The following is a 72,089-nucleotide window of genomic DNA, read 5'->3' on the forward strand; positions in this document are numbered from 1 at the left end:
ATCACTAAAGATGTGATGGGCCAATGCTAGATGCTATAAGCCAAGATCCATGTGGATTTAAGAAGCTTAGGCATTTCTTAAAAAGCCTTAGAAATTAGGCCCAAACATGAGGAAGGCATGAGGCCTTTGGGCCTAACTTGGTGATAATAGAGGCCTTCAGCCCAACCTTAGAAAAAAATGCCATTTTGACACAATCTTGGTAGACCTTTGAGACCTTACAAAAATGCCATTTTGTACATTTCTAATTGAATCCCACATACACCATACCATTGGTTTCCTTCAAACTCAAGAAGCACCCCACGTCCCTAAGGTCCCCACTTGACCATAATTAAGCTTCTAGCTAGAGTTAAGGGCATTAATCAACTTACACATGATTAGTGACCTCTAAACCATGTTTTGAGTTTAATTTTCCTTTTAGTTATTTCCCACATTTTTTATCTAAAATTTGTTGATTCTATTATTGAATGGCATCATTCTTAGATCAAATTAGAATTTTAGACTTGACCCAACACATGTCAATGGAAGCATAGACATGTCAATGCCCAAATCACTACAATCGGCACACATATGCCCCTTCATGTGAATTTCACCAATTCAGCCCCTAGCCCACGCCAATTGCACCATTTTTTCGAAGGAAATTTCATTCTTTAACACCTCACATTATCCCTCATAGTTTAGTTCTATTGATGGAAGAATTGGCTCCAAGGAACCAAACGCAAAACCCAACCGATTCCCTTAAAAATCTAGTTGAAGCTAAACCAAGTGGCATGGTATTTTTGTTCGAATTTCTACTCTTCCTTGAGCCATTCCCACGTGCCACCACCCTTTCCCTCCAATCCCTAAGAGTTCCCTCAAGCACTCATAAGCATATTGACCAATGTTTTCCCCAAGGAAATGCCAAAACCGATTGGCATTGGCACTAGGTGTCACTTGGCGACCCCCTCACTTCACTCTCTTCCATGAGCTGCACATACATCATCAATTGGCAGCCAATCCCTCCACCTTCCTCCACTTGAAAAAACCATCAAGAGGTGTCACTATACATGCACAACACAACCATGGAGAAAGGACAAGAAGATAGGCAAGCAAGTGATGAAAGCTGGACAGATTTTGAAGACCCTACTCGACAGCAATGTAGCATGACCTCACTTCCTCACTTTTTATTTATTTATTTATTTTATGCACCATGGCAGCACCTTCACCCACATAACTCAATGCAGCACCTTAAAATGAAGAAAGGATGGAGATTTGAATACTATTCACCTGCACAAGTGATGACACAAGCTGATTTTCCCTCACCACACTCCACCGCCCACTCAACCAATCACCAAGCCTTTCTTCATACAAGGCCAACGTCCCCTCCCCTCTTGAAGCCTATAAATACCTCCCTCACTTCCTCAGTTCTCCACACCTCTCCTCCAAGCCTTCTCTTGAGTCTTGAGAGCATTGCTCCCCCTTAGTGTGCATGAGAGTGAAATCGAGTGAGAATTTGAGTGTTCTTGAAGTGAGTGTGTTTGGGAGCTTTAAGGGCCACGGCTTTTGTAAGTATTCTTGCTTATCCTTTTTTTAAGTGTTAAAATGATATGTTAAGTTTCAATTATGGCATTAGAATGAGGTTTGATTCGATTTATTTGAGGAATTACCATGTTTAGTTCAAAATTGGGTCAATTGGGATCATTGATTTCATGAATTGTTTTTAACTTGAATTTTAGCTATGGAATGTCTTAGAATAATTTTATATGATTCAATAATGTCTTAGAATTAATCTTGAAGGTTTAATTTAGAAGTTAGAAGCATGCCATGATAGGCTTTAAATTTATCTTGTGTTGATCATCTAAGCATGCATTGGTTTTGACTAGTTTATGCTTAACTTGTGGAAGTTTTGATTAATTTACCTAGGCTTGAATAATGTGCATTTAGAAAAGTCTTTAGATTGGGATAAGAATGAAAATGCATGATTTGATTAAGTTTTGAAAAATGTCTTGGTGGATAAAGCTAGAAACATTATGCATGCTTAATGAATGATTTAATAGTGATTAAGGTCTTGAGCCATGTTTAAGTATTGAGATGAACTTGTATGACCTGAACTTAAGTTTTTAATTTGGAATTAAGGTTATTAGTATTCATGGCACTTGATGAAATGAGGTACACAAGTGTCCATAGGGGTTAATGAGTTGAAATCACATTTAGGCATTTATGGTATGCATGCCACAGGTTGGGTGTGATTAGCATAGTTTCACTTTGATTCTTAAAATTCTAAAGGCATAGATGGTTTTATAACATAGAAAATATGGGGTTTATGACGTTTGGTTAATTTTGGGGCTCATTTGTAAATAGTGAAAATTTAAGGTCTTGGTGGTAATTTTGGAAACTTAATTTTTGTCACGACCCCAAAGGCTAGGATCAATATTTATCCTAGTGGAACTCCTCTGTCCACTCTAGGGTGAGTAAAAATGTAGTGGTAACATCTGGGTTAATGAAAAACAGTCAACGAGTTTCGAATGGGTTCTTTCTAAAGAACGCCAAATTGAAGTCAAAATCTTACGACACCTAAGGCTGGTGGGTGTATATGTTATGATGTTATGATAATGTTATGTTATGTTACCTATGCATTGAGAACAAATCTACAGACAATGTAGTTTCAACATGAGTTGTGCTACAGTCACCAACAGGTACTCACAGTGAATATGGAGAACTGTGATGATACTATATATTATGATGTTAATGTTAATGTGATTGTTAATGATACTTAACAACGACGAAATGTTATGTTTTTGAAAGTTGAATTGAAAAATATTTTTTGTAAGAAAATGTGCATCAAAGCTTTTCTGAAAAAAAATTGAGGAATCTGGATGGGAGAGAAATACTAATTTTCTACATTGCATGCATCTCATGTTTATCATTAATTATGCATATATTATCTTTGTGCACGTTAGTTGTTTAACTTACTAAAATTTCAAGTAAGTCTCACCCCTTGTGGACCTACTATCATTCCACTCTGGATCAATTTTCATAAGCATTTGAAAGAGCATTGCCTCTCTAGGGATGTGGAGACTTGCATTTCAAAGCAAGGGATTACAGCATGCTAATTTGATAATGCTCTCGTTAGTTATCATTTCCAGCAAGTACTTTCAATGGGAAAGAGTAACGCTGCATCAAGAATGTAAAAGTTCTAGGAGGAGAAGATTACTATACTACTCTGTAGCTTCTAGTGAACTTGTAGAGTCGAATGCTGTTATAATTTATATTTTGCAGCCACCCTACTGCCAAAAGGCTTACATTACCTGGTGAATTGAATGTTTCATTTCCAAGAGGGAGAAGACCTTGCAGACCTTGATGTTTATAACTAGTCACTGTTACAACTAGAGGCCTTTGGATTCATTATGAGCAAGAAGGATTTCTCCTTTCAATTAATTAATATGTTTTGTCATGTTCTTTTTGTTGCCATGCCCTTTTTGTTTTCATTTTTTTTCCTTGTTGCTCGTATTGTGCTGACTGGGAAACTATATGGAACTCAAACCATAATTTGAAATGTTAAGTGCTGCAATCCAGATCGCATAGTTTTTGCTGGTTACAACTATTTTTGTTTGTGTATTTCTATTGTCATTGATCAAATGTTATGAGTCACAATTTAACCAAGTTTTTTGCTTCAACTTTCAGCGTTGTAGCTTCTTGGTAGGAGTAGTGGATTTCAAGTAGCATCAACTCGTTGACCCTGCAAAAAGGGGCTTTGGTTGTGGAGTGCACCCTTGAAGAGAATTGCTCGAGATGGAACTGAGTATAATCTCTTACTGTTAGATAGTGAAGGAATAAATGCTTATGATCAAACGGTCAGCTTTCATTACTTCACACACACTAGTTTATGATAATTTTATTTCTTGTTCCAATTTTATGGTACAAAGGCAAATAATGATTATTTTGCTTGATGTTGTTGCTTTTAACTTATTGTGAGATCTTTTATGTTAATTTGAATGACTCTGAGGTTCTATATTACTGCATATCTATTTTGTCTAGTAGTAATGCAGTGATATTGAACTGCGTAACTATTTCTTACTGCATTGCTTCTGAAGCTCCTTTTATGTAATGCCCCAAACCCAAAAGGTTAAGGTAACATCAAATTCATAACTTAGCGTGGTAGCATATCAATAACAGCTGAAGTTTATCACTTAAAATACTACCAATAATAGTTCCTTTTATGTTTTAATTTTAGGTGTTTCTTTTGTATGATACTCGTGTAATTGGCTGTCTTTTTTTCCCCCCTATAAAATCTTCAATCACTTGTAAGAAAAAACATACATGAGTATAGCTTAGTTGCATTCTTTTCTTCATTCCATAGGTTTAGAGTTGCCATGTGTTCTAGCACCACTGACAGGGTTGTGCAGGCCAAAGATTTTTTTTTTTATATGTAAAAATTTATTAATATCAACAGGTGTAACCAAGTACACTGGGTGTATACAAAAGAGAACACCTAGCCCATAATAGAGTACCCCGAAGATTAATTCTCTTGGTAGCTAAGATGTACGTAAATGTCCTTCACCATTAGCATATAAAGTCCTTTCATTCAGGTCTTTATCAAACCTTGACACGAGCATCTTTTAGTGTGACCTTGACTCCTTTGAGTACCTAGGGCTTCATTGAACGTCCTAACTCAAGTACACTCAGTGCATCATTTTCTTAAATATACCACGGCTTCATGTAAACATCCTTAAGTTTGGGCACACATTCATTCATTCCTTGAGACTCTTTGTTATTCATCAGCATTTCATTTATCATGCATCATGAAATAACCATAATCATACATATGAATAATGTGTCTCATGCATATGAATGCATTGCTTGGCATATTAAAACCTCAGCTTCAAAAAATGGTTATGTCACAGTTTCGTACATCAAAATGACTTGGGCATCATTCAATAAAAACATTTAATTCATGCCGTAAATAAAGCAACCTGGGCATTGGTATTAAAGCATTTTTATCTCATGTATGCTCCCTGTGTACTTGGACTTTGTCTACTTCTATGAATAAAACTTCTTGTTTATCTATGAAAAACAAAAAATACTTTTTATTTATTTATTTATTTATTTTTCTGATTTTTGGTATCATTTTTTGGACTGGATTTATTACTGCATCTGTCTATTGATGTTATTCCTCTTATTTAGATGGTTGGTATGATGAAGCTGCACTTGATTGTCTCTCTCTTGTCACTCAAATGACAAAACATATTCGTGTTAGAGCAGCTGGAGGAAGGACTACAGCCTCTGAACTTGGGCAGTTCTCCCCAATCTTTGTTTGGCTTCTAAGGGTAATCTGTCATGTTTTATATTATTTTTCTATTGCGTATATATATATATGCATGTGTGTACGTAAAATGGTTTTTGAGGTCATGAAGTTGCTATTTCTTTGGTGGTAATTGTTGGAGGGCTTATATTTTTCTTTTTTTAATTGGAAATTAGATGGTTATTCTTGGAAACGGTAAGTTTTTCCGTGCAGGATTTCTATTTGGATCTAGTAGAGGACAATAGAAGAATAATACCTCGTGACTACCTGGAGCTTGCTTTGAGGCCAATTCAAGGAACTGGAAAAGATATAGCTGCAAAAAACAAGGTAGTATCTGGCGCTTCTTTAGTTTTATTCTCACAATATTGCTGAGTAAGTTTTATTCGGGACTCTATCCGAGTTCTTTTTCTGGATAGAGAATGCTTCACTCTTGTGCGAACTTTGGACAATGATCAAATATTGTTTAGTATTCTGTGGTCCTCATATATTTTATTATTCTTATTTTTTGTGTTTAACTTTTTGTCTCCTCTTTCTATTGTATTATTTGTTCAGTTAAGTCAGTTGGTTTGCCTGTAGTTGGACAAACTAAGGCCTGAATTTAGATCTGGACTAGATGCATTGACAAAGTATGTTTTTGAGAGAACAAGGCCCAAGCAAGTTGGGACAACTGCAATGATGGGTCCGATACTGTTTGGTATTACAATATCTTATTTAGAGGCTCTCAATAATGGTGCAGTTCCTACAGTATCCTCCTCATGGCAGGTTAGTCTTGCTTTTAAATTTTATTGTAAATTTACAATAGTATTTGCATGCGTGTAAGGAATCTATATTCATCGCATGCAGTGGGTAAAATTACGTTCTCCTTATAAATATAGTGGAGGAAATCTTTCAATCACCACTAATCTGTAACAATTTTTTTATCGAATATTTTATTGATCATAAGGATACTATTAATCAGTAACAATTATGATATTAGTGAGGTAAGTGGGTTCATATCATATTTCTTTAACCCATATTGTCATATTGTGAATTCAGACGATGAAATATTATTAAACAGCATTTTTTTAATCACTACGCAAATTAAAAAAACTAAGAAAAAAAAAATTGGAACGGGATCCCTATCATTTTCCGAGCAATAAACGGGGAGTATTTTGAGCTCACTGGCAACTGGAGCAAGTGTGCTGATGCCAAGTAAAAAATTCTTAAAAAAAAAAAAACAGTTCTTCTGTACGTCCACCCACACTACACATCTGACGTGTTATTTTTTTTCTTACTAAAGCAAGCAAAACATGCGTTTTGGTCTCCATTATGAGACATTTTAACCCAACCGTCACTCGGTCTAGACCATGCAACAAACTTCGGCCTCTTTACTGGAGTTTCCCGCACAGGGATTTCTAGCTCTATAAGAACACAACGATCCATGTGCGATAGAGAGCTAACCTTCAACAACTTACTAGAAAAAATCCACAACCAACATTTGATCGACATCCAAATTGTATCCACTGAATCATACCTATTCTGCATTTTTGCTGTACATCGCCACTGCCATAACCTCCAAGAAATAAGAGATGGAATAATCCGATCAACATACCTCACTTAGTTGATTTTTTTGCACATCGAAACCAACAACAGCATTTCACCCATCAAGAGTGGAAGTTCATGCATTGAACACCCAGCACACAAGAAGCTCTCCGCCATACCTCATTTGCTACCTTTCCCGTGCATAAAACATGGTCCCGCAACTCAACACTCCCACGTGAACATCAAACACAACAAGAAGCTAAAGAAATTCCCACCAACTCAAACTTTTTCTCAACTGGTAGACAATTAAATCTCGCCTTCCACATACACAATGACGTCTTCTTCGGAAGCAGATTGCACCAAATCCAATCCAACCCTTCCAGTTGAGGCCGCTTAATACGAGTTACCTTCCGAGCTGTTTTAGTCCATCCACGCACGGATGCCAAATACAAATATCACGTCCTGGTCTTCTACCTGGAAAATCCGACATAATATTATCTACATCTCCAACATCAATCAGATTAATCAACAGCTCCCTATCCCACTTGTCTTCCACCCAACAATCCTTCACCTCCAGCCTAGGCTGAGTAACACTCGGCACACTCGCCACAAGGGGCCCCCGTGCATGCCATCAATCAAACCAAAAAGAATCAGCTCCCTCCCAAACTTTAATCGACATATTATCCATCACCTCTGGCATCACCATACAAATGGATTTCCAAAACATGGAGTCTGAGCTTCTAACTTTAGATTCTAGAAAATGCTCGCCCTTTAAATACTTAGCTTTAAAGAACCGAGACCACAAATTATCTATCAACAGCAACCGCCAAGCAAACTTCATATGTAACGCTATCTGAACCTCAGAAAAATCCCTAACACCAATCCCCCCCTCCAAGATTGGCTTACACAATTCCAACCACACTCTCCATTTTCTCTTTTTCTACCATGATCCTCCCCCCCCCCCCCCCCCCCCCCCAAAAAAAAAAGAAAAAAAAAGCTAGAATAGAATTCAATTTTTTCAAAACAAGCTTCGAGATATTTAATACCACAAGCAAATGAGTAGTCATACTAGCTAGTACATGCTTGAGAAGAATCAACCTCACACCTCGAGATAACAACTTAAACTTCCAACCGGCAACTTTATTTTGAAGTTCATGACTAACGGCTCCAACATTCTTACATTCAACCTCCCAACAGCAAGCGGCGCACCTAAATTGCATGTTGGGAATTTTCCTTCAACACAACCAATGAACCAAAGTAAAGACAATTTTCTTGCCAACGAAATTTTCTCAGAAAAAATAAAGCCAACTTTTCTCTACCAATTTTTTGCCCAAACCATAGCTCATATTTATTCAAAGTTTCCAGGAGCGCCTTCAAGGACTTTTCTCACCATTAGGAAAAATCAATAAGTCATTTGTATACAACAAATGTGAAATTAAAGGAGCCCCCGAGGATGGGAAAAACTCCCAATTTCTCCCCTGGTCAAACTCTTTCTTCAATAATCGAGAAAGAAACTCTTGCATAATAATAAACAAATATGGCGATAAAGGATCTCCCTCTCTCAAACCTCGCAAAGGTTTGAAGAAACCCTTATAGATCCCATTCATCACAATAGAGAACCAAGGAGACTAATTGCAAACCTTAATCAAGCCACAAAATTTTTATGAGAACCCAAATCTAGCCAAAACAGCTAACAGAAAATTCCAGTCTACCGGATCATATGCTTTAGCCATATCAATCTTCATCAAAACATTGTCACCAATATTCTTCTTATTAATAGATTTTACCATCTCCTACGCTACAGAAATATTCTCAAAAATACTTATTCCCGAAATAAAAGCACCTTGCTCATGAGAAACAATCCGAGGAAGAAATGAAGTCATTCTCCTGACTAAGATCTTTGAAAAAATCTTATAGGCCACGGAGCACAAACTGATAGGTCGAAACTTGTCAAAACTCTTCGGCTCATGTACTTTAGGAATGAAAACAATAAAAGAAGATGAATAAAATCTTGGTAAGTCACTCCCAGAAAAGAAATCCCTTGCAGCCTCCACCACATCATCCTTAACAATCTCCCAACAAGATAAATAAAAAGCCGAGACAAAACCATTTGGTCCAGGACTACTCAACTTTGGAATAGATACAAGAGCCTCTCTAACTTCCTCTTCTGATGGCACCCGACAAAGCTCCTCATTATCTGCCAAGGAAATCACCTTATCAATTAACGTCGACAAAACCACCTGCGAAGAACCACTCCCCTCACCCAGAAAATTCTGGAAATACTGAGCAGCACCCAAATGGCCCTCCTCCAGCGAGTGCAACTCCACCCCATCCACTAAAGTCATAAAGGAAATAATCGCCTTCCATTTGCTCATGCTTGCAACAGCATGAAAAAACTTTGAGTTTTGGTCACCTTCATCGAGCCATTTTTTTCTCCATTTGCGCCAAACGAGACTCTTCATTTTGCACCCAGTAAGACAATTCAGCCTTTGAAACCAGCAGCTCCATCTCTAATTCCTGTTGGTAGCCCATCTTGAAGCTAAACCTCTATCTTCTCAACTCTTTCCTCTAACATTGAGATAGTATTACTAACATGACCAAACACATTTTTGTTCCATGTTCGCAACACTACTTTCAATTTTTTAAGCTTTGCCGCAAGCCAAAATAAACCCCTTTCCACCACCGGCTCCCTCCAGGCAGTCGCCACACACGCCTGAAAAGAAGAATGGTTAGTCCACATATTCTGAAAACGGAAGGGAACTGAACCATATTTCTCCTCCATCATCGAACTCCTAATAAGCATAGGCCTGTGATCCGATGTCTTCCGAGATAAATATTCTAGGGACGCCTTAGGGAAGCAACACAAGAAATTGTCATTCATAACCGCTCGATCCAAACGAGCCCAGCTTCTAGCACCACCCGCTTGGCCATTACACCATGAAAATCTTTGACCCCTAACCGGAAGCTCCAGGAGACCACAAGAATTTAAACAATTGTTAAAATCCTCCATGCCCACCAATGGCCTCGAATTGCCACCAATTCTTTCACCATCTTCTCAAATAATATTAAAATCACCCACAACTAGCCACGACACAACACTATCATGGCCCTCCAAAGCATGCCAAAGATCCCTCCTCTCTAGATAGTTGCATTTAGCATAAACAAAAGTTAAGTACAACTTCTGATTCGCATACTCAAAACAGCCAGTCAAAAATTGGTTCGACATATCAACAATATTAACGTCAAAGTCATCCTGCCACAACAACTACACCTTTCCCCCTACCACCTCATTAGAACAATAAAACGGAAAACGAAACTTCCGAGAACTGGCAATTTATCCTCACCTGCAAATGGTTCCGCAAAGCCAAAATAGTAACATTCCATTTTTTAATTAAACCTTTAAGCTTCTTCCGCGACGTGCCTAACCCTCACACGTTCCACACTAGAACCGAACTAATCATAAATTAAATTGTGAGGGTCAGGATAAAACTCGCTGAGATTGTAGCAACCCCACAATATTTTTATTTTTTGATCTGCCAATAGAAGACTTTTCCCACATCAACTTCTACATTAGATTCATATCCTCTTTCAACAACAAGTTGAATCAGTGCTTCTTCTTCCTCACAATCCGAAAGATGACCATGTCTGCTATCAAACTCATGTACTACACTTCTGCCTTCTATTTCCTTAACATTATCCATAATCCTCGAGGATCCTCCACCATCCCAGGCCACTCGGTTTTGCTCATCCACAAGTAAAAAATCCACCAGAAGAGAACCATGCCCACTGAACAATTCCCCTGTTTGCTCTAACTTCTCACCATCAACCATCATGTTATTTCCCTCCTTATAAGGCAAAAAACGCTATTCCACAAGAACCCCCTTTAACCAGATCAGCAGATAAATCTACCTCCACACAAATCCAAGCACCAGTAGCCCGAGTCCTATTCAACGTCATATTTTCAGTGCCCAGATATCTACCAAATCTGCTAGCTAGGATTTGAAGGCAATCCCAATGATACAAATGCATCGGCAATCCTGGCAAAAAAATCCACTAGGCCGCCATGGAAGGTTCTTTATAAAGGGAAAATTCTTTAGTCCAATGGAAAATTCTGAAACTACACCCCTCAATCACCCACCCCTCCCGCACCCAACCATGAACAAAATCTCGTTCATTCGTCATCTGCCCTAGGACATGATAATCATCCATGAAGCTCTTAGTAGGAACCTCTACCAGGCCCCATGTTTTTACAATTGCCAAACGAGCTGCATCAGTGGAAGGCCTTACATGTATAAATTTCAAAACCAGTGAAAACCGAAATTCCCCCACCGCCTTAGACATCTTCGCCTTGGAAAAAATGAATCCCAACTCGCCATCCACATCTACCGAATACCTCATTGTCATCTTGAAACCCGACAGATTTGTGGTACGAGACAACGTCTGCATGTAAGACTTTTGAGTAGCCCCACCATCCTTACCACCAACCTCACCCCCGAACCACCAGGATCACGATCTAGACGAGACCCTCCTGGCATCAACGACGCCAGAGGGCCTAAGGGCACCGCCATGGGCGAAACCCTAGTAAAACCAACGTAAATGCACAATACGCGCATCCTCCTTTGTACCAGCTTATAATGTACATTTCTCAATTTACACCTACATTCTTCATTCTCTTCATTCAAATTTGACCGACGATACAAATGCATCGGTAATCCTGGCAAAAAAATCCACTGGGCCGCCAAAGAAGGTTCTTCATAGAGGGAAAATTCTTTAGTCCAACGAAAAATTCTAAAACTACACCCTTCAATCACCCGCCCCTCTCGCACCCAACCATGAACAAAATCCCGTTCCTTCGTCGTTTGCACCAGGACATGATAATCATCCATGAAGCTCACAATAAGAATCTCTACCAGGCCCCATGTTTTTACAATTGCCAAACGAACTGCATCAATGGAAGGCCTTACACGTATAAATTTCAAAACCAGTGAAAACCAAAATTCCCCTGCCGCCTTAGACATCTCTGCCTCTGAAAAAATGAATCCCAACTTGCCATCCACGTCTACTGGATACCTCATTGTCATCTTGAAACCCGATGGATTTGTGGTACGAAACAACGCCTACATGTAAGACTTTTGAGGAGCACCACCATCCTTACCACCAATCTCACCCCCGAACTACCAGGATCACCATCTAGACAAGACCCTCCTGGCATCAATGATGCCAGAGGGCCTAAAGGCGCCGCCATGGGCAAAACCCTAGTAAAACCAATGTAAACGTACAATCCGCAAGTCCTCCTTCGTACTTGCTTATAATGTACATTTCTCAATTTGCACCTACATTCTTCCTTCTCTGCATTCAAATTTGACAGTTAGCTATGATTTAATGGGAACACTTAATATTGGGATTCTGAGTTCTTCAAAATGTTTCGCTATGCACATACTTCTCCAAATTGCTTTGATCCATTGTTTCTAGATATTGCCTTTTCTATAACCTAGACCCTTGAGATTATTTTTGGACAGCATTTCACACTCTTGTTTTTCTTTTCTTTTTACTCAGACTGTTGAAGCGGCTATGAGCCAATTGAATCAACCTTTTCCTTTGATGTCAATTCAAAGTTGGATTAGTAAGTTCTACACCTGACTAAATTTTGCTGCTATTATTTTTCTCTTTATCCGTCTTCACCATCAAGATGCCAAGAGTTGAATTTACTTTCTAAATTTCTCTTATCACTTTACCACCCATAGCTTTATAATCAATTCTTGCTTCTGAAACTTGTTAGAGTTTGTGAAATTTGTTTTTGTGGGGATCATTGTTCTTCTATCATTATATTGAAAAGAAAAAATAAAGATTGTGATGAATATGGTTCGGAATATATGTTTAGGGTGTGTTAAAATGTACCTATTCATTTAGAAGAAAACATATCTTAACAAAATTGCATCCATACATCCCTCTATGTCATTCCACCCATGTGCCTAATCCTTCTCTGTTATGGTCTACTAATCTACGTCCATGTGCCTTTGCAATAGATAGCAAGTTTCTTTTCATAGGAATGCTCTTTTTTTCTTAACAAGTAAACGACAATGAATATTGACTGGCTTACTTCTTTTAGTTTGTGTATCAATTCCATCTATCTAGTAATGAAACTTTGAAAAAAAAATATTTGAAATGCTAATCATCAGCACTAATTTAGTTTGTCCATTCTTAGACAAGTTCTGGAATTCAAATAAAGTCTAATTCAATAAGTTAATTGCAATGTCAAGACTGGCATTTCACAAATAGGTTAATCTCCAAATCTCCATGCTAACAACATAATTTCACAAACCGGCATTTTCATACACATATGGATATCATACATATGGATACTCCCTTTTGTACATCATAATCAAAATATCATAACCACCTCAATGGCAAAGTGCAAACAAAAGACAGGTGGGGGAGCAATACTACAGTTGATCCATACAAAAAACCCTAGACCGTACCCAGCTATTTACATGTTATAATTTATCTGAACTAAGCAAAAACTATTACAATTGATATAACTCAATATAAACATAATAATATTCGTTTTTCCTTTTTTGAACTTCATACTTGCGCATATAAAATTCGGAAAAGGAAAGGTACTCCCACGTCTTCCAAACTGCATTATCTCTTCTATGAATGTTCTCATCTATCAAATGAAGTATATCCGCCCATACGAAAAATTCACATCTCGCTTCTCCCTGCATACAATACGAACATTTAATTAATATGATAAAGTACACTCCCGAAACTAAAAAATAATATGCAAATATAACAAAGATAAAGTTGTTTTACCATGTTATACTTTGGGCAAGCAAAAAGTTTCCTCATGGGAGTTTTCTTAGAACTAGGGTGGATAGAAGTATACCTATAATTGTGCTCTGGCAGAATCAATGCAGTAATGCCTACATGGAATATTCAAGTGGAAGCACTTCATAAAAGAACTCCTAATGAGAACCCAAGAGCCAACCATTCACTGCATATAACATGAAACCTACAAAAGTTTGGAAGCAACTTTGAGGATAATTATCAACAAATTAAATCACATATCCAATCAAATAATCTCCCCACAAAAATAATATCAATACAGAAAAATGTTAGTGATAATACTCATGAGGACAACACTTATCTTGTCAGGACACCTCACGTTCTCAGGAATTGAATTTGTGAAGTCCAAGTCCAATGATGATAATGATAAGTAACTAACTGATAATGATCACCATTCCAAACTACATGGTAAGATCAACTCTGCAGATTAGATATTGATAAAATGTATTTGTATCTATCCATTTACTCTGTTTTAGTTGTTAGTTTCACATCTTTATAAATACAATGCAATACAAAAGGTTTTGGGAAGTTGGCCAAAACTATCTAAGCTTAATGACTCTTCAGATAAAGAATATCTATTATTATTTCCCCACCATCAAGTATCATGTATGCTGTGAAATTTATAGGAATAAAAGTTAAAAATAGAAAAAATTACGACCACGTTGTTGAATCAAGCAAAAAAAAAAAAAAAAACTGCAGTTCAACGAGCTAATTGCTGCAACATGATTGCTAGATTTGATCCTTCCCACAATATTTACTCCCATTTAGCATCAGTGCCAATTTCCACTATGTTTATTCAATAGTAAAGAAAGAATTTCAAGTAAATCACTTCATCAACTCTATTTACAAAAAATAAATAATTAATTAAATATTCTCACAAAAGAAGGAAAAAAGTAATCTACGTAGGGTTTCCGCTTTAATTTTATTATATGGGAAGCCGTGATGTTACCATATGTTAATGATGGCTCTAATTAATAAGAAATGATATGTTTTGAGAAATGAAGTATGAAATGTTTTCTATAAGAAAATGTGCGTTAAAGTTTTCTGAATGATGTTGAGGAATCTGGATGGAAGACAAATACAGTTTTTCTGCAAATGCATGCATCTCATGTTTATAATTAATCATGCATATCTTATCTCTACACAGGTTGGTTGTTTAAATTACTGAGATTTCAAAAAATCTCAATGTGGTATTCCTACTAACATTCCCCCAGAATAGTAGAAGTTGTATTAGGACCGACTTGTGACGAACAGGATGGTGATGAACTCCACCCCTTGGCTTCAGATGATTGAGAACAAACCTGACCCTGAACGAAAGATGGAGTTAATAGTAATGTTCCTCGAGATGGTCTTGTTCACCATGGAGCGTATTACAAAGATTACCTGAGTCACCTTTTTATGAACCCGATGAAATTTGTTTGTAATAAGGAGATTTTATCTCCCAAATTTATGTTTGGACTTATGCCTTACTATTTGGACATCTAAGTAAAGCACTATCTATGGTTAAATTAAATGTTGGGATGTTTAGTTCGTTCTGGCACAAAAGTTTTTTAGAAGTCGCCATTTTTTGATGCAAGTATTGCATACTACTATTTGCATACTAGGACTCATTACATATTAAGTTATTAACTATCATGAATGGGGGATATGTAACCATGTATTGCATGTCCTGACGCTCCAAGTATTTGTTCTCCCCCCTAAGCGGAGGTTGGGGGCATCACACTTTGCTTGACTGCACCTTTCCTTTAATTATTAAATGATTCTTCTACTATGCCACCCAGCTCTTACCGTCAGGTTTGCCCTCAAGTGCAATCTTACTTTTGTTTTTTAAACATTTTAATTTTTTTTTTAAATACACAAATTTACTAGTATTAAGTTTCTTAAACATTTTAAAAAAATAAAATGCGCTAGCAGTCAAATCCAGTGGGGCAAATTAGCATTTTTCAAGGTAGAATACCAAAAGTTTTCCTTGTATTAGACCCCTAGATAGATAGATAGATAGATAGATAGATAGATAGGCGTGGGCATAAAACTTAGACGACAAGTCGTTTTATTGCCGAATTCCTTATGTTTGGGCCAAAATGTCCTTTGAAAGCAACTAGGTAGAGAGGCATATAGGAAGATCAGCATAAAGAGTTATATTTTATTCTTAAGTCGGTGAGTGGATTACACCATCCATATTATTTATATGGTAAGATTTAATTTGTAAGATTCAAATTTAAAAATTTATTTTCTAAATTAAGTTTTGCCATGTAATCAATTTACTAGATATGCTTTACACGCCGACTTGAAAATAAAATTTTCTAAATATAAAGCCATTGAATTATGACACATCCATGGATGGGAATATGGGATAATTTCAATTTTCTATTATCTTCTCTATAATTTTTCTCCTTCTAAAAGTAACTCAATCATCATCATTATAATATAAAATGACAATGGCAATAACATCAAGTGTCGTTGTAACAGTTATGATTATAGCGGATGCTAAAAATAATACAAGTAATGGCGGCATTATATTGGTAAAATTTAAGTTCAGGAATTAGATTTGAGAGCATTCCTCTTTAATTTTATTATCTATATTTACATTTACTAACGAGACATTTTAAATGATCATTCATTTAAATAAATAAATATATTAAATTACTGAAAGGGATGTTTAAGGAATAAGATGAGATGAAGATTTTGTGAATGGTAGTGAAATAGATTGTAAATAGTAGTAAAATAATTTGAGTTAAGATGTTTTAGTAGACTTTTAGAAATGAGAGAAAAAGTATAAAAAAATATTATAAAGTTAAAATATTGTTAAAATATAATTTTTATTTTAAAATCTGAAAAAATAGTATTATTTTTATGTTTTGTTTGAAGGTTTGGAAAAACTGTAATGATTAAGTCATGATTAGATTAAAAAATTGAAAATTTGCAATAAAAAAATTTTTTTATTTGAGTGATGTTCGAGAAAAAAAAAATTTTAAGATGAGAGGAGGTTAGTTTCGAAACATGCCCTAAGGTTGTTCTTTGTTTCAACTTCTCAAATGTTCAACAGAACAAATCATTTCATAATCATACGCCACAAAAGGTGGCTCGAAGTGATCAAATTAAAGCTGACTAGCCACAATATTTGTGGATTGTTTGATACCAAAATCCTTTCCTCAACGAATCAGCTAAAAACGTAGTCCATGGATTTAAGGCAGTTTCATACATCTAATGATCTAAAAGAAAAAAGTTCACAATGTTGGTACAAATATCAACAATCAGGAACAGGGAGCAAGAACAACAGACTCCATATCAACGATCCACGTCAGAGGCCATTGTTCTCTTTCTCTTCCGATGTTCTTTTACGAGGACTTGGTGGAGCAAGAACAGCAGACTCCATATCTGCAAACACATCTGATTTACCGGCATTCCTCTCCTCTCAATGGGTTGCCACTATTCGATGCAACCGATCGCATAGCCCTGGGTAACCTCAGAGGGATGTCCGCATCGCTAGTATTATTATTATTATCAGACTTCTGTGTGACAATAGCGCTCTCTGGCTGAGAGGATGGTGGAGGATTGGAAACAAAACGAAAGGTAGATTTTCGCCATTTCTTTCTCCGATTACGCTTTGGTGCATTTGACTTGGCCAATAATTTAGACAAAGGCTTCCTTTTGGACTACTTACCATCATTTGTCTCCGCAGGCTTCTCGACCAGAGCACTCTGAAGTAACATTCCACATTGCGAAGCAAGAATGCGACTCTTCTCTGTTTCATCTGATTCTCTGTTGGCGCATTTCTTGGGCACACAACCGCAAGAACTCCAACAACTACACCCAGCAGCTCGGCATTGGCATTTCGTTGTTTTGCAAGAAGAGTATCTGCTACAAGAGCAGCATGCACCTGATGGGGTATTAGCAGTTTCACTAGTAATTCCCTCACCTGAACGACCTAATTTCAAGCTTTCTGAATCTTTGGGATCAGATTGACCGGATGCTACGCTTGAACGACCTCGGTTTTTAGTGTTTCGTTTGCTACCCCGGCGCTTTACTGACGCTATCCATTCGTCATCAGTAGTTTTCCAATCCGAATATTCTGACTCAGACGTATCCATGTCCTCCAATAAGAAAATGGAGCTCCCGTGATCCTACAATCATACAGAGACAAATTTCAGAATAATCCAAACTGACAACCATGTCCATAAAGTTGAAAGATTTGCAGATAGCAATAGTAGGTATCCTTTCAAACCCAGTATACCACTCACGCCATCCATTGAACCCTGGATCTCGACTTAAAAGAGTCATGATTCATGGTTGAACTAAATTTGATCTCTCAGAATATAAAATTGGCTCAAACTACCAGTATGCATGTTTGTGCCAAATGCACGATTATGGAAAGACTCTCTTTCACGCTCATAGTTGAAATATAATTTAGATAATTAAATCTATATCTTCCCATTAATTTAAACTTTTGGAAACTGACTCCCTATTTATTTGTTTATCAACTCATCTGATTAGTTAGCCAAAAATAAACTATCCAATTAATTACTACAAACTGATAAAGGCACGGATAAAGGCCAAATGTACTTACCTGCGACTTCACCAGTTGTTTAGGTTTTGGTTTTTGCATCTCCAACTGCCTGCCATAGCTATTGAGCTTCACTGTCTTTTCCTTCAAGTCTCTTATATCTGAATCCTTCTCTCTGATTTATCATCTCAAATTTTCAGAGAAAGGAAAATGAAACAAATTAAACATGAAAGTCTGCTCCTAAATTAACATGGCGACGAAACTATGTTGAATAAATTTCAAGCATTTGAGACCATATTGAATCAACATAATTTAACCAATGCGGGATAGAAATTTAATATCTCATTCTTCTCATCAATTGAAACATACCACCAGAATTAATATCTGTTACTAATTTATAGAATACTAAAGTTCTATTTTTACCTTACGAGAACCCAGATTTTAATTGTCAAATAAACATCTTAAATGAGCTACAATTACCAGAATAACAGGAATAACTCGAAGTTCTGAACTTATTGCCCCAGTTCTGGATTTTCATTTGGAGGAAGGGCTGCCTCGAACTAGCCCAGCGTGACTCACGTTTCTATCAGACATTTCTATCAAACATCTTTTGTGCCATTCCTGCATTTCCATTTGTATTGTGTATTTGCCTTGCCTTTTGCCCGATTACAACACACAGGTTGTTCATCAACTGGGAGGGGTCATAACATCTTTTTCTTCAAGTCTCTTATTTCTGAATCCTTCTCTCTGCATTTATTGTCTCAAATTTCTAGAGAAAGGAAAATGAAACAAATGAAACATGAAAACCAGCTCCTAAATTAACATGGCAACTCTATGTTGAATAAATTTCGAGCATTTGAGACCATATTGAATCAACATAATTTAACCAATGCGGAATAGAAATTTAATATCTCATTCTTCTCATCAATTGAAACATACCACCAGAATTAATATCTGTTACTAATTTATAGAATACTAAAGTTCTATTTTCACCTCAAGAGAATAACAGGAATCACTCGAAGTTATGAATTTATTGCCCCAGTTCTCACATTACTTGATATTGCAACAATTGTGTCTTGCCGAATCGTGTTACTACAAACTCTACCTCCCGTCAAAGTTCTGGATTCATTGACCCAGTTCTCAAGATTTGATCTCACAATAATCATCTCCACATTCCTCATGCTTTAGCAATCATTTTCCATGAAAACATTTCCTTAATTAACGTCTTTTTCCCCTTTTTTTTTTGTTGGCCCACTATTTTCAAATACATAACAGACACTAAGACACTTGTTTAGGCTTCGGACAGAAAAATGAAAATCCAGGATACGACAAATCAAAAACTGTTTGAAGTGTTTTTTGAAATAGACTTAGCCTGCAAAAATATTAGTTACTGAAAGTTTCTAATGGAGCCAATAAAGAAAATAAAACCACTTATCTCCACAACGACATACTAGATAATGCACAAAACCTCTAAATGGATTCATGAAGTTGAAGAACTAAATAAATAACACTCAGGGGTGGTTTGGATTCACAACCCACCTCAACTCATCTCAATTCATCTCATCTCATCGTTACAACTTTTCCAAATTCTCACACAAAATATAACAAATAATTCAACTTTTATTCTACTATTCACAAACCATCTCAACCTATCTCAACTCATCTCTGAATCTCAACTCACTCTTCCAATTGACGCTCATACTCAGCACATACTTCATATACCCGCACGGTGACTTCAAGCTGATGTTCAATTGCCTGCATCAGAGTCTTCTCAATAACAGGAATGCGTTAGTCACCATTATATAACACACCAGATCATTTAGTCATCATTGCATTCACAAACCAATCCTTCAAATATAGTTTCTTTTTAAGTAGTCCTTATACGGGTATTATAAATACCTGAATTCCAAGACCATTTCCATTTCCAGCACCTGCATATAAAAGATATCTCGTCAACAAGTTATAAACACTGAAAAAAATGAACTGCATGATGCAGTATATCTCCTAACTGGAAGTTTCACATGAAGACGAAGCCTTTCGAGATTCTAGAAGTCGTTTCGCTGCCTTGTCGATTCTATGTATTTGTTTCAAAAGTTGAGCAACCTGCAACCCAAAGCATGAGTCTAGTCTCTCAAAACAACGAATGCCATTGAGACTTGAGATGACAGGGGCAATTCAATATTCACCTGTGCCTCCAGGATATTCAACTTTTGAGCACCATCATCAGAAGTCGATGAAATATTTGAGCACCTCATTCTCTGCTCCCGAGCTGCCATTGGATCACGGTTGATCTACATCAAGAAAGAATGCAAGTTCGTCAAGACGAGAAGCACGGCATGACATGTAAAAAAAGAAATACAAAAGAAAACTTACAACTGCCTTGTTCTGACTGTTATGAGCACGATCTGCATACTTCAGAGTGTTTATTGTTTCCTTAACATTTGTACCAGCAGGACTGACACAAGCTTCAATCATAGACAAATAACACATACCAATCATAACACAAATAACACATACCAATGACAAGGCATGAGAATTTTTTTAGAGCTTAGTGAATAATTTTCCTTTGGACATCAACCATGTGTCAATAAGTGAATGAAGCTCTAGCTCAATGCAACTTCTTCCATAAGAATGAAATGGAAAAAAAAATAAAATTTCACTGAGTGCATGCTTTGCTTACCAACCAAAAATGTGTTATTAAAACAGTTTTTTTTTTTTTTTTTTTTTAATTTAGGTTCTTACGGAAGATTCACCACAGCTCTTAATTATTGTGTGCTCCCATGTAATGTGAAATATAATGTACTGGTCCAATTTTCACAAGAGGTCCTCTAGAGGTGCCCTTTTTTTTATAAGTACATCCTCCAGAACTGCTTTTATAAGTAATTAAACACCTAGATCTGTTTTATTTCTCCATTATAATTGGTTTCTACTTAAAAATATAGATTCAACAAACAAGAAGCATCCCCAGTCATCAAACCATAAGAAAATGATGTCACACTAAGTATGAACTAGAAATAGAGTAAGCGAAGCAATCGAAGAGCCTTAGATAATCTTCTATCAACACTACCAGCAAAATGTTTGAAGTTCCCACTAAAAAGTTAAAGTGGAAAAGTAAGAAAATTGTTCCTTTGCCTGTAACAAGCACGTTAACTTGCTATCACGATATGGAACATGGCCTCCTTCTTTCCTCTTTTTCTTATCTCCCAAAGCACTTATCACATTGCCAAGAGCCAGTAGCCAGTAGACCCTTATTGATATGTATGCCTAAACCACATAAACCAGTAAATCAAACACAAGCTATTTGAAATGATTTAACAAATTTATTATTCCACGTCAAATTCACAATAGATGGCTACCCAAAAAAGCCAACAACACCTTAAACCTAATGTAACAACATTGAAATCTCTAGACCAAGGAAAGTCTCCAATGTGGTAAACATTAGATATACCTTCTTTGAAACGCATTCCATCTGCACCTGTTCTTTTTGCACGTATAAAATCAACAAGATCGACTAAATGTAGTTTTGCACGTAAGATATCATCACCAAGGTCATCATTTTTTGCTCCAACCAGTGAGAAATTTTGTTTTGTTCCATTGTAATTGTAAAGATAGCATGTGACTGACTGAAAAAATGGTAAAATGAATCATATACGGACGTTAGAAACTATATAGAATCCAATAACATAAGAAAGAGCATGTTTTAAAATAAAATGAAGACATGAAAGCCGTATAGGCTATGCAAAATAGAGAAGAGAAAAAGAAACGAGTAGTTTAAAATTGATTTAGAATAATGAAATGTGGATCTCGACTGACTATTCATGTGATACCCCATATGATATAGATAAGGGTAGGTGGTGTATGGGATCCCACATTGCTTGGAAATGAAGAAGTTCTTGCTCTTTATAAGGTTAATATGGGGCTCCATTTATATTATTGACTTGTCCTTTTGGAGTATAGGCCATGTGGTTTGGGCCTTTCATTGGGCCGTTACAATTCATATTTGTACTCTTAGTGGCATGGGAATGAGAACCTCGAGATAGATGTGTTGCCATCTCTTCTTTTGTCACAACTTCTGCCTCAGTCACACCAACAAGTGTTATTCCTTCATTTACCGTTTCTATTATTTGTATGGGAACTCTTGCGTGCATTGTGGGCTTCGCAAAAGATGCCCCTTCAGCTTTAGAGAAGACCGATGAATTTGGGTCAAGCAAATCAAACACTTTGTCCTCGAATATCTATCATCAACATACCACATACAGAGAATGAACTCAAATATTGAGACAAAGAAAATTAATAAACCGAACACAATTATCTGCTACCTCAATTAATGATACTTTGATAAAAAATTTCGTAGAATCTTTCATCGCCTCAACCCTTCGGAATATACTTTCCATTGCTTTAGGTATAATTCCACCATTACTTTCTTCCCCTGTATAGTTAGTCCCCAACATGTACGTTTTCCCAGACCCCGTCTTAAATAACAAACAAAATAAAGTCAATATGTATATCGAGGTGTAACAAAAAACGAACAAGTGCTGCGACTCTTTAACCAAACAAAAGGAACAAAAGGCCAAAAATGCTAGTTATATAGAAGTTAAACCTTGCCATATGCAAGAACTGTGGCATTGTATCCATGGAATAGCGCATCAACAAGAGGAGCAACACAATCATCATAGAGAGCAGAACAAGGCGAGCCCATGCCGCCATAAACATAATCATAGGTGAATGAATGGGACCCAATTTGCACCTATTTGAATACCCAACGACATTTACAAATCAAAGCAACATTTCAACATCCTAATAAAATGTTAATTTTTAAACTAATGCGTTATAATGACCTATATGGTAACTCAATATTAAGCCATGGTTTAGATTGGAGACTCACCTCAACTCATCTCATCTTACTATTACAATTTTTTCAAATTCTCATACAAAATATAATAAACAATTCAATTTTTTCAAATTCCAAAATAATAATAATATTCTAATAATATTTTATTTAATTCATCTAAAACCATCTCAATTCATCTTTGAATCTAAACGGGACCTAAATTAAGGGTAACAATATCCTTACATCTCATTTATTATTAGTTTAATACTTAACTATTTTTTTTATCTTTTGCTATTTGAATATGGATTAAAAATCAAAAAACATGACCTTCTTGCATAATCTAAAAGAAAATAAATTCAATCAACCAACTTAATCATGGAATTTAATTAAAAATAAATTCAATTTTATAAAAATTGACCCAAAGAGCAAAAGAATGTTAATTTTTATTAATTAAATTACATGATTATGTTGGTTGATTAAGTTTATTTTCTTCAAGATTATACAAGAAAGTCATGGTTTTTTTTATTTTTAGTCCAGATTCAAATAGAAAACGGAAACAAAAATAGGTGGATAATAAAGCAATAATGAGAGAAATGTAAGGGTATAATTACACTTAAATTAACGGTACAAAACTTGTAATTATAGAAAAAATTAACGGTACAAAACTTGTAATTATAGAAAAAAGATTCAATTATACACATTTCATCCACCCGAAAGTTTATAGTCCATACAATGTTTTTTTTTTTTTTTTAATAACGGGCCGCATTTCATTCATAAAGAGGACATAAAATGAAAATTTACAGTCCATACAATGTTAACCCTTCAAAACATACAACTAACTAAAACGAAAATTTAGGTACCCGAGGTTCTCTGGGAACGATGGCAATGCAATCCGTACAGCCGAGTAGGAGCTCAGACGTAATCAAATGCCGGATGTTAACTGCAACTCGCATGCATTGCGAAGAATCTGCGTTCTTCACTTCCAAAATCTCCATCTCTTGAGACTCGGCGTATTTCAATCAGATGTGAAATAAAGAAAAACTAAGTATAAATAAAATGTGATGATATGCTGCATATAAATAAAATAAAATTAACTTTCAACAAAAAATGCTCTGTTTGAATCATGAATCAGATAAAAAGTTGTTGATGAAAATTTGAAATAATAAGAAAACCTTGACAAATGAGCTACCGAACCTTGATGTGAACCGAAGCCAAAGGGAAGAAAGCGTCAGACATGATTGTTCCTGTAGGTGATGGAGGCAGAAACGAGTGCGAGAACCGGATGGTGGAAATTGAAGAAAGGGATTTCAAAAGGATCTGGGAATTTGAAAGTGGGCGATTGAAATTGAATTAAAGTGTGAAATGAAAGTTTGGGAGGAAAAAAATTGTATGTGTATTGAAGTAAAAATTTAGGCACATAAAGACAGGGGCAAACCGAACCGGAATTGTTCGTGTGTTCTTTGTCGGCTAATTCTTGCGAATTGGCCACATATCCTGGGGCTGAGTGTGTCGGTGGTTGTGCTAAAGGCAATGCTAGGTTCAACCGTTTATATCTTGTCTTTAATTAAATCTACGTCTTCACGTTAGTTTAACATTTTGAGATAAATATCAATTTTACACAATAAATATTATAAGGTTTACTATATATATGTATACAAAAACTCCCTTTATTTGATTTTTAACAAAACTCGAATGTTCTAAGGTCCATGAAGAAGGAATACAACCCTGTTGTTGCTACAAAAGGCTACTCTGTCAACACTGCAATAGAGGGATATGCAGCCACCACGCTGCAAAAGCTAGACCAGCAGCCACTATGATAAAGCATGAGGAACCTGTAGCATGCCTTTGGTGCCATGATGATCGTGCTGCTGCTCTACAATTTATGTACATTTTACAGAACTGATTGTATACTAGAAATAGAAACTTAATTGTCTTTTTTCCTCTTTCCTGAATCTTTGTACCCATATGGTTTGTGCAATATATAAAGGGACAGTGTGTAATGCAGAACATCAATTATTGAAAAGTGTCAAACATTTTTTGCCTTAGTTGCTCTCTCGATTTCCTCTCATTTCCTTTCTCATTTTCTCTTCTCTCAAGGTGCAATTCTAACAATTTTTGTTATATAAATAGAATTCTGCTACATGTCACCACATGGCACATGGCTTGTCACTTGCCTAAAAATTCAAAAATCAGTTGAGAATTAAAAATTAAAAATCACTATTTTTAAGAAATAAACAATATAATAGTTAAAAAATCAAATAAAGGTGGCACAATCTTGATAAAGCTGTGCATTCAAATCTAGATCTCGCTTTTTAAAAGCGGGCAGGTATCTACAAGGATTAATCCAGTCAAAACCCGGATGAATATCCAGATTTGGGTCAAGTTTTACGAGAAAAAAAAAATACAAATAATGTTGAGAAAATACATGCAAGAACAAAATACAAGCCAATGGCATATATTTAATATTTTCTTCACCAAAGCTATTTTGTTGCAGTGATGCCTCCCTTTGGTTATGACTAATCCCTTTGAAAAGAACATACGCGAAAGATTTTCCTTTGAAGCCAATGTGGACCTGTGAGCAGAAATTAAAATATCTTTCAATCCTCAAAATGAATAGAAAAACTAAGGAAGAAATGCAAGAAGTTTACTGCATTAAAAATGAACCATCCAAAGCTCATGCCACTTTCAATCCTGCAAGAGAAATAAAAGAGAGACTGCATGCATACTCAGTAAACCCATAGTGTCATATTTTCACTCTAATTATTATGGAAATTTTGGAATAGGAAATAGTATGCATTTCTAATTTAAGCTAGGGCAGATGCAAGTTGTTAACGCCAAAACATTAGTGTTGCAGGCTAATTTTGTGACCATCACCCCCTTTCCTTGCAAATTATTCTCAACATCAATTAGACTCCATTTCCCAGCTGCCAACTTTTCTCAGCCTTCTTAAATTTCCAATACTTTCTCTTATCTAGCAAGAATTTCCAACTTTTAAATTGAAACTCGTTTTCTTTAGGAACATTTTCTACTGTATCTTACCATCTACATCAATGGCTCAGGTTGATCGTATTTTGTATTCGTCAGTAGTATATCCTCATAACTATGGTTTCATTCCTCACACATTGTGTGAAGACAATGACCCATTAGATGTTTTAGTTCTAATGCAGGTAAATTTTTAGTGTTCCTATTTATGTATTCAATAGAAAATTCTCATTTCCTAGTTCTTTGAGTGTTGAAAAAACAAATCTCACTGTCATATTTTCTAGATAATTCATATATTGTTAAATTTTTGACATATTTCTTATTGAGTATGCAAAAGAATAATTTATTGTAGAAAGTTTCACTGTTTACCTATATTCCATTTCCAGAGATCCCTGAATACAAACTATAAATTCCTGGTTTTTTCATATATTGAAACACAAAGTGCACATTGCTTTTCACTTCTTCTTTTTTCACTTTTTTTCAAGTGATTGCAGTAGTATACACTTCTCCCAACCTAACATTTTTACAGCTTTCACTGATACCTTATACTTCACATCCTGGAACTGCACGAGAGTAAAAAGTTAGATTATATACATCGTTGATTTCATTTTTAATCTAGTTGGACAAAGACATGCATTTATTGAAACAAATGTCACATGGTCTCTTGGTTTAAGATATTACCTTGATCTATATTGGTAGGACAGGTTCACTATTTATTTGCTTCCACCAAAATTAATCTGGTTCATCTTCATTATCAGGCTCAGATTGTCCTTTTTCACCATCTTCTGGTTACAAGAGTGAAGATATATTAGTCTGATGCTAGTCTTCCAAGTTAGTGGCTATCTTATCGTTCAAGTGATAAATAAAACCAATGCAATGCTAGAGTTCAAGCCAGTTAATGTCCTATATAGACAGTTCTGCTCTACCCTTTTTTTTTCCTGAATATCTATTCAAGAAAAATGCTTGCTGATTGACCACTAAGAATGTGTTTGTGTGTGTATGTGTGTGTGTGTGTGAGAGAGAGAGAGAGAGAGAGAGAGAGAGATGGTTTACAGATGTGCACTTTTTTGGCTGCAAATGATAGCTAGTTTTTTAAATAAATGTTAAAAAATCTAAAACTAGAAAAAAAAAAATAACATGGTTTGCATAGGTGAAGCCATTTGGAAAAAAATGTAGCATTGGAACTTGATTTCGTTGGGACTTGAGTTCTGGTTGTTTTGTATTGTGCAAGTGGCCAAGTGGATTCATTCTAACAGTTCTGTGGAATGGAACTTCTAGTTCTAGTGACTGCTGCTAGCTGTTGTTGAGACTTGATTTTAATCTGGTCAATTACTCCTATTGTCTCAATATATGAGGATCAACTTTATTGGTATCTTAGTAGGATCAATTACACAGGATCAACAGTGGCTGTGTAAGGCATTCACTGTTCAGCCCTTTTTCCTAGCTAGGCCTGCAGTGTTAATTTGGTTCTCAAATTATCTCCTCTGCAACAATGATTATTCACTTGGCAAGAAATGAGATGACATGTATTTTATGGATGTAGGTTCGTAACCAACAACTCATTAAGTGGGGAAGTACCTCAGTGGGTATTGGACAGCAAGAAAAACTTATGAGTCTACTTTAAGCTAAGTATCTTCATTTCATTTGGCTGTGAAATTTGAAAAAAAACTGGTGATTTCTTGCTGCTGTTAAAGATGAACCATCCAAAGCTCATGCCACTTTCAGTCCTGCAAGAGAAATAAAAGAGAGACTTCAAGCATACTCAATAAAGCAAGAAGAGAATTGTGGACCATCCTCTCTGTCCTATCCGCAGCATGGAGGAAGAAGACACAGTCCATGCTATTTGGAGATGTGAGTCTGCTAGGGACGTGTGGAGTCAGTGCTCAAAAAGTTATAGAAATGCTATCTCCCATATATGTCTATGTTGCAGCTATTTGAAGCCTTATTAAAGTCTATGAATAACCAGATTATTCAAGAGTTTGTTGTTGTGGCCAGAAAGATATAATGGAGAAGGAACAACTTCATTTTTAAGGAAGTTTTTGCTCATCCTAATGCGCTTGTAAAGGAGGCAAGAGGCATTGCTTAATGAGGAGGATTCCAGTCAGGGTCTCAAAGCCAGTAATGTTTGCACCTCTTTTGAGGTTTGGTAGGCACCTCCCTCGAGCTGGTTCAAGCTGAATTGGGACAATGTAGTAGATAAGGTTCGAGGTGTCATTGGAGTGGGAGTGGTAGTAAGGGACAGACCAGGCCAGGTCATTACTACTATGAGGATCAAGAAAAATCTATTCCTTGATCCATTGCTTGCAGAGACTTATGGAGCCCTTAAAACAGTGCAATTTGGTCTGGAGTTAATCTAACACAGGTGATTTTTTAAGGGGATTCATTACAAGTCGTCAATGTTCTCAAAAGGAACAATGAAGGCTACAATAGTGCTAGTATGTATATATGTGAAGCAAAACAGTTACTTAAAAACTTTGTTAAGTGGGAGGTTTCTCATGTTAGGAGAAATGACAATTATATGGCTCACTTGTTAGCAAAAGATGCTATTTCCACCTATGATCACATTGTAATTCTGGAGGATTTTCTTTCTTGTATCTCTTTGGTTGAATAGAATGGAAACGAGTTACTTCTTTCAAAAAAAAAAAAAAAAAAAAAAAAACCTTGAGCAATGCATGTCACGCTTGGGTTCTAATATATTATGGAAAATGCAACTTTGACACCTAAATTTGACACTTCATTTTGACACCTCCTTTATTTTAATTTTTTTTACTTCATGGTTAAGGAAGTAACTATTAATGTATTGATATTTTTTTTATATTTTTTAAAAATGTTTTAAAATGATAAAAAGAAATATGAATAAAAAAATTAAAAAAAAAGGCTAATTTCACCTAGCGGTCACATGGAGCGGTGCAGCAGAGTAGCACCACCCATATATTATATATAGATTACAAGGGTACTGGCCACACCCTCTTCTTTTTCTTTCTTATATTTTTGGTTTTTTAAATTTTATGTTTTAAAATTGTGTTTTCTCAATTAGATTTTTAACTTCATATTTTCCAATTCATTTTGACTTTTTTGAATGTCTACATTATGGGAATATCTAAAAATTATGCATCATGATAAATGATGTATCAAATAAATGGGCTAGTTGAGTTAACATGCTACTTATACGGGTTGATTAAAAAATGACCCGATTAATAATTGCATTAATCAGTTACTATTAAATTGTCTCGAGTCAACTTAAGTTCGATCTTAACTTTTTAATTTCATGTTGTATATGTCTCAAGTTCATGAAACGTGTCAAAAATTATCAGCCTTGCATCAATGATGTTATAGGGTTGTTACACTTAGACCTGGTTTAGATAGTGAGTTGAGATGAGATGAGAAGAGATAAAATGAAAGTTGAAAGTTAAATAAAATATTATTAGAAAAAGAATTACTAAAAAAATAAAGTATTTCATAGTAGTACGACTCTTAAATGCCAACGAAAAATGCCTATTAATATGTACGTAGAACAACTAACCTTTGCAGCTTATGGACTGGCTTGAGATTGAGGTACAAAATTATTGTCTTGGGTGCACAAATAGTTCTTGGTTTATACTCCTTTATCTCCTGATTCTCTATTTCTGGGTTGTGAACATATCACTTTGCTCATTTTTCAATAAAAGCCCTCCATTAGATTTTTGTTATGTCATCTAGCGAACGAAACTCTCTTGCATAGGCCTGCAACTCGACCAAACCGCACAGTGTCTGAGCTCGACCCCACCCAACCCACAGGGTTGTGTAAGCCAACTTCATCTGACCTGACCCTACGCGCTAAAAGTCGGGTATGATCAACACATTTAAAAAAAAAATTATTCTTATTTTTCAAAGATGGTAGTGCCGAAATCCTACAAGAATTATGCTTCTTCGATATTCTAAGTAAATTTAACTTAAAAAGATAAGGTACAAAGAAGAAATGAAGAAAAGAAATGGAGACAGGAAAAAATGTTTATTTGGTAAAGTAAATTAAGCATACTCGAACAAGAGTATCGTGCGATTTAAGCCTTTGCACGACACATTTCCTCAAGTCACGTGTTCCGCTCTTGTCGTCATCATCGTCCACGCAATCCTCCACCAGCTCATACCTACAATTCAAAAATCATCATATTCCGAATACAACATTTAAATATATATGTATTATGATCGTCAAAGGGCTTTCGCCAGAGCGAAGGCTTTGAGAAAGTGGACATCATGGGTGACAAAATGGAGGAAAGTGTTGGAGTTTAGGTCATCGGAGGCCAAGCAAATTAGGACGAAGGGCGAGTAGAGAGCGAAGACGAAGTCGCTTGGGAACTTGATCCAAAACGGGCTCGTAATTACTCCTTCATCGACCACCACCGACGTTGGCCCCGGCCCCAACCCCGGAGAGGGGTCGTAGGGCTTGAAGCCTCGACCTTGACCAGCGGCTGACCTTTCTTCTAACACTTAGGAACCATAGCACCAACCTCTGGAGGAAGAAGATGTTGCTTGGGGAAAGAAATGGAGTGACGAACAAAGGAATGGAGGCAACGGGAAATGAGGAAGAGAATGGGAAGGCTAGGGTTTCATTTGCATGACTTTACCGGTTAAAATCGGCATTTGATGCGTTTGACCCAAAAATACATTAACCCGCATTTTATCGATCGGGTTGGCTTATTCGGACGGGACGGACCGGGCCCGCTAGATGTCACAACATGGCTTGTCACATGCAAAAGAATGTTAAAAAACTAGAAACACTATGTTCAAAAAATCTAAAGAATAAAATAAATGTTATAGTTAAAAAAAGCAAACAAGGGTGGTCACCAGTATACCTACGCAATGTCTAGATTGTCCAAATTTTGGTTTACCAAATTAGAATTTTAGCTTCATATTTTTATATTTTGTCTTTATTTCTTTTATTTTATTTTTTTAAATGTTGACTTTCTAAAATGGCATTCAAATTTTTTGTTATGCACATTTTTTTTAACATTTAGGTTTATTTTCTATATTTTTGCTTTCTAAATAATTTTAGACTTCTTACAATAATTTTTACTATTTAAAATTATTTCCATATAGTTTAATTATTTTATAGCCACGTGACATGCTATGTGTTCACACGTGGGGTGCCATATCAGAGTTTTGTTAAAATCCCGAGACTAATATCCCACTTAACCCTAAATTCTTTCACTTATGATTATATTCTTATCAAGTGTTAAATTCAAGTTACTTCCAAACCTTTTATAATTTGAATATATATTGATATAATTTATATTTGGATGTGTGTGTATCAAAATTAGGTGTTTGAACTTTTGCAATTTGAATAAAGGTGTTACCAATTTGCCCATAGAGGAGCGTTACTGTAATACCCCCTATTTTGGTGTATTTATTTTTTTGTGAAGGATTATTCTAATTAACTTAAATATTGGTTTTCTTGTTTTAAATTTATTGGATTTCTTGTTGGATTTATTTTATAATTCTTAAGTTGAGAAATTTTACTTTGATGTGCTTTCTTGATATTAATTAGTGTTTACATTTAAATTTACTCTTTCCTTTAATGAATAATTTTATCGTTGGACTTTTAATTATTTTATTTTATTAATTTAGAGTTGCAGTATTTTTATTTGTATCTTATTTATTTATTTTCTTTATTGTGCCTTTTTTTCTTTTTATTTTTTCTGTCGGGCTCTTATATTTTCGGACTGGGCCTTTTTATGTGTTCTATTTTCTTTCTTTTTCGTTTGGGCCTGGCCCTTTTGGTCTCCAGCCCAACCGGTGACAACCCAGCCCAGTAATCTCCCCCCCCAAACGGCGTCGTTTAGTCCAGCCTTAGGGCTTATTCATTTCTTAGGGCTTATTCATTTCTCTTTTCTTCTTCTGCGCGCCGTGCTTCTCCACCTCCTTCCAGTTTCATTTTTCCCTTTCTTCAGTCTATGCGGCTGCAGTTTCTCCTCTTCTCCTTCATTTTATTCTTTCCTCTGTTTTTCGTTTGGGTTACCGTCTGCAGTGTTTCTTCTTCCTTCATCTTATTTTCGGATCTTCCCCTCTGCAAGTCAGCCAACGCCACTGTTCATTCCCGCATCTTCGGCTGGTAATGTTTATTTTTCCATCTCTTTAATTTTCGGTTTCCCTTTGTGCTGTGAAACTGTGCAAGTCTCTTCCTCTTTAGCATATTTTTTTCATCTGTTTTTCTCTCCATTTGCAGGTCTGTCCGTGAGCCTCCATTGTTGTGCTTTCCTTAACTCTTCCTTACTAATTTCGTGGCTCATGCTTGTGATTTATGCCCATTACTTTCCTTTTTGTTTGGTCCCTCACTACCCTGTTTTGTCCTTTTGCCGTGGCCTGTCTTGCCATAAAAGCCGTGAGCTTCACTCGTATCTTGGTGATTTTGGTGCTTGCCGTGAGTGCGAGTTCTGCTATTGCTTGTTGCCTCTCGGTTTCCCTTGGGTAAGTCTTTGCCGCTGCTCATCTCTTGATTTTCTTGTCTTATGGTATTTTTCTTGTCTTATGGTATTTTTCTTAAGAAGGAAATATACGTATGTTTGTGTATCTCCGTTACTCTAATAACATTAGGTGTTTTACCAATGTAAACAATTTGTCTTCTTTCGAACACACGAGTTAATATTATGCTTTTTGAATCTGAAAACTTGAGTTTTGTTTAAAGTGGGTTACAGTCTATTTTGGGCTTAGATGTATGGGCTTATAAACTAAGTCAATGTACTTGTCCTTTAAACAAAATATTTATAAGTTGATCATGATGTAGTTTTTATACGTTAAATTCACTTTGTATAAGTTTTGTTTTAAATACAAATTGAATAGATATTTGAAAGATATTATAAGTATTAATATTTTTAGAAATATATAGTAGTGCAGGATTTCTATTTTAAACTCTTTAAAGAGTTACTAATTAGTCTATTTTTTTATTAAATGAAATATTTGCCCTCCTGCTTTAATCAGTTTTGTTTTAATGAGTCTTTAAACCAAAAATGTATTTTATGGCATAATTGTATTTATTATTAATATTATTATGCAATTTTAGAAATATTCTGAGTTTTATAGTTATGTGGATATTGAGGAATTTAGAAAGTGATAGTATTTTAAAATTAAGAGAAATCTTAAGTTTTTTAGGAATTAAAATAAGTACTTCAGGTGTAATATGATATTTATCTGTTCACTAGAGATTTATTTGTTCACTAGAGATTTATTTAAGTTACATGAATTTTTATAGGTGACGATTGACAATTGTTCAGTATTATTGTGGAGAATTTCTGAATAGGCTAAGAAGTCCAGGTAAGCGGGGTTCCTATGCTAGACTTTGCATAAAATAAAATGAAACGAGGTTGCTTTTGAAAATATGCATGTTTGTTTTGAAAAGAAATCAGAAAAACATCTCAAATATGTGTTCTGCATATGCATGAAAGCTGTATAAAAGAAAGTATTTTTCTGTCATGACTGGTGGAGACATAGCTAATTTGTGCATTCTGTTTCAAATTATGCAAAAAGAACGAATATGAAAATCTAAAAGTTTTTGTTGTGAATAAATGGTAATGTTTTGATTTTGTTTATTTCAAACATGTGAAATTATCCGAAACGATTCAGTATTTGGTTTTGATATGATGTGGCATCTGAAAAAAACCTTTGGCATGACTTTCTGATCTGTTTTGATTTCGATTCTGATTCTGATATGGTGATTTTGATTTTGTTTTGCTTTGATATGTGACCCTGTCACGGGATATAATAGTGACCTCTGGCCCTGTCACGAGATACAATAGTGACCTCTGGTCCTGTCACGGGATACAATAGTGACCTCTGGCCCTACCACGGGATATAATAGTGGATTTCTGTTCTGAGTGCAATCGCTTTGATAACATGGGTTTTGAGGTTTAGGGATTTTAGATCCGACAAGCTCACTTTGTGGACTATAAGAGATAATTTTTATAAGATTAATTCAAGGTTTAGGTTTTTTAGGTTAGATTCTAAACACGTAAGCCAATTTGAGCAATGTCGGGTTTACAATTATAGACGGTAGGAAGGATTATATGAGTTGGTTAAAGAAATGGTTAAGAATGAGTAAAACAAGTTCAAGATTTTATTGATTTATTTATTTATCTTTGATTTGTTTTATATATTTTAATTGGTATTTATATTTTGTTTGTACATATTTTGTTTTCTTTCCTTAGAACGTTTAACAGAATTTAAGATCTCATGATGGCTGCTCGTCGTCGAGTACGAAACCTGGAAGATTTGAACGAAAACAACAATGAGAGGGGTTGTACATTCGAGCAATTTAATAGCACTCACCCACCCACCTTTGATGGAAGAGGCGATTCCAATGTAGCCGAGGCTTGGATTCAAAACATCGAAGAGATATTCAGTGTTTTGGAGTGCACCGATCATCAGAAAATTCGATTTGCAACTTTTAAATTGATCGGAGAAGCGAAGAGATGGTGGAACTCTGAGAGAGCTATCAGAGAAGCTGATGGAACTGGAGTAGTGAGCTGGCCTCACTTTAAGCAAAACTTCTTCGACCGCTTCTTTCCGAAAACCGACCGGGAAGCTAGAGCCCGAGAGTTTACTAACTTGGTGCAAGGGACCTTGACGGTACGCCAGTATGCTGCAAAATTTGCAGAGTTATCGCGCTTCGCCCCATATTTGATTCCCGATGAGGAGAAGAAAACTCAGAGGTTTGAAGAAGGTTTAAATCACAGAATCTACGAACGGGTTATGGTTCTACAAATTCAAAACTTTTCAGACTTGGTACATAAAGCGATGCTAGTGGAGCAGAATCTTAAGAGAAGCACTAAGTTGCAGGAACATAAAGAGAGAACTACTTCGCATGGATCCTCTAGTATAGATCAAGAGCCATGGAAGAAGAGAAACAAAGGTAGCAACTCAGACCAGAGAAAGGTGCGGGACAATCAACGGAATAACTTCTGCAGGTCATGCAGCGTAGTACACTTTGGGGATTGCAGAAGGAGAACTGGACGGTGTTTTCGATGTGGGAAGCATAGCCACCTTGTCAGAGATTGTCCAAGGCAACCAGATGGGAGCATGAACCCCAACCCAACTCAGAGGACTGACTTGGCTGCACGAGGCAAGAACCAACGCAACGCAGTGTAGGCCCGAATTCAACTCAAATCAGAATGCACAACGGAAGCGTGATTAGCCCATTGGAAGTAGTAGCATTTAGCTAAACAAATTTCGAGGATGAAATTGTTTTTTAGGGGGGAAGGATGTAATATCCCGTATTTTGGTGTATTTATTTTTTTGTGAAGGATTATTCCAATTAACTTAAATATTAGTTTTCTTGTTTTAAATTTATTGGATTTTCTTGTTGGATTTATTTTATAATTCTTAAGTTGTGAAATTTTACTTTGATGTACTTTCTTGATATTAATTAGTGTTTACATTGAAATTTACTCTTTGCTTTAATTAATAATTTTATTGTTGGACTTTAATTATTTTATTTTATTAATTTAGAGTTGCAGTGTTTTTATTTATTTTATTTATTTATTTTATTTATTATGCCTTTTTTCTTTTTATTTCTTCTGTTGGACTCTTATATTTTTGAACTGGGCCTTTTTGTGTGTTTTATTTTTTTTATTTTTCTTTTGGGCCTAGCCCTTTTGGTCCCCAGCCCAACCCGTGACAACCCAGCCCAGTAATCTCCCCCCCCCCCAAACAGCGTCGTTTAGTCCAGCCTTAGGGCTTCTTCATTTCCCTTTTCTTCTCCTGCGCGACGTGCTTCTCCACCTCCTTTCCATTTCATTTTCATTTTTCCCTTTCTTCAATCTATGTTGATGCAGCTTCTCCTCTTCTCCTTCATTTTATTATTTCCTCTGTTTTTCGTTTGGGTTATCGTCTGCAGTGTTTCTTCTTCCTTCATCTTATTTTCGGATCTTCACCTCTACAAGTCAGCCAACGCCACCGTTCATTCCCCCTCTTCGGCTAGTAATGTTTATTTTTCCATCTCTTTAATTTTCAGTTTCCCTTTCTGCTGTGAAACCGTGCAAGTCTCTTCCTCTTTAGCATATTTTTTTCATCTGTTTTTCTCTCCATTTGCAGGTCTGTCCGTGAGCCTCCATTGTTGTGCTTTCTCGTAACTCTTCCTTACTAATTTTGTGGCTCATGCTTGTGATTTATGCCCATTGCTTTCCCTTTTTGTTTGGTCCCTCACTACCCTGTTTTGTCCTTTTGCCGTGCCCTATTTTGCCATAAAAGCCGTGAGCTTCACTCGTATCTTGGTGATTTTGGTGCTTGCCGTGAGTGCGTGTTCTACTATTGCTTGTTGCCTCTCAGTTTCCCTTGGGTAAGTCTTTGCAGCTGCTCATCTCTGGATTTTCTTGTCTTATGGTATTTTTCTTAAGAAGGAAATATACATATGTTTGTGTATCTCGGTTACTCTAATAACATTAGGTGTTTTACTTTTACCAATTTGTCTTCTTTGGAACACATGAGTTAATATTATGCTTTTTGAATCTGAAAACTTGAGTTTTGTTTTACGTGGGTTACAGTCTATTTTGGGCATAGATGTATGGGCTTATAAACCAAGTCAATGTACTGGTGCTTTAAACAAAATATTTATAAGTTGATCAAGTTGTAGTTTTTATATGTTAAATTCACTTTGTATGAGTTTTGTTTTAAATACAAATTGAATAGATATTTGTAAGATATTATAAGTATTAATATTTTTAGAAATATATAGTAGTGCAGGATTTCTATTTTAAACTCTTTAAAGAGTTACTAATTAGTCTATTTTTTTATTAAATGAAATATTTGCCCTCCTGCTTTAATCAGTTTTGTTTTAATGAGTCTTTAAACCAAAAATGTATTTTATGGCATAATTGTATTTATTATTAATATTATTATGCAATTTTAGAAATATTCTGAGTTTTATAGTTATGTGGATATTGAGGAATTTAGAAAGTGATAGTATTTTAAAATTAAGAGAAATCTTAAGTTTTTTAGGAATTAAAATAAGTACTTCAGGTGTAATATGAGATTTATCTGTTCACTAGAGATTTATTTGTTCACTAGAGATTTATTTAAGTTACATGAATTTTTATAGGTGACGATTGACAATTGTTCAGTATTATTGTGGAGAATTTCTGAATAGGCTAAGAAGTCCAGGTAAGCGGGGTTCCTATGCTAGACTTTGCATAAATAAAATGAAACGAGGTTGCTTTTGAAAATATGCATGTTTGTTTTGAAAAGAAATCAGAAAAACATCTCAAATATGTGTTCTGCATATGCATGAAAGCTGTATAAAAGAAAGTATTTTTCTATCATGACTGGTGGAGACATAGCTAATTTGTGCATTCTGTTTCTAATCATGCAAAAAGAATGAATATGAAAATCTAAAAGTTTTTGTTGTGAATAAATGGAAATATTTTGATTTTGTTTATTTCAAACATGTGAAATTATCCGAAACGATTCAGTATTTGGTTTTGATATGATGTGGCATCTGAAAAAAAACCTTTGGCCTGACTTTCTGATTCTGTTCTGATTTCGATTCTGATTCTGATATGATGATTTTGATTTTGTTTTGCTTTGATATGTGACCCTGTCACGGGATATAATAGTGACCTCTGGCCCTGTCACGGGATATAATAGTGACCTCTGGCCCTGTCACGGGATACAATAGTGACCTCTGGCCCTACCACGGGATATAATAGTGGATTTCTGTTCTGAGTGCAATCGTTTTGATAACATGGGTTTTGAGGTTTAGGGATTTTAGATCCGACAAGCTCACTTTGTGGACTATAAGAGATAATTTTTATAAGATTAATTCAAGGTTTAGGTTTTTTAGGTTAGATTCTGAAGACGTAAGCCAATTTGAGCAATGTCGGGTTTACAATTATAGATGGTAGGAAGGATTATATGAGTTGGTTAAAGAAATGGCTAAGAATGAGTAAAACAAGTTCAAGATTTTATTGATTCATTTATTTATCTTTGATTTGTTTTATATATTTTAATTGGTATTTATATTTTGTTTATACATATTTTGTTTTCTTTCCTTAGAACTTTTAACCGAATTTAAGATCTCAAGATGGCTGCTCGTCGTCGAGTACGAAACCTGGAAGATTTGAACGAAAACAACAATGAGAGGGGTTGTACATTCGAGCAATTTAATAGCACTCACCCACCCACCTTTGATGGAAGAGGCGTCCTCTAAGCCCTTGCCCTTGTTCTCCAACTTCATTACATCTTCAGTTAACTCGTCCAATTTAACTTTTTCTTGTGTTTCTATTAAAAAAAAGACATCAGTAAAGTTTTATATTATTGAAAAATTACAGTCATGTATTCAATAAAATAAAAATAATATTACCTTGCTCCTCGCCATATAACCAATCTCTAGTGCAAACTAATGCTTCCACAATATCTGCTTTTAGTGCACTTCTAAACTGAACAATGATACGCCCACCAACACTAAAAATAGATTCAGATGCAACTGTAGAAACTGGAACAATCAAAATGTCACGAGTCATACGAACAAGATCAGGATAACGAAATTCATTTCCTTTCCAAAAGGAAAGAATATCAATCTTTGCATTTTTTTCTGCCCTAGGTTCATCCAAGTAAAGATCCAATTGACTTTTTTTTCATATAGCTAGAAAGTTCATCAGGTCTAAATGTATCAAAGTCCTGTACACAAAAAACAAATAAAAATATTTTCAAGCCAATATGTGATATGAAACAACAATATAATATAAATCATTAAACAAAAAATATTATTTGATATTTGCTCTAATAAAAAATTATCATATGAAGACTGACTTTCCTCTCTAGTAACAGTGCTATCAGAAGTCGTGGTAGAACATGTCATTGTGGGAGCACTAGAAGAACCATATTCCATGAAAAGAGATGACGTTTTGCTCCAAACATTCATATACTCTATGGAACATTCTCCATAAAGCTTTGTATAAGAAAAATCAACAAAATGAAGCTTGTATCGAGGATCCAATATAACTGGTATAGCCAACAACACATTGAACTCGGACCAATATTTCTCAAACTTTGCAAGCATTTTACAACACATTCTCTTCATGTAGTCATCTTCACCCTCAGAGTGCCGCTTTAATGTAAAATAAATCGAAAACACTAATGGAAAGTAGAGATTGGCTGTTAGGGGTGGGCAGCGGGGCCCCGCCCCCGCTGCCCCGCCCGGCTTCCGCCCCGCCCCGCATAGAGAGGGTATAGCGGGGGCGGGGGGCGGGATGACCCCAGCGGGCCCCGCCCCGCCCCCTGCCCCACATTAAAAAAAAAAAAATTATTTATATATATTAAATAAATATATTGTATATAGATATACACAATTTATAAAAGACTTAAAATTATATTCAAGTCATTGGATTGTTTTGGCCTCCTAGGCCAATCTTTATATAGGAGGTCAATGCAATACAATAGTCATCCTTAAGCAATGTTGGACTTACTACTAAGTCCCACATTGCTTAAGGATGACTATTGTATTGCCTTGGCCTCCTATATAAAGATTGGCCTAGGAGGCCAAATCAATCCAAAATCTAACTCTAATGAGTTTAAATTTTTTTATATTTATAAATTTTAATTTATTATTTAAAATATATTATAATTTTGGTCTAAAAAAATATTTTTAGACCAAAAAAATTTTTTTTTTAACATAATGGCGGGGGGCGGGCGGATGGGGGTTTTTCCCCCGCCCCCGGCACTGGGGCGGGGGACCCCGCCCCGCCTCCCGGGGGCGGGGGGCGGGGGAAAATCCCCAACCCCGCATGGTGCGGGGCGGGGTGCGGGGAAGGGCACCCCCCACCCCGCACCATGCGGGTAGCAGGCCTATTGGCTGTAGGGTATTTCATCCCAGAAAAATTACAGGTGTCTCTATAAAAAACTCTCAATAAATCGTTAAGCTTCTGTACTCTTTCTCACTCAGATATTGATGGACAATGCTTAAAATTGGAATCAGTCAACTCCAAATGAGTAAAGGCACGACGATAGAAAAGAGCACTCTCAAGCATAAGATAAGTAGAATTCCATCTAGTGGGGACATCCTGTCTCAACCCTTTCTTGCTATCCAAAGACATTTGATTTGTTGAATCTATAAATTTTACTTGCCTTGCTTGTGATCCATTGACATACTTGATACTTTCACGAACCTTTTGGATAACATCAATCTCTTTTAACCCATCTTGTACTACCAAATTCAGAATATGAGCACAACAACGAAGATGAAAGAACTCACCATCACAAAGAAGAGATTTCTTAATGTTCAATTGAGTTTTTAACAACTCTACTGAAACATCATTAGAAGAAGCATTGTCTAAAGTCAATGAAAAAATCTTGTGTTGAATTCCCCACTCACATAGCAAATTATAAATTTTTTCAGATAAAGATATACCATTATGTGGTGGTGGCATAAAAGAAAAGTTCAAAACTCTTTTCTACAGAACCCAATTCTTATACAGAAAATGTGCTGTAATGCACATATAACCATCAGTAGTTATAGAAGTCTACAAGTCAGATGTTAGACTAATTCTACCAGGAAAATCATTTAACATGCATTTAATCCTTTTTTTTTTCTCGATGATACATCTTAACCAAATCAGCCTTGGCAGTATTCCTAGAAATAATTGGAACATCTGGACGCAAATATTGTAATAAGGATCTCACCCCCGAATATTCAACAAACCGAAAAGGCAATTCATGCTTCACAATGACAGCTACCAAAATTTCTCTATATTGTTCAGTGTCAAATTTATGAGTGCTCACCGAAATATTTCCACTATTTTGTGAAAACATCATCTGACCAATATCTCGTGAACTCCACACATCTTGCACTTGGCTCGTGGCTTGCCATCATTGATCTCAGAATTAGGAATCATTTCAAAAAAAGCCCACACGTTTGACCGTTTCCTTTTTTTTTGCTTTAACTTCCTCATTTTGAAAACTTTCTGAGTCAAACGGGTCTAAATCAATCATCTCGTCATTTTCACTTGTTGCCGAACTCATCTGACAACAAACAACAAGAACAAATGTAAGAGTAGGACATTATATATAAGATACTTTTAACAAAAACATTTGACAGCAAAATCTCATTCTCAATAATTAGTAGGCTTTCTTTCACCCTGTTTTGCTTTGAAAAGGGGAGGTAACAGTGCAAAAATCAAACATGATAATGAGTTTTTGAGAAACTGATCTTAATTAAGTTGAATGAAACGTTCCTAAGATTCGTGCAAAAAAAAAAAAAATGAAACATTCTAGATTTGGTCAGAACGTTGTCAAGCCCAAGATCTCCAACTTCGAAGATTGAAAATTGAAATGCCATGAAGATCGCCATACTATCATCTATTGATTTATGAAAACCCATTCACATTGTTGGTAGAGCTCTACGTCTACATTTTACCGTATATCAAAGGGAACAATTTTTTGCAAAAACAAAGATAGCCAAAAATGCACTAGGAACAGTTGATTGGCGGAGGGAGAAATTAAAAGTCCATGATGAATAAATGAGAGATATTAGCTCTTGTTGGTTTACCAAAAGGAAATTTTCGAGGATGCAAAAACGGCTCAGTATAACATCTAAGTACTTGGGCTATGCCTATTTTTATTAATAGTTTACTTATAAAAAAAAAACATCCGAGTACTTATCAATCTTTCGATTATGCTGATCTATAGCTCAATATGTAGCACATACCAAAGCAAAACACAAAACTTTATGTTCATTTCATTTCCATTTTCACAGATTGCTCATCCTCCCTCTCCGTTTCCTCCAAACAAGAAAGAAAAAGAGTTCAGGTATGCTAAAATTTTGAAAATCTATCATTTACAGATAAAAACTATTGAGATTCTTTACTTATATAAAATTGTTGAGATTCTCGAAACAACATTAAATTGTCCACACTCAACCAACTGACAAGCTGTTTGGCTTCAATGAGATAAGTATGTCAATTCCTAGTAACTAAATCAACATATAGCATTAATCACAATCTCGATTTCCTTTTTCTTCCCAAGTGAAAAAAATCTGTTCCTTTTCCCCCTCAAATGCTTTATTTTTTTCCATGTAAATTATGGAATGCCTTCTTAGCGAGATATAAGAATTCAATAGTAGCTAATATACAGATTAAAAAAAGAAAATAAAAGAAAGCGAACACTCAGCCAGAACAACCCAAAAGCATAGATTAAGGAGACGTTAAGTCTCTGTTTGGATGCCGAGAAAAAGTTGTTAAAATATAGAACACCGGATGTTTGACCCTATGACGCAATGCAGTCATTAAGGGAAGTTTTTTCTTTTTCAAATTTCTCCTACGTTTTTGTTTTTCAAATTTCTCCCACCTTCTAGGTCAGTGTTGAAAATCAATTGAGATTGTGATTGTGGGGATCTCAAAAAAATCTCATCGAGTACAACTGTACAACACAGCAAAAATCTCGAAAATCAAATTTTCTTACAGTGGGCGGCGCGGCGTGGGTGACGGGCATGGGCGACGGGGCGTTGGCGGTGGCAAGTGCGAATCCGTGGTTTAAATCTGTGTGGGCAACTCGGCGTCACTGTGAAACTTGAGGGGGCTGGCATCACCGTGAGGCATGAAGACTGAAGCACACTGGACTACTGGAGGCGACGCGGCATCACCGTGAAATGGAGTGGAGCGGCGAGCCTGGACGGGGGCAGCGTGGTCGCGAGGACTGAGGAGTCCGAGTTTCTGAAGAAGAAAATAAACACTGAATTTTGAAACTCGGGGGGGGGGGGGGGGTGTGGTTAGATTAAACGAGTTAGGGTTTCTTTTTTTTTTTTACTATTTTTAGTTTTAAGTTATAAGGGTAATTTTAAAATTTTAAACGGGTCATAACGGGTTTATGACCGGTTAAGCAATCGCGTTTTAACGGGTCAACCCATTTTGACCCGAAGCCATTAACACTCAACCCTAACCCGCTTTTATCGTGTCATGTTTGTATTAGGTTAACGGGTCGTGTCACATATTGCCACCCCTAATATGATAGGATAAGATGAAGATGTTTAGTCATGTTGTGCCAAATGAGTCTTTGAATATGAAAAATTGGTTTCTGAATGTGAAATGTTTGGAATGTCACTCTGATTTTCTGATAATATGTATTTTTTGATATTTGCTTATTGAAACTGAAATGTTTTGTTTCTGCATTCTGAACTCTGTGAAAATGCTTATGTGTACACACTAGTATATGTTCTCTGCTTACTGAGTTGTTGATAACTCACCCCTTATTTCCATAACATTTTTCAGATATTTTTTGGTCAAGCTGGAGAACAAGACTATGAAGTATTGGAACAGTCTGATGATCATAGATAAATGAGTGCTAAGGGTACGAGTATTTTGGAGGATCATATTTAGTAGTTTATTCTCTAGCGGTTATTTTGGTACGTCAAGTTATGATTAATTTGGATTTTTGTGGAGATGTTATTTGTTATATTGAGGTTTTGTTTAATATTTATGTGGAAGGATACGGATTTTTAGATCGAACAAATAAGTTTAGTGTTTTGTGGAGTTTTGTTTTTTTTATTACTGATTATTAGAGATGTTCTTGAGGAATAACAGTTTAACTCTCCGGACCTCCAGGAACGGGGCGTTACAGTTACCTTAAGAAATGTCATCCCCATTGTTGCCTCTTTACAACTTGGTATCTCAGCTAGGCTTTGAATCCTATATTCTTCTCTCTTCAACGTTTCATGTTGGGCATTTGTCTCAATTCTTTTCGCAGTCAATCTTTCTTTTGGGAGACTTTAAGAACATGAAAATCTCTACCCATTTATTGAATCCAAAAACTTCAATGGGACAATTGGATTTGTAAATTTAACCGCGGTAAAGAAAGAATTCCAAGTAAATCACTTCATCAACTCAGTTTACAAAAAATAATTAATTGATTAAATATTCTCACAACTAGGGTTTCTCCATAATATGTGATGAATCATGCATGTAGTGAAATTTATAGGACTATAAATTAAGAGTAGAAAACATTAAAACCACGTCGTTTGCTCAAAAAAAAAAAAAAAAAAAAATTCTACACTCCCCTGAATTTTCGAATAAGCACTAAATCCGCATCATTGCAGTTGAAGAAGGTAGATAACACTCATAACATCCATCAACCAATATATAATAAGAATCTCTCAGTCGAAAGAACCCTGTAGTGTAATCTGAAAACAAAAAAATTAAAATTTTCCAATGAAAATCAAATTCTGCTATCTATGGCCAACGACTTTTCTTTGTTGGGCAACGGTCTCCATGTGTAAGGTTCTTGATCCTTCCATGCAACTCTACCTTGCACACAGAATGCAACTGAAAAGAAATCATTATATAATGTGTTAGTCATCATTCTGTAACACCAGATCATTTAGTCATCATTGCATCACAAACCAATCCTTCAAATACAATTTCTTTCTAAGGTGTCCTTATACGGGTATTATAAATACCTGAATTCCAGGACCATTTCCATTTTCAGCACCTGCATATAAAAGATATCTCGTCAACAAGTTATAAACACTGAAAAAAAATAAACTGCATGATGCAGTATATCTCCTAACTGGAAGTTTCGCATGAGGAGGAAGCCTTTCAAAATTCTAGAAGTCGTTTCGCTGCCTTGTGGGTTCTATCTATTTGTTTCAAAAATTGAGCAACTTGCAACCCAAAGCATGAGTCTAGTCTCTCAGAACTACAAATGCCATTGAGACTTGAGATGGCAAGGGCAATTCAATATTCACCAGGATATTCAACTTTTGAGCACCATCATCAAAAGTCGATGAAATATTTGAGCATCTCATTCTTTGCTCTTGAGCTGGCATTGGATCATGGTTGATCTACATCAAGAAAGAAGGCAAGTTCGTCAGGAAGAGAAGCACAACATGACATGTAAAAAAAGAAATACAAAAGAAAACTTACAACTGCCTTGCTCTGACTATTATGAGCACGATCTGCATACTTCAGAGTGTTTATTGTTTCCTTAACATTTGTATCAGCTGGACTGAGAGAGGCTTCAATCATAGAAAAAATAAGAATAAAAATTTTGTTTAAAATTTTGAGCAATAAAATGCAAAAATTACAAGAAAGCAAAATCTTATATGCTTAAAGAAGCATTTCCTTAGCACACACAAATAACACATGCCAATCATGACTGTTTTGCTGCTCCTTCCAAGAGAATCTTGCAGATTCAAATTGCAATGACAAGGCATGAGTTTTTTTTTAGAGCTTAGTGAATAATTTTCCCTTGGACATCAACCATGTGTCAATAAGTGAATGAAGCTCTAGCTCAATGCAACTTCTTCCATAAGAATGAAATGGAAAAAAAATAAAATTTCACTTAGTGCATGCTTTGCTTACCAACCAAAAATGTGTTATTAAAACAGTGTTTTTTTTTTTTTTTGGAAATTTAGGTTCTTACGGAAGATTCACCACAGCTCTGAATTATTGTGTGCTCCTATGTAATGAGAAATATAATGTATTTTGGTCCATTTTTCACAAGATATGGATAACCTCTAGAGGTGCCTTTTTTTTATAAATACATCCTCCGGAACTGCTTTTATAAGTAATTAAACACCCACATCTGTTTTCTTTCTCCATTGTAATTGGTTTCTACTTAAAAATATAGATTCAACAAACAAGAAGCATCCCCAATCATCAAACCATAAGAAAATGATGTCACACTAAGTATGAACTAGAAATAGAGCAAGCGAAGCAATCGAAGAGCCTTAGATAATCTTCTATCAACACTAACAACAAATTGTGAGAAGTTCCCGCTAAAAAGTTAAGTGGAAAAGTAAGAAAGATTGTTCCCTTGCCTGTAACAAGCACGTTAACTTGTTATCACGATATGGAACATGGCCTCATTCTTTCCTCTTTTTCTTATCTCCCAAAGCACTTATCACATTGCCAAGAGCCAGTAGACCCTTATTGATATGTATGCCTAAACCACATAAACCAGTAAATCAAGCACAAGCTATTTGAAATGATTTAACAAATTTATTATTCCACGTCAAATTCACAATAGATGGCTACCCAAAAAAGCCAACAACACCTTAAACCTAATGTAACAACATTGAAATCTCTAGACCAAGGAAAGTCTCCAATGTGGTAAACATTTGATATAGCTTCTTTGAAACGCATTCCATCTGCACCTGATCTTTTTGCACGTATAAAACCAGCAAGATCGACTAAATGTAATTTTGCATGTAAGATATCATCACCAAGGTCATCATTTATTGCTCCAGCCAGGCAGTGAGAAATTTTGTTTTGTTCCATTGTAATTGTAAAGATAGCAAGTGACTGATTGAAAAAATGGTGAAATGAATCATATACGGACGTTAGAAACTATATAAAATCCAATAACATAAGAAAGAGCATGTTTTAAAATAAAATGAAGACGTGAAAGCCATATAGGCTATGCAAAATAGAGAAGAGAAAAAGAAACGAGTAGTTTTAAATTGATTTAGAATAATGAAATGTGCACCTTGATTGACTATTCATATTTGTACTCTTAGTGGCACAAGAATGAGAACCTCGAGATAGATGTGTCGCAATCTCTTCTTTTGTCATAACTTCTGCCTCCGTCACACCAACAAGTGTTATTCCTTCATTCACCATTTCTCTTATTTGTTTGGGAACTCTTGCGTGCATTGTGGGCTTTGCAAAAGATGCCCCTTCAGCTTTAGAGAAGACCGATGAATTTGGATCAAGCAAATCAAACACTTTGTCCTTGAATATCTATCATCAACATACCAGATACAGAGAATGAACTCAAATATTTAGACAAAGAAAATTAATAAACCGACCAAAATCATCTGCTACCTCAATGAATGATACTTTGATAAAAAATTTCGCGGAATCTTTCATCACCTCAACCCTTCGGAATATACTTTCCATTGCTTTAGGTATAATTCCACCATTACTTTCTTCCCCTGTATAGTTACTCCCCATCGTGTAAGTTTTCCCACACCCCGTCTTAAATAACAAACAAAATAATAAGGTCAATATGTATATCGAGGTGTAACGAAAAACGAACAAGAGTTGCGACTCTTTAACCAAACAAGAGGAACAAAAGGCCAAAAATGCTAGATATATAGAAGTTAAACCTGGCCATATGCAAGAACTGTGGCATTATATCCATGGAATAACACATCAACAAGAGAAGCAACACAATCATCATAGAGAGCAGAACAAGGCGAGCCCATGCCGCCAGAAACATAATCATAGGTGAATGAATGGGACCCGATTTGCACTTATTTGAACACCCAACGACATTTACAAATCAAAGCAACATTTCAACATTCTAATAAAATGTTAATTTTTAAACTGATGCATTATAATGAGCTATTTGGTAACTCAATATTATGCCCTGGTTTAGATTGAAAACTCACTCCAACTCATCTCATCATTACATTTTTTTTAAATTCTCACACAAAATATAATAAATAATTCAACTTTTTCAAATTCCCAAAACAATAATAATATTCTAACAATATTTTATATAACTCATCTAAAACCATCTCAATTCATCTTTGAATCCAAACGGGACCTATATTAAGGGTAACGATATCCTTACATCTCATTTATTATTAGTTTAATCCTTAGCTATTTTTTTATCTTTTGCTATTTGAATATGGATAAAAAAAACCAAAAACATGACCTTCTTGCACAATCTAAAAGAAAATAAATTGAAACAACCAACTTAATCATGGAATTTAATTAAAAATAAATTCAATTTTATAAAAATTGACCTAAAGAGCAAAAGAATGTTAATTTTTATTAATTAAATTACATGATTATGTTGGTTGATTAAGTTTATTTTTTTCAAGATTATACAAGAAAGTCATGTTTTTGGATTTTTAGTCCTGATTCATATAGAAAAAGGAAAAAAAATAGGTGTATAATAAAGCTGTAGTAAGAGAAAAGTAAGGGTATAATTACACTTAAATTAACGGTACAAAACTTGTAATTATAGAAAAAAAGATTCAATTATACACATTTCATCCACCCGAAAATTGAAATACACCGAGTCTCAAGAGATGGAGATTTCGGAAGTGAAGAATGCAGATTCTTCGCAATGCATGCAAGTCGCAGTTAACATTCAGCCTTTGATTATGTCCGAGCTCCTACTCGGCTGTACGGATTGCATTTTCGTCGTTCTCGGCGAATCTCGGGTACCTAAATTTTCGTTTTAGTTAGTTGCATGTTTTGAAGGGTTAACATTGTATGGACTGTAAATTTTCACTATATGTCCTCGTTATGAATGAAATGCGGCCCGTTATTATCAAAACAAAGAAAAAAAAAACATTGTCTCGACTATAAACTTTCGGTTTCAATTTTCGGGTGGATGAAATGTGTATAAATGAATCTTTTTTTCTATAATTACAAGTTTTGTACCGTTAATTTAAGTGTAATTATACCATTACATTTCTCTTACTACTGCTTTATTATCTACCTATGTTTTTTCCTTTTTCTATTTGAATCTGGACTAAAAATCCAAAAACATGACTTTCTTGTATAATCTTGAAAAAAATAAACTTAATCAACCAACATAATCATGTAATTTAATTAATAAAAATTAACATTCTTTTGCTCTTTGGGTCAATTTTTATAAAATTGAATTTATTTTTAATTAAATTCCATGATTAAGTTGGTTGTTTCAATTTATTTTCTTTTAGATTATGCAAGAAGGTCATGTTTTTGGATTTTTAATCCATATTCAAATAGCAAAAGATAAAAAAAAATAGCTAAGTATTAAACTAATAATAAATGAAATGTAAGGATATCGTTACCCTTAATTTAGGTCCCGTTTAGATTCAAAGATGAATTGAGATGGTTTTAGATGAGTTATATAAAATATTGTTAGAATATTATTATTGTTTTGGGAATTTGAAAAAGTTAAATTGTTTATTATATTTTATATGAGAATTTGAAAAAATTGTAATGATGAGATGAGTTGAAGTGAGTTTTCAATCTAAACCAGGGCTTAATATTGAGTTACCAAATAGCTCATTATAACGCATCAGTTTAAAAATTAACATTTTATTAGAATGTTGAAATGTTGCTTTGATTTGTAAATGTCGTTGGGTGTTCAAATAGGTGCAAATCGGGTCCCATTCATTTAGTTATGATTATGTTTATGGCGGCATGGGCTCGCCTTGTTCTGCTCTCTATGATGATTGTGTTGCTCCTCTTGTTGATGCGCTATTCCATGGATACAATGCCACAGTTCTTACATATGGCCAGGTTTTACTTCTATATATCTTGCATTTTTTGCCTTTTGTTCCTTTTGTTTGGTTAAAGAGTCGCAGCACTCGTTTGTTTTTCGTTACACCTCGATATACATATTGACTTTATTATTTTGTTTGTTATTTAAGACGGGGTCTGGGAAAATGTACACGATGGGGACTAAATATACAGGGGGAGAAAGTAATGGTGGAATTATACCTAAAGCAATGGAAAGTATATTCCGAAGGGTTGAGGTGATGAAAGATTCCGCGAAATTTTTTAGCAAAGTATCATTCATTGAGGTAGCAGATGATTTTGGTCGGTTTATTAATTTTCTTTGTCTAAATATTTAAGTTCATTCTCTGTATCTGGTATGTTGATGATAGATACTCGAGGACAAAGTGTTTGATTTGCTTGATCCAAATTCATCGGTCTTCTCTAAAGCTGAAGGGGCATCTTTTGCAAAGCCCACAATGCACGCAAGAGTTCCCATACAAATAAGAGAAACGGTGAATGAAGGAATAACACTTGTTGGTGTGACGAAGGCAGAAGTTATGACAAAAGAAGAGATGGCGACACATCTATCTCGAGGTTCTCATTCTTGTGCCACTAAGAGTACAAATATGAATAGTCAGTCAAGGTGCATATTTCATTATTCTAAATCAATTTAAAACTACTCGTTTCTTTTTCTCTTCTCTATTTTGCATAGCCTATATGGCTTTCACATCTTCATTTTATTTTAAAACATGCTCTTTCTTATGTTATTGGATTTTATATAGTTTCTAACGTCCGTGTATGATTCATTTCACCATTTTTTCAATTAGTCGCATGCTATCTTTACAATTACAATGGAACAAAACAAAATTTCTCACTGCCTGGCTGGAGCAATAAATGATGACCTTGGTGATGATCTCTTACATGCAAAACTACATTTAGTCGATCTTGCTAGTTTTATACGTGCAAAAAGATCAGATGCAGATGGAATACGTTTCAAAGAAGCTATATCAAATGTTTACCACATTGGAGACTTTCCTTGGTCTAGAGATTTCAATGTTGTTACATTAGGTTTAAGGTGTTGTTGGCTTTTTTGGGTAGCCATCTGTTGTGAATTTGACGTGGAATAATAAATTTATTAAATCATTTAATTAGCTTGTGTTTGATTTACTGGTTTATGTGGTTTAGGCATACATATCGATAAGGATCTACTCGCTCTTGGCAATGTGATAAGTACTTTGGGAGATAAGAAAAAGAGGAAAGAATGAGGCCATGTTCCATATCGTGATAACAAGTTAACGCGCTTGTTACAGGCAAGGGAACAATCTTTCTTACTTTTCCACTTAACTTTTTAGCGGGAACTTCTCGCAATTTGCTGTTAGTGTTGATAGAAGATTATCTAAGGCTCTTCGATTGCTTCGCTTGCTCTATTTCTAGTTCATAGTTAGTGTGACATCATTTTCTTATGGTTTGATGACTGGGGATGCTTCTTGTTTGTTGAATCTATATTTTTAGTAGAAACCAATTACAATGGAGAAAGAAAACAGATCTTGGTGTTTAATTACTTATGAAAGCAGTTCCGGAGGATGTATTTATAAAAAAAAGGCACCTCTAGAGGACATCCATATCTTGTAAAAAATGGACCAATACATTATATTTCACATTACATAGGAGCACACAATAATTAAGAGCTGTGGTGAATCTTCCGTAAGAACATAAATTTCCAATAAAAAAGAAAAAAAAACTGTTTTAATAACACATTTTTGGTTGGTAAGCAAAGCATGCACTCAATGAAATTTCATTTTTTTTCCATTTCATTCTCATGGAAGAAGTTGCATTGAGCTAGAGCTTCATTCACTTATTGACGCATGGTTGATGTCCAAGGGAAAATTATTCACTAAGCTCTAAAAAAAAACTCATGCCTTGTCATTGGAATTTGAATCTGCAGGATTCTCTTGGAAGGAGCAGCAAAACAATCATGATTGGTATGTGTTATTTATGTGTGCTAAGGAAATGCTTCTTTAAGCATTTAAGATTTTGCTTTCTTGTAATTTTTGCATTTTATTGCTCAAAATTTTAAACAAAATTTTATTTTTATTTTGTCTATGATTGAAGCTTGTGTCAGTCCTGCTGATACAAATGTTAAGGAAACAATAAATGCTCAAAAGTATGCAGATCGTGCTCATAACAGTCAGAGCAAGGCAGTTGTAAGTTTTCTTTTGTATTACTTTTTTTACATGTCATGTCGTGCTTCTCTTCCTGACGAACTTGCCTTCTTTCTTGATGTAGATCAACCGTGATCCAATGGCAGCTCAGGAGCAGAGAATGAGGTGCTCAAATATTTCATCAACTTTTGATGATGGTGCTCAAAAGTTGAATATCCTGGAGGCACAGGTGAATATTGAATTGCCCCTGCCATCTCAAGTCTCAATGGCATTCATAGTTCTGAGAGACTAGACTCATGCTTTGGGTGGCAGGTTGCTCAATTTTTGAAACAAATACATAGAACCCACAAGGCAGCGAAATGACTTCTAGAATTTTGAAAGGCTTCCTCCTCATGCGAAACTTCCAGTTAGGAGATATACTGCATCATGCAGTTCATTTTTTTCAATGTTTATAACTTGTTGACTAGATATCTTTTATATGTAGGTGGTAAAAATAGAAATGGTCCAGGAATTCAGGTATTTATAATACCCGTATAAGGACACCTTAGAAAGAAACTGTATTTGAAGGATTGGTTTGTGAATGCAACGATGACTAAATGATCTGGTGTTATATAATGATGAATAACACATTATATAATTATTTCTTGTTAGTTGCATTCTGTGTGCAGGGTAGAGTTGCAGGGAAGGATCAAGAACCTTACACATGGAGACCGTTGCCCAACAAAGAAAAGTCGTTGGCCATAGATAGCAGAATTTGATTTTCTTTAGAAAATTTTAATTTTTTTGTTTTCAGATTACACTACAGGGTTCTTTCGACTAAGAGATTCTTATTATATATTGGTTTATGGATGTTATGAGTGTTATCTACCTTCTTCAACTACAATGATGCGGATTTAGAGCTTATTCGAAAATTCAGGGGAGTGTAGATTTTTTTTTTTTTGAGCAAACGACGTGGTGGTAATGTTTTCTACTCTTAATTTATAGTCCTATAAATTTCACTACATGCATGATTCTTCACATATTAGGAGAAAACCTAGTTGTGAGAATATTTAATCAATTAATTATTTTTTGTAAACTGAGTTGATGAAGTGATTTACTTGGAATTCTTTCTTTACCACGGTTAAATTTACTAATCCAATTGTCCCATTGAAGTTTTTGGATGCAATAAATGGGTAGAGATTTTCATGTTCTTAAAGCCTCCCAAAAGAAAGATTGATTGCGGAAAGAATTGAGACAAATGTCCAACATGAAACGTTGAAGAGAGAAGAATATAGGATTCAAAGCCTAGCTGAGATACCAAGTTGTAAAGAGGCAACAATGGGGATGACATTTTTTAAGGTAACGCTCCTCTATGGGCAATTGGTAACACCTTTATTCAAATTGCAAAAGTTCAGACACCTAATTTAGATACACACACATCTAAATATACAATATATCAATATATATTCAAATTATAAAAGGTTTGCAAGTAACTTGAATTTAACCCTTGATAAGAATATAATTATAAGTGAAAGAATTTAGGGTTAAGTGGGATATTAGTCTCGGGATTTTAACAAAACTCTGATAGGGCACCCCACGTGTGAACACATAGCATGTCACGTGGCTATAAAATAATTAAAATATATGGAAATAATTTTAAATCGTAAAAATCATTGTAAGAAGTCTAAAATTATTTAGAAAGCAAAAAAATAGAAAATAAACCTAAATGTTAAAAAAAATGTGCATAACAAAAAATTTGAATGCCATTGTAGAAAGTCAACATTTAAAAAAATAAAATAAAAGAAATAAAGACAAAACATAAAAATATGAAGCTAAAATTCTAATTTGGTAAACCAAAATTTGTACAATCTAGACATTGCGTAGGTATACTGGTGACCACCCTTGTTTGCTTCTTTTAACTATAACATTTATTTTATTTTTTAGATTTTTTGAACATAGTGTTTCTAGTTTTTTAACATTCTTTTGCATGTGACAAGCCATGTTGTGACATCTAGCGGGCCCGGCCTGGCCCTTCTGAATAACCCAACCCGATCGATAAAATGCGGGTTAATGTATTTTTGGGTCGAACCCATCAAATGCCGGTTTTAACTAGGGCTGGGCTCTGACTCCGACGGAGTCGGAGTGCTCGTTTTCGACCTCCGACTCCGACAAGAGTCGGAGCCAAATTGGAGCTCCGACTCCGACTCCGAATTGGAGTAGGAGTCCGACTCCGATCGGAGGTCGGAGCTCTGACATAAGATCGGATCTCGACGTGCGCTCGACATGGCGCTCGAGCGGAACTCTTTCAGAGAGGTTCACTCGACTTCCGCTCGACATGTCGCTCGAGCGAACCTCTCTGGAAGAGGTTTGCTCGACTTCCGCTCGACATGTCGCTCGAGCAGAACTCTTCTAGAGAGGTTCGCTCGACTTCTGCTCGACATGTCGCTCGAGCGAACCTCTCTGGAAGAGGTTTGCTCGACTTCCGCTCGACATGTCGCTCGAGCAGAACTCTTCTAGAAGAGGTTCGCTCGACTTCCACTCGACATGTCGCTCAAGCCAATGTTCAATATAACGTGTGCTCGACATGCGCTCGACACCTCGCTTGAGCGCAAGTGTACAGTAAAAAAAATTTCAGAGTCGGAATCGAAGCTTCTTGGAGCTCCGACTCCGACTCCGAATAGATATTCGGAGCTACTCCAAATTTCGACTTCGAATTCCGATGACTCCGACGAAGTCGGAGTCGGAGTCGGAGCGGAAGTCGGACGGAGTCGAAATTTTTGAAATTTTGCACACCCCTAGTTTTAACCGGTAAAGTCACGCAAATGAAACCCTAGCCTTCCCATTCTCTTCCTCATTTCCCGTTGCCTCCATTCCTTTGTTCGTCACTCCATTTCTTTCCCCAAGCAACATCTTCTTCCTCCAGAGGTTGGTGCTATGGTTCCTAAGTGTTAGAAGAATGGTCAACCACCGGTCAAGGTCGAGGCTTCAAGCCCTGCGACCCCTCTCCGGGGCCGGGGCCGGGGTGAACGTCGGTGGTGGTCGACGAAGGAGCAATTGCGAGGCCGTTCTGGATCAAGTTCCCAAGCGACTCTGTCTTCACTCTCTACTCGCCCTTCGTCCTAATTTGCTTGGCCTCCGATGACCTAAACTCCAACGCTTTTCTCCATTTTGTCTTCCAGGACGTCCACTTTCTCAAAGCCTTCGCTCTAGCGTAAGCCCTTTCACGATCATAATACATATATTTAAATGTTGTATTCGGAATATGATGATTTTTGAATTGCAGGTATGAGCTGGTGGAGGATTGCATGGACGATGATGACGACAAGTGCGGAACACGTGACTTGAGGAAATGTGTCGTGCAAAGGCTTAAATCGCACGATACTCTTGTTCGAGTATGCTTAATTTACTTTACCAAATAAACATTTTTTTCTGTCTCCATTTCTTTTCTTCATTTCTTTCTTTGTACCTTATCTTTTTAACTTAAATTTACTTAATATATCGAAGAAGCAGAACTCTCCAACAATGTTGAAGCAGAACTCTTGTAGGATTTTGGCACTACCATCTTTGAAAAATAAGAACAATTTTTTTTTTTAAATGTGTTGATCATACCAGACTTTTAGCAGGTAGGGTTAGGTCAGACGAAGTTGGCTTACACTGTAACGTCCCGTTCCCAGAGGTCTGGAGAGTTAGCTCTTGTAACCTAAATCCAACTTCCATAACATATTTAAATACTCTAGTATTCCCAAAAAAATACAAATCCATTTATTCAAAATCCGAAAATCGTAAACCTACTAAATAAGACTCTCCAATAAACTTGTATCCTCAGGCACTTATTTCACTACGATTATCGCACCTTGTTAAAACTTCCTACTCTTATTCTTCAGCTGAACCATGAAAATTATCTGAAAAATATATGGAGATAAGGGGTGAGTTATCAACAACTCAGTAAGCAGAAAACATATACTAGCGTGTAAACATGAGCCCTTTCAGAAAGTTCAGTATGTAGAAACAAAACATTTCAATTTTCAATATACAAATCTCAAAAATACATATTATCAGAAAATCAGAGCGATATCCTAAACATTTCATAATTAGAAACCAACTTTTCAAATTCAAAGAATCCTTTGGCACAACATGACTGAACATCTTCATCTTATCATATCAGAGCATCATATCATAACAGAGGCCATGTTTAACCCCCGTGGTAGGGTTGTGCATTCTGCGGAAAGCCAAGCAGAACATAAATCGCCATGAATATCAAAGCAATTGCACTCAGAACAGAAAACTACTATTATATCCCGTGGCGGGCCAGAGGTCACTATTGTATCCCGTGACAGGGCCAGAGGTCACTATTATCTCCTGTGACATGGCGAAAGGTCACTATTGTATCCCGTAACAGGGCTAGAGATCATTATTATCTCCCGTGACAGGGCCAGAGGTCACTATTGTATCCCGTGACAGGGCCACATATTAGAGCAAAACAGAATCAGAATCACCATATCAGAATCAGAATCAGAGTCAGAACAGAATCAAAAAGTCATGCCAAAGGTTTTTCAGTTGCCACATCATAACAGAGTACAGAACATCTTCAGAACAGAACAGAATCAAATCACAAAACATAATTTATGCACAAAATTTCATATTCACTCTCTTGCATATTTCAGAAACATGTCAAATATTGCTCATGTCTACACAATGCATGTCAGAAAATATTTTTCCTTTTTCGTACAGATTTCATGAGTGATGCAAATAAACGATCGAAGTTAGTTTTTCTCAAGTTTTCATTTCATCACAAAATATGCAAAGTTTTCAGAAAGTCAACCTCAGTCTCAATAATTCGTATAAAACCTAGCATAGGAACCCTGCTTACCTGGACTTCTTAGCTTATTCAGAAATTTTTCACAACAGTACTGAACAATTGTCACTCGTCACTTATAAAAAATTCATGTAACTTAAATAAATCTCCAGTGAACAAATAAATCTCATATTACACCTGAAGTACCTATTTTAATTCCTCAATACTTAAAATTCTCTTAACTCTAAATATCATCACTTTCTAATTTCATCAATATCCACTTAAACGAATCCATACCGAAGAAAGTAATCGAATAAATATTATGATAAAAGAATACCGGTGTTTTTAAAATACTAAAGTACCCATAACGTATTATAGATTAATAGAATACTATGGGTACTTAAAAAATCCCATAAAATAAGGCCAACTTAAAAATGAGTTCAATTGAAAACTAAATAGTTCAAATTAACAATATAATCATTTTTTTTTCTTTATGTATAATAAAAACCAAGCCCAATAAAACATAAACCCATTAAACTAAAACCACGAAACCACACATCAGAAAACATCATACTAAGGGGCAAAACTGTAATAAAATCTCAAAATTATTCTTCTTCCTACGTAAGGCTAGCTTTACGGGTGAAAACTATCCTAGTTTGAAAGCTTATCGTGAGGGAAGGGAGACGTGCGGCGGATCCTTGCTCACCAGAGGGAAGCTCGCGACAGCGGATTGGGGAGGTACTGGGTGGTCGGCGACGTGAAATAACACTGAGAGAGAGAGAGAGAGAGCGAGAGAGAGAGAGAGAGAGATGAGGGAGAGCGAACGGAGAGGAGAGTTGAGTTCGGGGGTAGCTTACCGAGAGGAGAGCGACGAACTTGGATGGAGTGCAGCGCCCAACGATACTCTTTGTGCAGTGGCGATGACGTGGAAGAGGTTGGCGGCGGCGTCGCTCGGCTGGTTTGCGTCGAACAGCTGCAAGCAGAAAAAAAATTTGCTCTATTTTCGGGGACTAAAACAAAGGTTTCCCCGGTGTTTGTTTGACCGTGGAGGAGGCAGGGTGGCTGGGCAGTGGGAGTTGTACCACGATGGCTGAGAAGGGGTGCAACGGTGGTGGTGTAGGGACGGTGCTAAGGGGGTCATAACGCAGAGGCAACAGCGGGGCTACGTGGGGTTCACAGTTTGCCAACAGGCTGGGCGGTGGGGCTTTCACACGGTGACTTGACTTATGGTTTCTACAAGGGTGCACCCTCCACAGCTGGGTTGTGGAAAGGAGGAGGTGTGCTCGGTTTGTTGTTGATTGGGTGGACGCTGGTGGCAACAGCTGAGACCGTGAAGGAGGTGGTGGCGCACAGTAAGGCTTTGAGCCTAGGTGACGGCTGTTTACGGTGGAAGGATGGGCGTCGATTTTTTTTTTTACGTGGAGATAGAGGTTCGCGTCGAACTAGGAAGGGCTGGGTCGTTCTTGCGGCTGGTTGCAGCAACGGCACAGGGCAATTCTCCAAGGTATAAGATGAAAGTGTATCTTTATATGGGTGATAAGAAAACCCTAAAGATTGAAAAGAGAAAAACGTGCATGGGTAGTGACGTGCGTGGGGGGAAAAAAAAGTAAAAAATAAAAATAAATTAATAATAATTAAAGTTCAACAATAAAATTATTCATTAAAGCAAAGAGTAATTTAAAAGTAAACAATAATTAATATCAAGAAAGCACGTCAAAGTAAATTTTACAACTAAAAAATTATAAAATAAATCCAACGAGAAATCCGATAAATTTTAAAATAAGAAAAATAATATTTAAATTAATTAAAAAAATAATCCTACACTAAAAACAATACACTAAAATACGGGATATTACATACACAACCCTGTGGGTCGGGTGGGGTCGAGCTCAGACACTGTGCGGTTTGGTCGAGTTGCAAGCCTATGCAAGAGAGTTTCGTTCGCTAGATGACATAACAAAAATCTAATGGAGGGCTTTTATTGAAAAATGAGCAAAGTGATATGTTGACAACCCAGAAATAGAGAATCAGAAGATAAAGGAGTATAAACCAGGAACTATTTGTGCACCCAAGACAATAATTTTGTACCTCAATCTCAAGCCAGTCCATAAGCTGCAAAGGTTAGTTGTTCTACGTACATATTAATAGGCATTTTTCGTTGGCATTTAAGTAAGAGTCATACTACTATGAAAACTCTATTTTTTTAGTAATTATTTTTCTAATAATATTTTATTCAACTTTCAACTTTCATTTTATCTCTTCTCATCTCATTTCAACTCACTATCTAAACCAGGTCTAAGTGCAACAACCCTATAACATCATTGATGCAAGGCTGATAATTTTTGACACGTTTCATGAACTTGAGACATATACAACATGAAATTAAAAAGTTAAGATCGAACTTAAGTTGACTTGAGACAATTTAACATTAACTGATTAATGCAATTATTAATCGGGTCATTTTTTAATCAACCCGTATAAGTAGCATGTTAACTCAACTAGCCCATTTATTTGATACATCATTTATCATGACGCATAATTTTTAGATATACCCATAGTGTAGACATTCAAAAAAGTCAAAATGAATTGGAAAATATGAAGTTAAAAATCTAATTTAGAAAACACAATTTTAAAACATAAAATTTAAAAAACCAAAAAAATAAGAAAGAAAAAGAAGAGGGTGCAGCCAATACCCTTGTAATCTATATATAATATATGGGCGGTGCTACTCTACTGCACCGCTCCATGTGACCGCTAGGTGAAATTAGCCCTTTTATTTTTTAATTTTTTTATTCATATATTTTTTTTATCATTTTAAAACATTTTTAAAAAATATAAAAAAAATATCAATACGTTAATAGTTACTTCTTTAACCATAAAGTAAAAAAAAATTAAAATGAAGGAGGTGTCAAAATGAAGTATCAAATTTAGGTGTCAAAGTAACTCGTTTCCATTCTATTCAACCAAAGAGATACAAGAAGGAAAATCCTCCAGAATTATAACGTGATCATAGGTGGAAATAGCATCTTTTGCTAACAAGTGAGCCATATAATTGTCATTTCTCCTAACATGAGAAACCTTCCACTTAACAAAGTTTTTAAGTAACTGTTTTGCTTCACATACATACATACTAGCACTATTGCAGCCTTCATTGTTCCTTTTGAGAGCATTGACGACATGTAATGAATCCCCTTCAATAATCACCTGTGTTAGACCAACTCCAGACCAAATTGCACTGTTTTAAGGGCTCCATAAGCCTCGGCAAGCAATGGATCAGGGAATAGATTTTTCTTGGTCCTCATAGTAGCAATGACCTGGCCTGCTCTATCCCTTACTACCACTCCCACCCCAATGACACCTCAAACCTTATCTACTACACTATCCCAATTCAGCTTGAACCAGCTCGAGGGAGGTGCCTGCCAAACCTCATAAGAGGTGCAAACATTACTGGCTTTGAGACCCTGACTAGAGTCCTCCTCATTAAGCAAGTCAAGAATGCCTCTTGCCTCCTTTAGAAGAGCATTAGGATGAGCAAAAACTTCCTTAAAAATGAAGTTGTTCCTTCTCCATCATATCATTCTGGCCACAACAGCAAACTCTTGAATGATTTGGTTATCCATAGACTTTAATAAGGCTTCAAATAGCTGCAACATAGACATATATGGGAGATAGCATTTCTATAACTTTTTGAGCACTGACTCCACATGTCCCTAGCAGACTCACATCTCCAAATAGCATGGACTGTGTCTTCTTCCTCCATGCTGCAGATAGGACAAAGAGGATGGTCCACAATTCTCTTCTTGGTTTATTGAGTATGCTTGAAGTCTCTCTTTTATTTCTTTTGCAGGACTGAAAGTGGCATGAGCTTTGGATGGTTCATCTTTAATGCAGTAAACTTATTGCATTTCTTCCTTAGTTTTTCTATTCATTTTGAGGATTGAAAGATATTTTAATTTCTGCTCACAGGTCCACATTGGCTTCCAAGGAAAATCTTTCGCGTATGTTCTTTTCAAAGGGATTAGTCATAACCAAAGGGAGGCATCACTTCTACAAAATAGCTTTGGTGAAGAAAATATTAAATATATGACATTGGCTTGTATTTTGTTCTTGCATGTATTTTCTCAACATTATTTATATTTTTTTCCTTGTAAAACTCGTCCCAAATTTGGATATCCGTCCGGGTTTTGACCGGATCAATCCTTGTAGACACCCGCCCGCTTTTAAAAAGCGAGATCCAGATTTGAATGCACAGCTCTATCAAGATTGTGCCACCTTTATTTGATTTTTTAACTATTATATTTATTATTTCTTAAAACTAGTGATTTTTAATTTTTAATTCTCAACTGATTTTTGAAATTTAGGCAAGTGACAAGCCCTGTGCCATGTGGTGACATGTAGTAGAATTCTATTTATGTAACAAAGTTGGTATACTTAGAGTGCATTGGCAAGCTGTAACAAAGTTGGAATAAAGATTTTCAGAAGCTAACTTAGGGAACCCTTTGGCAGTACATGTACACGTCCATGTGCTCCCATTTCCTCCAGCATCTACATTGGAAGGTAATGTATGCAGTTAGTGTTGCATATCAAAGTGATCACAACTGCCCTATGATACATGTTCTAAGTGAGATACAATGAGAGTACCCCAATGTGATCCTAAGTAAGATATTTGTCAGTGAATAACATATTATTGCCCCATATATGGATTGTAAATTGTAAATTATATTATATTTTCAGCTGTAGGTTATTGAAATTGGACAATAAACAATGATGATACAGAAGTAATTAATCAGGCCAATTTGGCAATATCAATAAAACCAGTACAGATCGAATCACATAGTTCCAATTGTTATCCTAGCAATAATGAGAGATAAATTGAAGTGATTATACAATTGTTGATACTAACCACAATGAATCTATTGAATCCAAATCAAGCTGCTGAGATAAGCAATGGTAACTGTTGTGAATGAAAATTGAATAAAATGTCACAATTTATCAAATGATTCTCACAATCTCACAACCCAGAAAACTTCTATTAAAAAAAAAAAAAGTAACAGCAGCAAGAAATCACCGGTTTTTTTCCAAATTTCACAGCCAAATGAAATGAAGATACTCAGCTTAAAGTAGACTCACAAGTTCTTCTTGCTGTCCAATACAAACTGAGGTACTTCCCCACTTAATGAGTTGTTGGTTAAGAACCTACATCCATAAAATACATGTCATCTCATTTCTTGCCAAGTGAATAGTCATTATTGCAGAGGAGATAATTTGCGAACCAAATTAACACTGCAGGCCTAGTTAGGAAAAAGAGCTGAGCAGTGAATGCCTTACACAGCCACTGCTGATCCTGTGTAATTGATCCTACTAAGATACCAATAAAGTTGATCCTCATATATTGAGACAATAGGAGTAATTGATCATATTAAAATCAAGTCTCAACAACAGCTAGCATCAGTCACTAGAACTAGAAGTTCCATTCCACAGAACTGTTATAATGAATCAACGTTGGCCACTTGCACAATACAAAACAACCAGAACTCAAGTCCCAATGAACTCAAGTTCCAATGCTACATTTTTTTCCGAATGGCTTCACCTATGCAAACCATGTTATTTTTATTTTCTAGTTTTAGATTTTTTAACATTTATTTAAAAAACTAGCTATCATTTGCAGCCAAAAAAGTGCACATCTGTAAACCATCTCTCTCTCTCTCTCTCTCACACCCACACAAACACATTCTTAGTGGTCAATCAGCAAGCATTTTTCCTGAATAGATATTCAGGAAAAAAAAAGGATAGAGCAGAACTATCTATATAGGACATTAACTGGCTTGAACTCTAGCATTGCATTGGTTTTATTTATCACTTGAACGATAAGATAGCCACTAACTTGGAAGACTAGCATCAGACTAATATGTCTTCAATCTTGTAACCAGAAGATGGTGAAAAGGGACAATCTGAGCCTGATCATGAAGATGAACCAGATTAATTCAGGTGGAAACAAATAAATAGTGAACCTGTCCTACCAATATAGATCAAGGTAATATCTTAAACCAAGAGATCATGTGACATTTGTCTCCATAAATGCATGTCTTTGTCCAAATAGATTAAAAATGAAATCAACCATGTATATAATCTAACTTTTTACTCTCGTGCAGTTCCAGGATGTGAAGACTAAGGTATCAATGAAAGGTGAAAAAAGGTCAGGTTGGGAGAAATGTATACAACTGCAATCACTTGGAGAAAAGTGAAAAAAGAAGAAGTGAAGAGCAATGTGCACTTTGTGTCTCAATATATGAAAAAATCAGGAATTTATAGTTTGTATTCAGGGATCTCTAGAAATGGAATATAGGTAAACAATGAAACTTTCTACAATAAATTATTCTTTTGTATACTCAATAAGAAATATGTCGAAAATTTAACAATATCAGAATTATCTAGAAAATAAGAAATATGTCAAAAATTAGTCATAACCAAAGGGAGGCATCACTACAACAAAATAGCTTTGGTGAAGAAAATATTAAATATATGCCATTGGCTTGTATTTTGTTCTTGCATGTATTTTCTCAACATTATTTATATTTTTTCTTGTAAAACTCGGCCCAAATTGGGATATCCGTCTGGGTTTTGACCGGATTAATCCTTGCAAATACCCGCCTGCTTTTAAAAAGCAAGATCCAGATTTGAATGCACAGCTCTATCAAAATTGTGCCACCTTTATTTGATTTTTTAACTATTATATTGTTTATTTCTTAAAAATAGTGATTTTTAATTTTTAATTCTCAACTGATTTTTGAATTTTTAGGCAAGTGACAAGCCATGTGCCATGTGGTGACATGTAGCAGAATTCTATTTATATAACAAAAATTGTTAGAATTGCACATTGAGAGAAGAGAAAATGAGAAAGGAAATGAGAGGAAATCAAGAGAGCAACTGAGGCCAAAAATGTTTGACACTTTTCATTAATTGATGTTCTGCATTACACACTGTACCTTTTTATATTGCACAAACCATATGGGTACAAAGATTAAGGAAAGGGGAAAAAAGACAACTAAGTTTCTATTTCTAGTATACAATCAGTTCTGCAAAATGTACATAAATGGTAGAGCAGCAGCACGATCATCCTGACACCAAAGGCATGTTGCAGGTTCCTCATGCTTTATCATAGTGGCTCCTGGTCCAGCTTTTGCAGCGTGGTGGCTGCATATCCCTCTATTCCAGTGTTGACAGAGTAGCCTTTTGTAGCAGCAACAGGGTTGCATTCCTTCTTCATGGACCTTAGAACATTCGAGTTTTGTGAAAAATCAAATAAAGGGAGTTTTTGTATATATATATATATATAGTAAACCTTATAATATTTATTGTGTAAAATTGATATTTATCTCAAAATGTTAAACTAACGTGAAGACGTAGATTTAATTAAAGACAAGATATAAACGGTTGAACCTAGCATTGCATCCAGAACAACCACCGACACATTCAGCCCTAGGATATGTGGCCAATTCGCAAGAATTAGCCGACAAAGAACACACGAACAATTCCGGTTTGGTTTGCCCGTGTTTTTACGCGCCTAAATTTTTACTTCAATACACATACAATTTTTTTCCTCCCAAACTTTCCTTTCACACTTCAATTCACTTTAATTCAATGCCAATCACCCACTTTCAAATTCACAGATCCATTTGAATCCCTTTCTTCAATTTCCACCATCCGCTTCTCGCACTCGTTCACTGCCTCCATCTCCTACAGGAACAATCAGGTCCGGCGCTTTCTTCCCTTTGGCTTTGGTTCACATCAAGGTTTGGTAGCTCATCTGTCGAGGTTTTCTTATTATTTCAAATTTTCATCAACAGCTTTTTATCTGATTCATGAATCAAACGGAGCATTTGGTGTTGAAACTTAATTTTATTTTATTTATATGCAACATATCATCGCATTTTATGTATACTTAGTTTTTCTTTATTTGACATCTGATTGAAATACACCGAGTCTCAAGAGATAGAGATTTCGGAAGTGAAGAATGCAGATTCTTCGCAATGCATGCGAGTCGCAGTTAACATCCGCCCTTTGATTATGTCCGAGCTCCTACTCGGCTGTAAAGATTGCATTTCCGTCGTTCCCAGCCAACCTCAGGTACCTAAATTTTCTTTTTAGTTAGTTGTATGTTTTGAAGGGTTAACATTGTATGGACTGTAAATTTTCATTCTATGTCCTCTTTATGGATGAAATGCGGCCCGTTATTAAAATTAAAAAAAAAAAAAAAAACATTGTATGGACTATAAACTTTCGGTTTCCATTTTCGGGTGGATGAAATGTGTATAATTGAATCTTTTTTTCTATAATTACAAGTTCTGTACCGTTAATTTAAGTGTAATTATACCCTTACATTTCTCTTACTACTGCTTTATTATCCACCTTTTTTTTTTCCTTTTTGTATTTGAATCTGGACTAAAGATCCGAAACATGACTTTCTTGTATAATCTTGAAGAAAATAAACTTAATCAACCAACATAATCATGTAATTTAATTAATAAAAATTAACATTCTTTTGCTCTTTGGGTCAATTTTTATAAAATTGAATTTATTTTTAATTAAATTCCATGATTAAGTTGGTTGATTGAATTTATTTTCTTTTAGATTATGCAAAAAGGTCATGTTTTTGAATTTTTAATCCATATTCAAATAGCAAAAGATAAAAAAAAAAATAGCTAAGTATTAAACTAATAATAAATGAGATGTAAGGATATCGTTACCCTTAATTTAGGTCCCGTTTAGATTCAAAAATGAATTGAGATGGTTTTAGATGAGTTATATAAAATATTGTTAGAATATTATTATTGTTTTGGGAATTTGAAAAAGTTGAATTGTTTATTATATTTTATATGAGAATTTGGAAAAATTGTAATGATGAGATGAGTTGAAGTGAGCTTCCAATCTAAGCCAGGGCTTAATATTGAGTTACCAAATAGCTCATTATAATGCATCAGTTTAAAAATTAACATTTTATTAGAATGTTGAAATGTTGCTTTGATTTGTAAATGTTGTTGGGTGTTCAAATACGTGCAAATCGGGTCCCATTCATTCACCTATGATTATGTTTATGGCGGCATGGGCTCGCCTTGTTATGCTCTCTATGATGATTGTGTTGCTCCTCTTGTTGATGCGCTATTCCATGGATACAATGCCACAGTTCTTGCATATGGCCAGGTTTAACTTCTATATATCTAGCATTTTTGGCCTTTTGTTCCTTTTGTTTGGTTAAAGAGTCGCATCACTCGTTCATTTTTCATTACACCACAATATACATATTGACTTTATTATTTTGTTTGTTATTCAAGTCGGCATCTGGGAAAACGTACACGATGGGGAAGAAAGATGAGCTACGAAATCTTGATGTGAACCAAAGCCAAAGGGAAGAAAGCACTGGACCTGATTGTTCCTGTAGGAGATGGAGGTAGCGAACGAGTGAGAGAACCAAATGGTGGAAATTGAAGAAAGGAATTTCAAATGGATCTGCAAATTTGAAAGCGGGCAATTGGCATTGAATTAAAGTGGATTGAAGTGTGAAAGGAAAGTTTGGGAGGGAAAAAATCGTATGTGTATTGAATTAAAAATTTATAAACCAGTCAAACTAAACCGTAATTGTACATGTGTTCTTTGTCGATTAATTCTTGTGAATTGGCCACCATATCCTTGGACTGAATGTGTCGGTGGTTGAGTTGGAGGGAATGTTAGGTTGAACCATTTATGTCTTATCTTATAGCCGATAGGTTTGAGCAATAAGCATGGAGTATTTCAAGCTCACCGGCAATTGGAGCGCATGTGCTGATGCCAAGTCAAAAATTAAAAAAAAAAAAAAAAAGAGCTTTGCTACTCCAACTGCATGAGCACAAGCAAGTCTGCAAGCAAGGGTCTGAAAGAAAAGAGAGGATTACGGGATGTTTAGAGCTACGTAAATGCGAAAAGAGTCGATGTAGTGGATTATTGCATACAAAGAAAAGCACTTCAATAATTTCTAAAACAAAATCAATGCTTCCACCATTAAGATGTAATAGTTTTTGTTAAAGTAAAGCAATGGGGTCCAACCAACCACATCTGACGACGTTGAGGGTTGGCAGTGGGGGAAACCCAGGATATGATGACCCAAGAATACCCACAATCTAAGAGTGAGAGACGGGAGTGCCGGCGTATTAAAAACAGAGTATGAAGGAATGAAGAAGAGAATGTTCAAGACAGAGTCTGGTATTGCTTTCAAATTCTCACTTGTATATTTTCTTCTATTACAGCAGTGTATTTATAGCAAACTACAAGTATCCACTTTGATTTCTTTTCCATGTACAATATGACAGCTGCTTTCTCTTCCATCGTAGGTTTGCTGCACACATATGTAGAGCGGCTGTGTTGCTCTGAAAGGGTCTGAAATGAGGAAGCAGCAGTGCTTAGTGCTTCAGCAGATTGAGAGGAGGCAGATGCCTTAATACGGCGTGAGATCACTTCTAGCGAGTGCATAGATGCGGCGACGTGGGGAAAAATGGTGGCAGAGACGAGAATGACACCCACAATCAGCGACAATGCAGAGTGCGTAAATGTGGGGAAAAATGGAGCCTGGTGTTTGCGTCGTGGGTTTGCTTTCGTCATCTTGTTCTCCTCTTCGTGTTTTTCATTTTTGTTTTAAATTACTGCCACTTCACCTGGTGTGATAATGGTGAGTATTTCAAGTTCACCGGCAATTGGAGCGCGCGTGCTGATGCCAAGTCAAAAATTCTAACAAAAAAACAAAAGTTCTTATGTACGTCCGCCTAGACCGCACACCTGACATCTAATTATGCAAAATGGGCATTTTGGTCTCCATAATGAGACATTTCGAATTTTCTCCCGGCCCCCTGCGGCGTACTCTAGCATTCCTTCGTGTGTGCACCATCACCGTCCTCCTCCATGGTCTTTATTACATCTCTCTTTTATTTATTTGCTCATTTATTTTTGTATTTAAGTTTTGGGGAAAGAAGGGAAGGAGACGGGCAGGGAGGGGGGCATGCTTTGATGGTTTACAATACTTGCTTATAATGTACATTTCTTAAGTTGCACTTACATTCTTCCTTCTCTTCAATCAAATTTGACAGCTAGGTATGATTTGATGGGAACATTAATATTGGGATTCTGATTTCTTCAAAATGCTTCACTATGCACATACTTCTCCAAATTGCTTTGATCCATTGTTTCCGTTGTTCCAAATTTCAAATGGCAAGATTATAGCAGGTTTTGCGCATTCATATGGCGCATCTAATACTATTGCCGAATGTCAAGCTTTACTCGATGGCCTTCGGATATGTAAACGTTTGAGGATGCGAGATGTTTTAGTCGAATCGGATTCAGCGGTTGTCATGAATTGGATCGGATCCGGTATTTGTCGACTTTGGTTTCTTTGGGACTTTTGGGAGGAGATTAAAAAGCTTGCAAATGAGATTAATGCACGGTTTTGGCACATTTTTCTAGAAGCAAATATGGTAGCAGATTTTTTGACAAAGGAAGGTTCGCATGGAGTTAACACAGATTTTGTTGGTTCGGAAGTAGTACAAACCCGTTTGCGAGGTTTGATTCGTATGGATCGTTTGGGAATTCCTTGTGTTAGAGAGAAATTAGGTTTTGTTGTTGAGAGATTTTTTGTCACCACGGTATTCCTCCGCCACACGTGAGGGTTTTCTAATAAAACTTGGGGTAGGGACCACTCATGGACATGGGGCCCTGACTCTTTTTTTTTAATATATATATATATATATATAACCTAGACCCTTGATATTATTTTTGGGCACCATTTCACACTATTCTTGTTTTGCTTTTCTTTTTACTCGTACTACTAAAGCAGCTATGACGCCTATTGAATCTACATTTTCCTTGGATGTCAGTTCAAAGTTGGATTGGTAACTTCTGCACCTGACTAAGGCTTGGTTTGGATTGAAAATTAATCTCAATCCATCTCATCTCATTATTACAACTTTTACAAATTTCTACACAAAATATAATAAACAATTCAACTGTTTCAAATTTCAAAACAATAATAATATTAAAATATAATATTCTAATAATATTTTATTCAATTTTCAACTTTTATCTCAACTCACTATCCAGACCTAACCTAAATTTTGTTGCTATTTTTTTTTCTTTATCCATCTTCACCACCAAGATGCCAAGAGTTGAATTTACTTTCTAAATTTCTCTTATCACTTTACCACCCAATCCACTTCTTTAGAATCAATTCATGCTTCTAAAACTTGTTAGAGTTTGTGAAATTTGTTTTCGTGGAGATCATTGTTCTTCTATCATTATATTAAAAAGAAAAGATAAAGACTGTGATGAATATGGCTTGGAATATAATATGTTTAGGGTGTGTTAGAAAGTACCTGTTCATTTCGACGAAAACATATCTTAACAAAATTGCGTCTATACATCCTTCTATGTCATTCCACCCATGTGCCTAATCCTTCTCTGTCATGGTCTACTAATCTGCGTGCATGTGCCTTTGCAATAGATAGTGAGTTTATTTCCATACGAATGCTCTTTTTTTTTCTTGACAAGTAAACGACAATGAATATTGATTGGCTTTCTTCTTTTAGTTTATGTAGCAATTCCATCTAACTTGTGACAAAGCTTTATAAAAAAATATTTGAAATTCCAGTCATCAGCACTAATTTAGTTTGTCCATTCTTAGTACAAGTTCGAGAATACTAATATTAAACTAATGTGATCTAGTCTTCTTATATGGGCAGACGTTTTTGGTGAAATGCAGTATCTGATCGTTAAGGTTAGTTTCATGTTCTTGAACTGTCACATGAAATACTAGATGAAGTAGCTTCCAATTATTAATACAAACTCAAATAAATTCGATGGTATTTGAAGGAGATCATCTGGATCGAGATGAGGAGAGAGAGAATATTTAAGAGAAGCTAGGGTTCTTTTAAAAAAAAAAAAAAAAAAAGAGCGGAAGGCCATATGTCCAATAGTGACCCCTCCCATATTTATTAATAAAAACCCTCACTTGTGGTGGAGGAATACCGTGGTAACAAAACAAGGTTCATGGGTGACCCCAAAAGACCACAACCAGAAAAAAAAAAAAAAAATAACCAACTATAACCAGCCTTTAGAACAAAAGGAAAAGAAAATCACCACAAAAAAATAGACCTAACATCGCAAAGAGGGAAGACCCAAAGAATCCAAACGAATCAGGCCTCGAAGAACCCAAGGCATATTATAATTATTAGAAAAATCCAATTCAATACCTGAAGCCCCTTCCTTGGCTAACCAATCCGCCACCCTATTACCTTCACGAAAAATATGCTAGATCCGACAATGAATTGTGGAGGATAAACCAACAATTTCCTCTCAAAAATCCTCAAGATACCACACACTACATCTCCCTCTATGCCACTAAGAGATAACCACCATATAATCCATTTCAACTATCACATTTGAGATATTCAACGATTTGCAAATTCTCAACCCATGAAGGAGTGCCATGAGCTCCGCTTTGTTATTAAAACCAAAACCAATATGAGATGCATAAGCCTAGACAAGCCCACCTGAATCATCACGAATAACCCCACCAATGCCAGAGGAACCTGGATTACCAATACTACTACCATCCGTGTTCAATTTATACCATCCCAACGGCGGTTTAAACCACCTTACCACTTTGCAACATGGAACTTTCGGAACCACTGGATTTATCCACAGGGCCTCAAGGATCCTGCCATCTGATATGAACCCGTAGGTATGGAATCCTTTGAACCCACAATCAATTTGGAAACTCACCCAATAAAGTCAAAATCAAGTCAATGGATGGAGAATCTAGACCCAAAGAGAACTCGTTTCAAGAACCTATATTATATTAAAATCTAGACCCGTTGAATTACTTGTCTCAATAACCCAGATTACAAGGAGGAGCGCCACAAATGTTGTGATTTATAAAGATAAGTTTAAAAGTTCAATCAAGAACAAGAGAAGTAAAACTCAACCCACAATAAATAAATTCATCAAATTTCATTAAACTGATCAAAATGAGGCTAAAAATAGTATTTAAACCAAAACCTAATTAAAACTCTAGCCAAAATAAAGACCTTTCTCCCAAAAATACCCCTGAATGAATAGTGCCATGCTACAATATTTCTGCTACAGTAACTCTTGAAACCCTAGTTTCTAAAAAGTAACTTTCCAAATAAGCCCTTGGCCAAATACAAGGCCTTTCCAAAAATCCTAGTTCATAACTTGTGACTAACCAAGTTAAATAGAAATATACCATTTTCAATGATGGGAAAATACATGGCAAAACAGCTTCAACATACTCGGTTTGGCCAAAAACAGAGCATTAACGTTCATTAACACATAGACAACTAAAAATTAAGATCCAAGCTAAAACAACTCAATCGGTCTCCAAAATCAACTAAAATCGAGTGGGTCAAGTTAGGGTTTTTACCTTTGGGGAAATCCTTCCCAAAAGACGAAAAATGGAGAAGAGGAAGGTAGGTTCCCTTGGCTAGAAGTCCAAAACCGAAGCATCAATAGTCCACAAAAGAAAAACTTACTTGATTAAACCATGGCTAAGTTTCGAAATACACACGGGAGAAGGTTGATGGTATTCTTACGTTGCTATTTTCCTCTTGAGAGGAAGGAAAAATGGATGCTTGGCTTGAGATTGGAAGAGAAATGGAAATGGGAGAGTAGTGGGTTGTAGTCGCACGGTGAGGGAGGGAAGTGTTTTCTTCTTTTCCTTGCTCTAGAAGCTGATGGGTGCAAAAGAGAATAAAAAGAATTTGTTTCTTTCTCTTGGAAGCCGACGTGCAAGGGATGGAAAAAGGAGATTCAATAGCTTGTTTAGGAAGCTACGGGTTCAAGGGAGAAAAAGGTCAATGGATTTAATCAAAGCTTATCCCACATGCTAGGGAGATGAATGGAGATTAAATGTGGGGAGATATTTCTTTTACGTACCTATCCAATGGTAGAGAGAACTTGGGCCTTTCTTGAATAGATAAAATTAGAGGGCTTGAAAGAAAATATTGTAAGGTCTTAAAAATCATACCCTTGAATTATTTAATAATCCACATAAAAATAAAAGAACACCCATCTTAAAATAAAATAAAATAATAAAATATTAAAAGTTCTTATCTCAAAATATTTAACTTAAAGAATTAATAAAATGACGTAAGGACCTACGTAGTAGGACTCGGGTATTACACTATGACTAGCACTCATGTTCCCAAACGGATTAAATCCATCTGTTGCTAACCCAAGTTGAGCATTATGAGGTTCTTCAGCAAACCATGGATTCCAAGTCAAATTCCTTCCAAACTTGAGAGTCTGTAAGATGTGACAAAACATTATCAATCTTGACTCTAGATGATGAGTGTCATGTCATGTCCATTGCCGTTGAACGTGACATAAATAACCGTTGTAATCTAGGAATCAATAGAAAGTGATATACGACCTTCCACGACACATTTTGTTTCTCACCACTACAATAAATCATTCGAACGGTGAAAAATACATTCAAACAGTAATCCATGAGTCATTAATTGGCGGGATATTTTCTCACCACTGCAATAAACCGTTCGAATAGTTTTCTCATAGGTTCAAACACAAATATAGCCTTCGAACGATTTATGGATACAATTTGAACGTATCACCTTAATGTTTAAATATATTTATTTTCATCATTATACATATTATATAATAGTATACTATAAAGTATCAACAATATTATACTATACTAAAGTATAAAGGAACATAGATCATATATAATAGTAATATATACCATAATATATATTAGTAATATATACCATCATATATATTATACTATACTAAAGTATAAACGAAAATATAAAATCATATGTATTAGTAATATATACTCACATATATATACCCTCAAATATACTAAGATCATATAATAAAGTATAGAGAAATTTATAAGATCATATATATTAGTAATCTATATACTAATATATATAGTATCATATATAGTATGATATA

General features: G+C 35.7%; 4 protein-coding genes, 1 long non-coding RNA gene and 1 pseudogene across 5 annotated transcripts; 3 read left to right on the forward strand and 3 right to left on the reverse strand.

Annotated features, from left to right (window-relative positions):
- Positions 1-16,946: 16,946 nt before the first annotated feature.
- LOC121267231 lies at positions 16,947-24,055 on the reverse strand (annotated as a pseudogene).
- Positions 24,056-25,408: 1,353 nt separating this feature from the next.
- LOC121267696 lies at positions 25,409-27,731 on the reverse strand. Its single transcript, XR_005941066.1, has 2 exons — positions 27,663-27,731; positions 25,409-25,552 (listed from the first exon to the last, which is right to left on the reverse strand). It is a non-coding gene; the product is annotated as an uncharacterized LOC121267696 (long non-coding RNA).
- Positions 27,732-34,167: 6,436 nt separating this feature from the next.
- On the forward strand, positions 34,168-35,079 carry LOC121267232. Its single transcript, XM_041171078.1, has one exon. The coding sequence runs from the start codon at positions 34,168-34,170 to the stop codon at positions 35,077-35,079; it is 912 nt and encodes a 303-aa protein (XP_041027012.1).
- Positions 35,080-38,003: 2,924 nt separating this feature from the next.
- LOC121267233 (kinesin-like protein KIN-4C) lies at positions 38,004-47,122 on the reverse strand. The gene is made up of 13 exons (XM_041171079.1): positions 47,024-47,122; positions 46,740-46,892; positions 46,402-46,655; positions 45,977-46,221; positions 44,838-44,929; positions 44,660-44,755; positions 44,372-44,403; positions 44,220-44,275; positions 40,047-40,129; positions 38,737-39,034; positions 38,288-38,419; positions 38,110-38,205; positions 38,004-38,035 (listed from the first exon to the last, which is right to left on the reverse strand). The coding sequence occupies exons 1-13, from the start codon at positions 47,120-47,122 to the stop codon at positions 38,004-38,006; spliced, it is 1,668 nt and encodes a 555-aa protein (XP_041027013.1).
- Positions 47,123-48,855: 1,733 nt separating this feature from the next.
- Positions 48,856-50,112, forward strand: LOC121267982 (kinesin-like protein KIN-4C). Its single transcript, XM_041172073.1, has 4 exons — positions 48,856-49,163; positions 49,295-49,447; positions 49,532-49,785; positions 49,966-50,112. The coding sequence occupies exons 1-4, from the start codon at positions 49,065-49,067 to the stop codon at positions 49,967-49,969; spliced, it is 510 nt and encodes a 169-aa protein (XP_041028007.1). The 5' UTR covers positions 48,856-49,064; the 3' UTR covers positions 49,970-50,112.
- Positions 50,113-50,331: 219 nt separating this feature from the next.
- Positions 50,332-51,762, forward strand: LOC121268055 (kinesin-like protein KIN-4C). The gene is made up of 4 exons (XM_041172170.1): positions 50,332-50,452; positions 51,088-51,124; positions 51,255-51,346; positions 51,429-51,762. The coding sequence occupies exons 2-4, from the start codon at positions 51,118-51,120 to the stop codon at positions 51,594-51,596; spliced, it is 267 nt and encodes an 88-aa protein (XP_041028104.1). The 5' UTR covers positions 50,332-50,452; positions 51,088-51,117; the 3' UTR covers positions 51,597-51,762.
- The last annotated feature ends 20,327 nt before the right edge of the window (positions 51,763-72,089 follow it).

This window comes from Juglans microcarpa x Juglans regia, chromosome 5S (genome assembly GCF_004785595.1).
Source record: "Juglans microcarpa x Juglans regia isolate MS1-56 chromosome 5S, Jm3101_v1.0, whole genome shotgun sequence".
Taxonomy (NCBI): domain Eukaryota; kingdom Viridiplantae; phylum Streptophyta; class Magnoliopsida; order Fagales; family Juglandaceae; genus Juglans; species Juglans microcarpa x Juglans regia.

Bases quoted from the DNA above. Each gene is read 5' to 3' on its own strand.
- LOC121268055 (XM_041172170.1), top strand. The intron at 51,347-51,428 runs GTAAGTTTTCTT...TTCTTGATGTAG, and splicing joins ACAGTCAGAGCAAGGCAGTT to ATCAACCGTGATCCAATGGC.
- LOC121267982 (XM_041172073.1), top strand. From the start codon at position 49,065: ATGGGCTCGCCTTGTTCTGCTCTCTATGATGATTGTGTTGCTCCTCTT. The intron at 49,164-49,294 runs GTTTTACTTCTA...TTGTTATTTAAG, and splicing joins CAGTTCTTACATATGGCCAG to ACGGGGTCTGGGAAAATGTA. The intron at 49,448-49,531 runs GTAGCAGATGAT...TGTTGATGATAG, and splicing joins GCAAAGTATCATTCATTGAG to ATACTCGAGGACAAAGTGTT.
- LOC121267232 (XM_041171078.1), top strand. From the start codon at position 34,168: ATGGCTGCTCGTCGTCGAGTACGAAACCTGGAAGATTTGAACGAAAAC.
- LOC121267233 (XM_041171079.1), bottom strand. From the start codon at position 47,122: ATGGGCTCGCCTTGTTCTGCTCTCTATGATGATTGTGTTGCTTCTCTT. The intron at 46,893-47,023 runs GTTTAACTTCTA...TTGTTATTTAAG, and splicing joins CAGTTCTTGCATATGGCCAG to ACGGGGTGTGGGAAAACTTA. The intron at 38,036-38,109 runs GTGGGTGGGTGA...CAAATCTTCCAG, and splicing joins GGACGCCTCTTCCATCAAAG to GTTTCGTACTCGACGACGAG.